The sequence below is a fragment of the Rattus norvegicus genome, chromosome 1 (assembly GCF_036323735.1).
Source record: "Rattus norvegicus strain BN/NHsdMcwi chromosome 1, GRCr8, whole genome shotgun sequence".
Classification (NCBI taxonomy): domain Eukaryota; kingdom Metazoa; phylum Chordata; class Mammalia; order Rodentia; family Muridae; genus Rattus; species Rattus norvegicus.
In genome coordinates, this window is record NC_086019.1 from 241,029,295 (window position 1) to 241,088,228 (window position 58,934).

The window sequence follows — 58,934 nt, forward strand, 5'->3', positions numbered from 1 at the left end:
CGTCAAAGTCCCAACTAGTTTCAAGATGACTTGTAATTGCTGAATCACATTACAAAAAGTCAATTGAACACTAACACAAAAGCCCTCTAGCATGAACTTAAATAAACAGGATGGTGGTTAGAAGACATTTTGTAGACTCACTAATAAAACAGAGGGTTGCAGTTTTGTTCTGTTTTCAATCAGGTTATTACCACCATTTGTCTCTACAGAATTTTAGAAACATATTCATCAAAAGAGGGAATTGGCTTAGCTGAACATATTGAAGTAAACGGGTAGCTTGCCCATTTAAACACAATAAGTACTAAATTCATTGAGAATTATTCCAGATTTTAAATCCAGAACCTGAAGAAATAAACGACTTATGCTGCCTAACAGACATGGACCCCAGGTTCAATTTCTTCACAGCAATGAAAAAGCAGGTCACACAGCTTGAGTGAGGAAGGAGACATTAAGAAAGCTTTCCATGTGGCTGTAATATTAAGTGGAGAGTTAAGATATCTGCTTTTGGGCTGGAGGGATAGCTCAGCCATTAAGAGCACCGGCTGACCTTCCACAGTAACCAAGATTCAGTTCCCAGCAACCAGATAACAGTCTACAACTTTCTGTAACTCTAGTTCCAGAGGCTCTGAAACCCTCACACGACAGACAAAACACCAATGCACATAAAACCAAAAAATAAAATAATATAAAGTGAAAAAAGTATCCGCTTTTTAAGATGTTTTTTACGTTTAATAGTGTGTGTGTGTGTGTGTGTGTGTGTGTGTGTGTGTGTGCAAGCATATGATCATTGGTATACACACATGAGTACAGGTGCTCACTGAGCCCAAAAGATGTCAGATCTCCTGGAACTGGAGTAGCCACTGGACCTGGATACTGGTAGCTTAGGTCCTCTATAAGAACAGTATGTACTCTTAACCACTGAGGCATTCCCCTCCCCTCCCTAGTCCCAATATCTAAGTTTTATCGCTTGCCTTGCCACAGTCTAAACACATTAATGCTGACATGATCATGTAATTCTGAAATGAAAAGGAAAACTACTCCCAGACCACCACCAACCCCACTTGGGTAATACAGTATATTAAAAATATACTAATATTCTAAACTGTCTTCAGGGAGAGGTGAAGTTTCATCTGAGACCTCATTTTGCATAACTTTAGAGTAAGCTCGGTCTCCCTGGGTTCCATAAAGGGCTTTGTGGAGAGATTCCTTCCTTCTTGCTTTTTCTAACTGGGTCAAATCACTCTTCTGTAACACGTAGCAATCAATAATATTGTGAATGAATGCTTAGCCAGATCCAGATAAAGACACAGGCTTGCCTCTTCACACCTACACAGCCAGCAGGGATGTTAATGACTGAGTCCTCCAGGAAGACACATTCCCAGGGACTCATCTTTCCGGCTTTGATTTGGCTTCTTCACCCACCACACGCTCTGCAAGTGGGTGTAGCTGCTATTAGCACTGGTGAGTTGATGTAGCAGTAGAAAAATTGCCTTGGTATCTTTTTTTTTCTATTAACTTGGAAGCACTACCTTTACTTAAAATAATGAATCTTCCTTCTTGCCGGTTAACAGCAAGAAGAGAGTGGTCAAAGAGCCATTCATATTGCCTCACTGTCTGCTGAACTGGGACAATTAGTTCATAAAACCAACTAGGCTACCACTCATTATTTGGGTTACTTCTGGTGATTTAATTACTAGGTATCACAGTTAGCAATTAACTATTAACTACGAACCAAATTTAAAATTTTTGGTATGTATGGATTGAGCTAGAGAAACAGGCTAAGCCTCGATTGCTTTTTACAACTATATATATTTTTTTCCAGCACTAAAAATGGGAAATTTTCTTAAAACTTTTGACATTTCACATAAAAGTAATTAACACTGCATTTGATCTCCAGCCATGGGAGAGTCAGTGATGATGGAAGTCATCGAGTGTAACTATGGAAACCTTCAGTGAATTCTGTAGGTGCCACCTCTTGCTGTTTAGTCAAAGAAATATAAAGAACTAAGCCTAAGGGGGCTGTGCTCCTTCCTTATGGCCCCTACACGGTGATGGTGAACAGGAGTTTGTGGGCCATATTAAACATGCATGAAACTCCCATTGCAACAAAGAAAGTTGGACACACCTAGACGTGGAAGGATTGGTGTTTACAAGATGAATGAGGGAGGAGCAGGAGGAGCTGGGCAGCATTGTGACATTCTGAGCAATGCTCACAGCCTACACCATGTGCTCTCATTCCTGGATGTAAACCTGCTTAATCTGCTTCAGATATTTTCTTTGCCACTGGAAAAAACACACAAAAGATGTTTTAAACCTGCAGGTCCTTCTTCTGACTCTAGATGTAGTTGTTGCCTCCTTAGCATCAAAGCTAATGTAGATGTTGGACCATGTCAGAAATCTTGTCAAGAGCATGGAGTGTTTCACACAGAGTGGAGATATGGCTTCTGATTCTGGTAGCATATTTGCTCCAAAGAAATGTGAACTCGGGACACATGCCAACGAAAGCCGCGGACCCAGAAGCGTTCATGAATGTTGTAAGTTGGGGTTTTCCATGTTCGGGGGAAGTGAAGGGGGACGTGTTAGCCTTTGCATTTGTAAGTAGCTGCGTGCTGTGTTATTTTTATATCCTGAAATGCTCCATGCTAGAACATGTTAGAACAGTATGGGGCAAACAATATGCTGGAAGAAAGCTAAACTTTCTTATAGACTGGATGTGGGGGTGGGGTCTTCCCAATCAAATTCAGTGATTTGGGGTGGATGACTTAATCTCTTTAGGCTTCAAGGACAACTTAACGCTTTCTTGAACCTTCAAAGCCACCCAATAAACGAGGAAATAATTGAAACCGTTGGGACCTGTCTTAGACCCTAATGACTTTCATTTCGTCTTTTTTATCTTCTTGCTTTCTTCCCTTTGATAAAAGTATCAGCCCTGAGCTCTTGCTGTGACAGCACATATTCTAGTAGTTCCTGCTCTTCTCTTGCTCCAGATACTAACTGTCAAATAGCAATGATAGGTCTGTTTGTGCTACAGAAGTCGTGTAAGAAAGATATACAAAGGATGACACCTCTCTTCACAAGTCTTCAGGAGAATTTTTGTGTTTACTCTCCAACCTCAAATTAAGTTTTAGTTCATGACCACCGTATAGTACCATTTATTCCATAGAAGGCAATGTGATAAAAAAAAAAAAAGCGGTAGAGACACAATTTCCTTTCCATTGCTCCATCCTGGAGGTATGACTATCTATACTCTTAAAATCAAGGCACTGAGATTAAAGAAGCATTTAAACAGGTTAAACAAGTCCCACTGCTATGCTTTGAGACCTACAATTTAAACTCAGGTCCACCTAAACACATGCCTGTAATTATAGCCGCTGTGCCATAAACCCTACCCGATGACAGGGTGGAGAACTGACTTCCAAATGAGTGACATGAATATGTTGGACATTTGGCAGCCTCACCTAATATTTCCATCAAAAGAGGAAATGGGTTTTTGAGACTAAAGACCCATTTTATATTAACTCTTTCTTCTAGTATTTTTTTGCATAGTTTCTAAAACCAACAGCCTTTTAAAAAGTTTTTTTTCTGAATCTCCATAGTTCTGTCAGGCTTCCTTCATCACTCTGATGGCTGGCCTAGCCTTTAAGACTTACAGGCTGGGGTTGGGGATTTAGCTCAGCGGTAGAGCACTTGCCTAGCAAGCGCAAGGCCCTGGGTTCGGTCCCCAGCTCCGAAAAAAAAAAAAAGACTTACAGGCTGTGGAAGTGTTCTGAGTCTACAGAGTGCAAATATCTACAGTGTGCAGAGGCTTCTTTGACCTGTTCAATGTTTAGCTGTTGCTTGTCCTTCCAGTACACTATTGCAGAGCCTCAGGAATCCTGAATGTTACACAAAAGTTTCTCAAGTTTTAGGGTGCATGGAGTTCCTATGACAAAGATTGCTTTCCTAGACCAAACACTGCCCTGCCCAGCACCTCCAGGCTGCCGGGATTTCTGGAGGGTGCTGGACTCCACCACGGCAGGTACCTAACATCATGCTATTCACCATGGCCACAGAGAAATCTCAAAAAAAATCAAAAGCTGGTTATCCAACACAAAAGACAAACAGCCAATTACTGATGAGAGGACTAAGATCAAAGGCAAGAAAAACATTAAAACGGGGGACACTAATCCAGAATTTAGGAAAATATTTTGTAGCCTGAACTCAGAAGAATAAATAGGACTCGGGAAGAGGGTAGCTGGCAAAGAAGTCAGCATGGTGGGGAAGTGGGGCAGCTGAGAGCATGTCATGTTCAAGATGAAAACAGTTTCAGTTGTCTATTAGAGGTTAGTGCTTTTATTATGAGAACAGTATGTAGCCCTTGTAGGAAACCTAAGAACCTCAGATGCCAATACTGCTTATTAATACATTAGCACCCCGAGCTCATCTCCAACAGCTTTATCATGTCCTGCCACTTTCTTATGAACCTATGAAGGTTTCTGTTTTCTAAGAGAAGGCGAAGGAGCATCATACACAATTTCCTATTTTCTAATATTTCCTACTAACAAGACATATCAAAAAGAATGCCCCCAATGGTTTAAACAACTTTCAAGAACATTGTTCAAATTTCTGTATCACATTCTACATTTTGGTGTGCGTATTTGTCCCAGGTGAGATCCTCTAGGGAGCAGATAATACTCTGAAGCATGATTTATATGCAAGATGTATATTAAGAACCCTCATGGCTAGGTATGGCGGCATACACCATATAGTCACTATATGTCATATATGTCACATACACACCGGTGTTCCTAAAACTGAACAAATAACAAAGGGAAAACCTTTTATTTCAAGACAGGGTCCCTTGGCTGCCTTAGAACTATAGATGAGGCTGGCCTCAAACTCATAGAGATAACCTGCTTCTGCCTCTCAAGAGCTGGGATTAAAGGTGTGTGCCAACACTTCTGGGCTAATCCTTCTTAAATTATTGTTATAATGCACATAACTGACCTTTTTCCTCCAGGTAAAAAATTTTTAAGATAGATAATTAGGTTGAAAGGTAAATATTAAATATGGCTAGAATTTTTAATTTACACTTAGGATGGCCAAAGCATTCCAAGCTCAAGCCCAGTTTGGACGCTGCAGTAAAGCTCTAACTCAAAAAATTACATATGTGTGTGCATGTGTGTATTTGTGTTATTATACATATATATGCATATATGCACATACACAGTGGTATATTTAATTACGTAGCCAGACATGGTGGCACATGCATTTAATCCCAGCATTCAAAACGCAGAAGCAGACATATCTCTGTGAATTCAAGATTAGCCTAGTCTACATAGCAAGTTCCGGGACATCCAGGGCTACATAGAAAAAGAGACCTTGATTCAAAACACAAAGAAAAATAAATGATTATAAAAATAATTTACTCGTTAGAATATGTTAGAGCTGTATTTTTACTTAGCCAAATGTGTTTCTTATTATTATCCTGTGTGTGAGCTCTCTTGCCAAATATAGCCTGCTAACTATCTGTTAATATCAGTGACATATAATTATTTTCTGAGATACCTATGTCCCTAACCTCTACCTCCTGTGTTCTCTCACACGTAGTTCTTGTTCAGTTGTAGATGAGCTCAAATTTTGCACCCCCCATAAATTTTTTCCTAACTAATCTTGTTCATTGGTCTCTCCCTTCTCAGAGCTCCTTCCTTCCCTCCTTCCTTCCTTCCTTCCTTCCTTCCTTCCTTCCTCCCTCCCTCCCTCCCTCCCTTCTTTCCTTCCTTCCTTCCTTCACACCCTTAAACCATTACTTACACCTAACCCCTTGATGACAAATCACAGAAATCTTCACAGAAGGACTCTAACATTTCCTGTATGTATCTTAGCTCTTCAAACTGTCCCCAGTGGTGATTTTGGAAGTGATAGTCTCTCCAGAACAAGCAGCTTCCACAACATCCGGAAGGTTTTTAGAAACATCAATGCTCTGGGTCCAACCTAGACCTGCCAAAACTTTGAGGATAGAATCCAGCTATGTGTCTTGATAAATCCTCTAAGTACATTTGATGAATGATCAAAACAATGTAAATTAACTATGTAATGGTGCTATGTGCATGCGAACACACACATTAATACTATAATATTTGGTTAGTTGAGTTTTAATTTTGTACTTATTGGGTTTTAATTATATATAATGCCTACTGAGTACCCACTGTTGGTGTCAGGCACTGTAATTAATGTTCTATGCACATCCCTTACCTTATCCTATCCAGAACAATCTAACAGAGGAATAAAGAGCAGTAGCTAAGGTTTTCAATATCATAGAGAAAAATGTGTGTGTTGGATTAAAGCTCTGAGTGAGACCTTGGCCTTTCTTCTTAGAGGGTCCAGGTTAAATTGAGACTGCTGGTCCTGCTACAGAATTGCCCTTCTCCTCAGCTTCCTTCAGCTTTTCCCTAATTCAACCAGAGGGGTCAGCAGCTTCTGTTCATTTGTTAGGTGCACATAATCTGCATCTGACTCTTTCAGCTGCTTGTTGGACCTTTTGGAGGGCAGTCATGATAGGTCCCATTTTGTGAATGCCCTATAGCCTCAGTAATGGTGTCAGGTCTTGGGGCCTCCCCTTGAGCTGGATCCCACTTTAGGCCTGTTGCTGGACCTTCTTTTCCTCAGGCTCTTCTCCATTTCTATCCCTGCATTTCTTTCAGACAGAGCTTTGAATGTGGGATAGCAACCCCATCCCTTACTTGATGCCCCGTCTTTCTGCTGGAGGTGGTAAAAGGCCCCCCAGAGCAGGGAGACCCTCACTCAAGTCTTGGGATGACTCGACCCCCCAAGAACTCACGAGAGACCAATCTTGATGCAATCAACAAGAGGTTTATTGATAGAGATGACAGAAACCAGTGCACTGGGGTCGAGACTCGTATCTGACACAGGGGAGAGTTCAACCTCAAATCGTTGAGAGAAGGGGTATTTAAAGGAAAAACCATACTGAATCACAAGGAAGAACCTCCTGTTTCTCATGATTGTTCTTTAAGATTTTAGTCTAACTTTATGGTTAACCAGTTCCTGCTATTATGGTCAGATGCCATTATGGTCAGCTGCTGTTATGGTTAGCTAGTTCCTGGAACAGAGTGGCTGAACCAGCTGGTGCAATTACTCTTTCTGTGATCAGCTAGTTTCTGGAACAGGTAGTTCCAGGGCCCAACTATTTTTCTTTCTTTTGGCTTCAAGTTTTGTCTAGTGGGCAATTTTAAACTTTTTCCTTTCAGTGGAACTTCAATAAGTTCCCTTTCCCCACTGTAGGAAATCTCATCTAGGGTCCCCAATTTGAGTCCTGAGGTTCTCTCACTTCCCAGGTCTCTGGTACATTCTGGGGGATCCTCCCAATTTCCTTCCTCCAGAGGTTGCCTGTTTCCATTCTTTCTGCTGGCCCTCATGGCTTCAGTCCTTTCCCCCATCCAATACCAGATCATGTTCCCCTCTCCCCCGACCCCTATCCCCTTTCCCTCCCCTGTCCCTCCTACCCTCTTTGCTTGTGGTTGCTTTCTTCTCCCTCCCAACTGGGACTGAGGTGTCCTCACTTGGGCCCTTCAGCTTGTTGACCTTTTTTGAGTTCTGTGGACTACATCTTGGATATTCTGTACCCTTTTTTTGGCTAATATTCACTTATTAGTAAGAACATACCATGCATGTCCTTTTGGGTCTGTGTCACCTCACTCAAGGACTGTGGGGCAGAGGAAATCTCAAGTCACCCCAGAACAGTTGCTACAGTACAATGGCCTGGTTTCTTGACCTGAGCCCAAAAATCTATACATCCACTGGTCCTGGATCTCTGAGGCACATCCAGGCTTTGGAGACTGTGTTCTGGCTTAGTGTTTTTCAGGGGTCAGAATTCTGTGAAGACCTGAAACACACATTGCCGGGATCTACCCTCAGAGTTCCTAATACAGTAGGTTACTTCCATGCTCTGCCTTCCTAGCAAGTGCCTGGGTAGGGTTGACACAATTGCCTCCCAGCTTCTGAAAGCTGGGGTCCAGTTCAGTCTCCATAAGAAGAGTAAAAAGCAGTGAGAGAAATTGGGTATAGTTTAGTGGCAGAACATCTGTCTGTCTGGCGAGGCCCCAGGTTTGCTCACCAATACTGCAAAATATAAAAACTAATCAAATTTAAATCCAAGGAGGATTGGCTGGTTTGACTAAAGTAGTACCAGTTAGGGAAAGATAAGGACCTTTTTGCAAGAAGCTACTCTTACCCTTGAATTGTTGGGACTAAGGCCATGTAGACCTGATGTCTAAATTAATGTTGAGGTTTTGTTTGTTTTTCCATAGAGCGAAATCATCAAACACAAGGGTTATCCCAGTGAGGAGTATGAAGTTGCAACAGAAGATGGGTACATCCTTTCTGTGAACAGAATCCCTCGGGGACAGACACAATTGAAGAAGGAAGGTATAATTTACTCAGTGTCACCCCAACATGATAATCTTCTTGCAGCCCAGATTTTTTTTTTAGCATATGTGCTGTCAAAGTGAGCACCAGCCCAGACTTTCTTGATAAGTAGGATTAAGTTTTGCTTTCTGGGACAGACCGAGATGCCTTGGTTAGGGGAAAAGATAGTGTCACTTTCCAAATAGTCCTTATCCCCATTACCATATTATATTCTATTCATACCCACAGTGATCAACTATCTCAGACCTATGTTTCCAAAGTACATTTGATCTGCAGTGGGAGCACAGGGGAAGAACACATAGCAAGCATTTTTGGGGATCTCGGTTCAATCACCATCACTACAAACAAAACAAAACAAAACTACCACAAACAAAACAAAACCTTCCAGAAAACATCCATTTTCATACATTCTGGCACTTAATCCATTCCCAAACCCCTCTTACACAAATATTCTAGAACCTTCCCTGATGATCCCTTGAAAATTCCATATCGGAGCTTTTATTCTTCATGAATTCTCCTATGAAGGACCTGCTCGTCAACACCGCATCACATGTGCCTCATCCAAAGAGCACCTTAAATATTTATGATGTTGCCTCATTTTCCACTGAAGACTAAGAACCAGGCTCTAGGTGCACACATTTAAATTTTCAATGTGTTGTTATGGCATTTGCTTAATTTCACTTTTATATGAGGTTTTATATAGGCCAACACTTTTTTAAATATTCATCCTAGTCAGCAAAGTACGCACATATGTTTCCACTGGGCTCTGTGTGTGTGTGTGTGTTGTTGTTGTTGTTCTTTGTTTTTGGCTCTGCATGTATAACAGCAACTACATGGTCTGTCACATGTACCAAAATATAACTCCCTGCGTCCTTTCTGTAAGCCAGCTATAATGACAAGTGCGTCATTTCCTCAATTTCATCTAAGTTTCTTTATCACTCTGCCACCCACAGCTATGTAACTAGACCAAAGAGTCCATGCTAACACTTGGTAGTTTGTGACACTCAACTCAGGACATTTATCAAAATGTAGCCTGTGTTCTTACCTAACACTGGACAAATGTTACTGGTCTGTGGTGTAAATATTTCAGAATTCTGTTTATCCCAATAGGCACACCTGGAGCCTTTTCAAAATGAGTGTGTTTATCCCAAGCTGCCCAGCTATACCTGCTGCATGTCTACTCATGGCAGGGCCTTGGAACTTACACTTTCTTCTTCTTTGCAGTTTTGCAAGACTCTTTTTCTTCCCCAACTACCCTAGTCAGAATGCAGCCTCGTGCCACCTATTAGCACCTGGGACCACATCTCCTATTTTCCCTTACTATGCTTGAAGCCATGGTTTCATGGTAGTTTTCTCTCTTTTCCTCCTCCACCAGAGCGGAGCCTGAATGAGAGCAAGGGCTTCAGCCTTTTCACTCGTATGTATGCAACAGCAAGCGCTTTCTTGAGAATTATCTTGAGATTAATACATTTGTCTGCGAGATGAAACAGTAAAATGTGCACATAAATGAGTACCCTGGGAACAGAGTCTTTTTGTTAAGTTGCACAAATCCTACAGTCTTAGGCAAGGTGTCCTTCTTCTTGTCAAGTGACTGTGCTGATTACTCAGTGTGGAGGACACCAGGGTCAAAAGTTTGTACTCACAGGCTGCTGACTGGTCACACGGTGTGAGTGTTGACATTTTAAAAAGCCTTTTAATCCAATCGATGTGCAATACAACTCCTCCATGATGGTATTCTTACAATTTCCCTTACTACCTAGTGGGCTGTCATTTATTACCATTACTTATTTATTTGAATTTTGACCATGTCTTGCTGTGTAGCCCTGGCTGGCCTCAAACTCATGATCTTCCAAATTAGCCTCCTCAGTTCTGGTATTATAGGTATGTGCCACCACACCCAGCTTATAACTTTATTCTGATCAACACATTTCCCTGAAGTGTGGGTCAGTTTTACATGTAGAGTCTTTGTCATGAGACTATTTTTTTTATATATGCACATGTGTATGTGTGTGTTCGTCATTATAAGATACCTTCTTCGGGCTCGAGACCCAATATGTACAACAATGCCAAGCAACCAGAGCTTCCAGGGACTAAGCCACTACCTAAAGACTATACATGGACTGACGCTGGGCTCTGACCTCATAGGTAGCAATGAATATCCTAGTAAGAGCACCAGTGGAAGGGGAAGCCCTGGGTCCTGCTAAGACTGAACCCCCAGTGAACTAGACTGTTGGGGGGAGGGCGGCAATGGGGGGAGGGTTGGGAGGGGAATACCCATAAGGAAGGGGAGGGGGAAGGGGGATGTTTGCCCAGAAACCGGGAAAGGGAATAACACTCGAAATGTATATAAGAAATACTCAAGTTAATAAAAAAAAATAAGATACCTTCTTCTAAAAGAGTTCTAATACTTTCTGAAGGTGTAATACAGTTTAATACTAACAGTTCCTCAAAACAATGATGGGAATCGCATTCTGGTGCTTTTATTTTACCTTTAGCATGCAGTGTGTATTTGTTCCTTATGGTATATTTTATTTGTTCATTAAAAAGGCTTATTTTCTGTTGTTGAGGAAATTAAAACACAAAAACATTAAATAACTAACTAAGATAAACAAACTAACAAACAGCAAAAAGAGGGGTTTGCATGTAGATTTCTCTGGAATGCAAGCCCTTATATAGAGAGGAAGCAAGAAGACAGAGAATGCACCACCAGTTGGAATTTTCTCTTGTGTGCAGGATCCAGGCCAGTGGTGCTACTGCAGCATGGCCTTCTTGGGGATGCTAGCAACTGGATTTCCAACCTGCCCAACAACAGCCTGGGTTTTATTCTGGCTGATGCTGGCTTTGATGTGTGGATGGGAAACAGCCGAGGAAACACCTGGTCTCGGAAGCATAAGACCCTCTCCATAGACCAAGATGAGTTCTGGGCTTTCAGGTACAAGAACACTTGGAGGGCGGAGGTGGATACAGATGTGCCTAGAAGCACTGGGTAAAAAATTGTGACGTGGTACTTGAATTACTCATGAAGTTATATCGCCAATGTACTGACTCAATATTCCCCAGTATTTTTTTTTATTATCCTGTGCTGCTATGGGTGAGTATGGGGAAGACTGGTTCTCCCAAGGTCTAGCTTGTAGATTGAGAACAGTGCCTGGTGTCAGGTGATTGAGACTGGAGTAGGAAAGGAGTCCAGTCATTTCCATGTGATTTTTCTAGGATTAACTCCCTCATATACAGCAACAAGACTGACACCCCCAAGACATGAGACCAAGTTCATTAAATAGGGATTTACCAATTGTTGTATATCATCACCTTAAGTCGTAATTCTCATAGCCTTACTCAAGTTCCTAATGTCCTTACTTACCACTGGTGGTCAACCAGTTCTTTATGCATTTGGTCAGATAAGAGTTTTGCTACCATTCCAGCATTCCTCCCACAAAGAAATCTGCATTCCTCTGAGCTGTTTTCATTACAAGGCAGAACATGCCTCACAGTAGGAGGTGGCTTGTATGTTCAAAACTGCTCAATAGTCATTACTATATGACAGCGTCCAGACAGAATAGACATTTCTAACAGTCTGTGCCCCCACAGAGTCCCACGGGCTTGAAACAAATCCATCTTGAGGGTTGTGAGAAACACAGTGACAAGTTAACAGAGCTGATTCTGGTGTGTGTGTGGGGGGGGGGGAATTGTTGGCAGATCCTGGGGGATTCTGACTGTGTTCTGTTTGCATTATCATTGTTGAATAACTTTGTCTTTTCCCTTTGTAGTTATGATGAAATGGCTAGGTTTGACCTTCCAGCTGTGATAAACTTTATCTTACAGAAAACGGGCCAGAAAAAGATCTATTATGTTGGCTATTCCCAGGGCACCACCATGGGTAGGTTCACAGGAAAGAAGGTTGGTATACACAGAATGAGCCCGTGAGCCTGTGACCCAAGCTATGGCTGAACTCAGGCAATTACTCATGTCGCCTGGCCTTCTCTCCTTCAGTGACTCTAAAAGCTTCAGGGAACAACAAAAGGTTGAACTGAAGGAGACCTGGGATGTGGTAGAAAGATGAGAGGTGTGGATCAAAACACCATCTCTGCTATTATTTAGATGATACCCCAAAAGCAAAACCTTCATCACACTGGTCTCAGTTTCTTCATCTGCAAAATGGAGATCATAAGTCCCCCTTATGGGTACTCTAACTGATTGGACTACATGATACAATCATGCATGTTAGCTCTGTGAAGTTGGGTATTTTGTCTAAAGTACAGCTGTTATAAAGCTTTCTTGTCCCTATTACGCACTCAATGAATGTGTTCAGTGAATGAAGCCTTGAGTTCACAGTTGGCCTCACAGTGGGGATTAAGAAAGACACGGAGTGCTGTCACTGAATGACAAGCAGAATTGGTGCTGTGAACTCAAGTTTCTCTCTTTATCAGTGTCTGGTGATTACATCCTGCTTTGAGTGAATCTTCAAGAGACTTAGGACAACTCAAGCAACTCAGGACAAGATCACTTATATGGAGAGATGGAAATGGGGCTATTCTGGCCTCATATCAGACCTAAACCAATAGGGTTTGTTCCTAGTCTTGAAGTGGGAGAAAGAATGATCTGTGTGACAAAATGAGGGTCTCTGAGACTAGCCAGGTCTCTTTAATCTGTGTTTTGAAGCTAAATCCTGAGTTGAGAGCAGGAATACAGTTTTCCTAGAAAAAGACTGCACTTTTTAGTAAGGGTAACTTATCCAGCTACCAGAGAAGGGTCTATACTGGTTAGAAAGATGAAGTTAAGCAGATTCAGTTCTGTCTTCATATTGTTTTCTGCTTTCATAATAACTACCTTAGATGCATACTTACTAACTACATCATTTTCCTTTATCACTGAAGAAGAATATATGGGAGAAATCTATATCTCCATTTTACAGATGAATGAAGTATGACATATTGAAAGACCAGGGACTTAATAAGCCAGTAATTGCACATGCATATGTCTAATAACCAGTGTTGCATGAGGGAAACTCGATGCATAGGAATTCTACATGTACATTCCTCCTAAGAGTCTTAACTTCCATCTCCACAACCACTGGAGATAAGGAAGTCAAACCTTTCCGAGAAGGGATATGGATACCTTTGAGCCTGCTACCATACTCCTGAAGCATGACTTCAAGCTGTCATAATCTTCAGTCGTCACTGGGTTAACTCATAGGATGCTTGCTGCTTCCTTAATTCAACAGTATACCATGGTACCAGCAGATGATGCAGTCCCTCTGGTCACAGGGACTCACTCCAGGTGGTTTGCTCCTGCCAACACTCTCACTGGTCATTAAACAGTGTCACCAAGCTTATCTTTTTATTAGCTGTTGTTTGTTTCCCATGAGAACAGTGGCAATTTACGTCTGTCTGAAATCCCTCAGGTTTAGGCTCTGTCTCCCTCTATGAAAGGAATAAAGGACTTAATATGCCTAGAGAGATTCAAGGAGAAGACAAGATAATGAGAAAATCTATTGCACGTGCCAAGTACAACATCTTGAAGGAGAGTTCACGCATATCAAATTGTCAGTGTTTCCCCTAAAATATAGTCGACCCTGGGAGATACATCAGACAAAGTGTCAAAGATTACACTAGGTATAGCCAAACTCTAGACAGCAACTTTTCTCAAGCAGATGACATAATTTGTACACAAAATTAACCTGACGCGGTAGAACAGTGAACACAGTAAACTGGCTATTTTTGTTTGTCTCTCTCTCTCTTGGTCTGTATCAGTCACAGAACAGTCAGTTATCTATTGGGAATTATGTGGTTTATTAGGGCTTCTTGGGTTTTCTTCATAAAACTAGCTAGGGTCCTAAAAAGAAATTTCCAACAATCACTGAGAATTATTGCTCACATCATGTGGTATCCTATAAAAATAATGTCGCACTGGGAATCAAAAATTTCTAATGGCTGCCGGAACTGAGAGCCCAAAGTCAGTGTGCTCATCTCTCAGTGATACTCCAGAGGTGGAGATAAGTCTGGGTTTTACATTTTCCTTAATATTTGATAGCAGCAGTGGGCTGCAGTGTTGCTAGCTCTCATCAAACCACAGATAGAAGAGTTACAGTGTTTCATAACTCTACAATCCAGAGGTCCCTTTAAAATGATTTTTCTATACTCAATTTGGTCAGCTTAACATCAAGGTAAAGATGCTGATGACAGGGCAGGATGCTATTTTCAGAGGAATGTATGAGCAAGAAATCAAAGGTTAGGCTAATAGTAAACCATGGGGCTATTAAAATTAAAACCCTGAACTTGCTTTTCATGAAGAGCAATCTTCCAGGGAGAGGTGATTTATGGTTCTCGGATCTTAACATTGGAGGAGAGTTCTAACCTGGTCAGAGTTAATCTGGTGAGGACAGGTTTGTGTATTCCCATCCTCTTGTACTCACGTAAAGCTGAGAGAACAAGAGATGATAACACGTTTCTTGTGTGTTTGCCTTTGCGTACGGCTAGCAAACCCAGTCAGATGCAGAGAACTGTATAGAAGGACTCTGTCTTCTCTTATACCCATTCACTTCCTGAGAATGGAACAGAGGTCATGAGTTTTGGTTTTCGTATCCTCAAACTGGAGAGATTGACCTAAACAGAGAATGTGCAAAAATGTCTGATCTCAAATGTAAGATCTGTCCTGGCTTCATGGGACAGCTTTTCTCTTCCATGGGTTCAACAGAGATCTTCTTCACTAAACAAGACTATGTGGGAAAACTGTTCTCTCTACTCCAGGTGTAAGAGCTGAACAATTTAACTCAATGAGAACTTCCTACTTTGAAACAAGTAAAAGAGGTGACATAGAAAACGCAGATATTTTTGCATTAATCACCCACTGCCACCAACACACACACACACACACACACACACACACACACACACACACACACACACACATCATCCCTGAAGCCTATTACTGCACTGGTTAAGACCTAATCACACATAATTATAAAGGAATTTTGACAGAAGTAAAACACACATTTCATAAGTTCTGAGCTATTCCGTTCCCACAGTGATGAATTTTTCTCTCTTACAGGCTTTATTGCATTCTCCACCATGCCAGAGCTAGCTCATAAGATCAAAATGTATTTTGCCTTAGCCCCTATAGCCACTGTTAAACATGCAAAAAGTCCTGGTACCAAGTTTCTGCTGCTGCCAGATATGATGATCAAGGTACGTGAAACCCCAGATGCCTCCACCTACAGGAAAGTCTTTCTGACCAGTTTCTTGTAATAATGCTTTAAAGGAAAGCCACTCCCTCCCTGGCCATATTGTCATGGACAGTATTTTATCTCTTCTCCTTACAGGGATTGTTTGGCAGACAAGAATTTTTATACCAGACTAGGTTTTTCAGACAGCTTTTTATTTACCTTTGTGGCCAGATGATTCTCGACCAAATCTGCAGTAACATCATCTTACTCCTGGGAGGTTTTAACACGAACAACATGAACATGGTGAGTGGGAATGTCGTTTCCTAAGCAAAGCTGGGAAGATCTTGGTCTCAGCAATTGAAAACCAGCTGACACCAGCCAAGGGCTTAGAGAAACGATGTGCAACCTGCGGTGTGCGATTTCCCAATTGTAAGAAAACATGGGGCAAGCTGCAGGAGAGGATAAGGCAAGGTTAATGGAAAATCGCTAGATCCTAACTTGACAGATGATAGGTTGGAAACCTACAGGGAGAAAAAAACGTGGGGAAAAATAACAAGAAAAATGAAAGTCAATCAACAATCGCCCATCTCTATGCTCCACGGGGGAACTTTTGATTTGTACTTGATGTTCCTTTTGATGGAAATGGGTAGGTCAGCTCATTTGGGGTACTGCTCCTGGTGGCATCGGAGGGTGAGTTTCCTCATATGTATGGGTTGAAGATTAGTGTGCAAGATGCCGTGGCTAGAGATAATTCCTAGAGAAGGATTGAAATTGGACTTGGTGGATAAAAAGTGGGGCAGGGAAACGACTTCAAAGCAAACTGAAATTGACACTCTACTTGGTGGTTCTCAACCTGTGGGTCGTGACCCAACAAGGGTCACATGTCAGATATTCTGTGTATCAGATATTGGAGTCACCACAACATGAGGAACTGTATTAAAGGGTCACAGTATTAGGAAGGTTGAGAATCACTGCTCCAGAATTTGTGAAGGTAGACAAACCCTACAGAGATGATAATGAGGGAGAGTTTGGTCAAGGCATGGGTTTTCAGGCAGGAAGTCAATGAGGGCTGACCACAGAGGGCTGCCTGCTTGGACCATTCTCACTGACCGGAGGAATGTCTTTCATTCCTAAAAATTCTTTCTTTTTAAAGGAAAATCAAAAAGAATTAACTTATAGCCACCACTTAACATACATCTATACTGTATCAGAATAAACTGTTCCAGACAGCAAACCCATTAGACAAGCATTATTAATTTCTCCACTATATAGATTGGCATACTGAATTTAAGGGTTAATTAACTTGTCCAGATTCGCCCAAAGATTAAATAATAGAGCTAGGACCAGTATTAGAGTCCTTGCCCTAAATATCTCTAGTATAGTTACTTACTTATTATTGTTTTATCTGTTGTTTGCAGTGTTAGGGTTGAAACTAGTGATTTCTTCTTAACAAGAACCTAATCTCAAATGAACGACATTGTTTCATAAGAAGGCAGTGATAGTTGATTGGCGTGCACATATCCTTTTCTGTTTAAGATTATGGCTGCTAATTTAATGATGTTGCCGTTACTTAGTCTGACACCATTGAGGTCTGGTTTTTGTCAAGACTGACATCTGGTCACATAAATCCTTGTGCTTTGTTACAGAGTCGAGCAAATGTGTATGTCGCCCATACACCTGCTGGAACATCTGTGCAGAATATTCTCCACTGGAGCCAGGTCAGAATGCCCAGCTTGCAGCCCCAGATAAGGATCCTTGCCCATTTTGACTGTAATAGTCATGAAACCTGGTGGTTTCTGTTTGTCCTGTGTTAAAATCTGGCTAGTGATATTTGAATATGGGCTTAGTTTAACATTCCAGAGGGAGGAGGCAAGGGCAGAAAGGGCCTTAAGCCTGTCTTTGCTGCATCTTGAAAGTAGGATGATTCAGATAAGATACTTCTCTGTTTAGAGTCAAAGTTCCAAAGACTGGTGAAGGAATGTATGCTTCCAATTGTCCTTTTCTGCTTTTTGAGTTTTGCAGTCAAGCCGGATTGAGAATATAGAGGTGGGGCCAAAGTACAGAAAGGAATCTTTACAGGAGTCAAGCTTAGCAGTCTCAGTAGAGAATTGTGTGAGAGAGTAAGTGAGCGAGTGTGTTTGTGTGTGTGTCTGTGTGTGTCTGTGTGTGTGTGAGTGTGTTTATGTGAGTGTGAGTGTGTGTGTGTGTTTGTGTGTGTGTGTGTGTGTGTGTGTGTGTATGAGAGGGGGTAGGGTTGCAGGGAAAAACAGGTAGAGAGGTTCAAGAGGAAAATTCTGGACACTGTGTCTCGAATTGTACCAAACACCCACCCACAATGATACAACAGAGATGCACTTCCTGCAGTAAATGGCAATGGTAACGCTTTGCTGTACACCACACTTCTTGCTAAAAGAGCCAGATCCAGGCTTGCAGATTTCTCAAAGGACTCCCAGTGTGCAGCAGGAGAATAGCCCAAAGAACTTTGCTCTGTGCTGGGCTCTGCTTCACAACTGAAGATGAGTTGAGCATTTGGATACTCCGTCTCTCTCTTTAGAAACCTTGTTTTCTCTCTTCTAGGCAGTAAATTCCGGGGAACTTCGTGCCTTTGACTGGGGAAGTGAGACCAAAAATCGGGAGAAAAGCAATCAGGTAACAGTGTCAACTTACTTACTTTACCGCCTGCTAAAAATCCACCGGCCTTTGGAAAAGGGTGACAACAGATTCCAGAGATAGGAATCAATTACAGAAACCCAAGCAGAAAAGATGACAGTTCAACTTTAACTGCATCTGAAATTGGGAAAGAATAAAGCTTAGCCAGCAGACTCTTCATTCCTGCAAGGCATGGGAGGCCTGTTTCTCTGAGCCTGCCCCAGGGGTAAGGCCCCAGGGATGCCTGCAGGCAAGATGGGGTTTTGCTGGTCAGATGAGTGCATACTAAAGGGATTCTTTTAGGAACAAAACAAACATTCACACAGAGATGCTGTGGTGGTAAGACACAAGAAAAAGATCCAGAAACAATCAATGGGGATTCCTGTTCTTCATGACTCTGCACCTCAAACCTGTGGGATTGTGGGTAGGCTGCCATGATTCAGGATGTACTCTTTCTAAAATAGAAATCATTGTATCATATAATCCTTAAGATGCCTTTGGGACTAGGGAGATGTCCCACAGGTAAGAGAACTTGCTGTGCAAACATGAGGACCTGAGTTGCCCTAGCACTTACGTAACAAGCCAGGCATGGCCAAGCTTGTCTCTAACCTCAGTGCTGGGGATTGGGTGTGGGAGACAGAAAGATTGTTGGGGCTTACTGCCCAGCCAGTTTAGCCAGAAAAACCATGGACTCCAGATTCAATTAGAACCCTGTCACAGGAGAACAGGACAAACAATGAGAGACAAGTTGTTCCATGTCCTCCTTTGGCCTCCCTCCATGCCCAGACTGCCTCATAGCATATGGACCTGTATACACATGTGCACATGTAAACCACCACACACACACAAATTCTCTCTGGTCATACTTTTAATAAATATGAATTTCAAGCTAAAATCCAAAAATAATCCCATGCAAATGTTATTACGTCACTGGGATTGTGAGATAGACAGATAAAGAAACAGAACTGAGTATGTATGCCCTTTTGAGTATAAAACTCCCACTGAAGATTTCTGGTTGCCATGAAAGTAGATATAGAGATTACTCATATAATGCAAAGTGTGGTGGGGGGGAGAATATGCACTGCCCAATCTTTCTTTGAGGTATCACATTATACTTAACAGTCAGTACAGTAATCCATCTAGATATAAAATGTTGGAACTGCGTGGTTCTCCTTAGATATGAAACTCAGTCACATTACCTAACTCTTTTGAGACCACCCTTGACTGTTTTCAAAACCATGCCTTTAGCAAAAACATATGAGGATCTAAGATGTTTTTTATTGGTAAGGGTTTTGTGGGTTGAGTTCTAGAGAATGTGATGGATGCAGACTAGGTGTGAGAAAATGGCAAGGAAGAGAAGAGAAAACAAATGTGTGGGAAGATGACATTTAATGCTGTCAGCTGGAGCTGGGTGGGACCTTTAGCTCAGTCTTTTCACCCAGAAGATGAGAAAGGGCAAGTGTTACATCATAGAGTGTCTTGGCTCTGCATCTAAATTAGGCAGCCACTTGAGTGTTTATGGAGCCAAGAAGACAAAGAAGATATCTAGGGTTGAAGCTGTGACTTGTGGTTGGTTTTATGCTAAGAAACTGGCCTCCCTGGTTCTATGGAAATTTCTGAGTGTTGAATGATATCAGACTGCCAGGGAAATCCAGCAGCATTGCCTGGGCAAGAGAAGTCTCCTAGGAAAAGACTTCGTTGGATGGTTTGGGTTTGGGACAGGTATCTAACTTTATTCTCCCCTTAGTTTAGGGTAGCTGAGTGCCTGAGGCTGTTTGTGGTTTTTCCCAGTTTGTGAAGTTCAGGGAAGCTGAACGTGCACTGTGTATGCGGGGGATACACAGACCCTCATAATAGCTTCCCGTCTTTTCTATGTGGCGTCTCATAAACTGTAACTATCAAGAAAATTATTGTAAGAGGATATTTGTGTATAAAATGTTTAATAAGAAAAATGACATTATCCAATGTCTAAAATGCATCTAAAAGATAGGGATTCAGTAGAGCACATAGAACATATATTCAGCATGAATAAGTTAAATTCCTGTCAATACGTCCCTGTCCAAGTATGTGTGCAAACACACAAACATACACATGTACATGAACATGCACACCCTAATTTATATGCCTTCTTGAACAATGTAGTAAGGTTTTAGAGATATTATTTCTATTTCCCAGTAAAGAAACTAATGTTGAACCATGTTAAGTTTTCCTTAAAGTATGGCCTGGAATATAAACTCTTAACAGAGTTCTACATGACTAATGCCTACAAAGCTTTCAGCACATTATGTTTACTTAAAATAGAAGTTGTAAATTTGAATATAAAAGTAGTATGTGAAGTTCAAACTATTCTTTTTACCTAGCCAACTCCTATAAGGTACAAAGTTCGAGATATGATGGTCCCAACAGCCATGTGGACTGGAGGGCAAGATTGGCTTTCAAATCCAGATGACGTGAAAACGTTGCTTTCTGAAGTCACCAACCTCATCTACCACAAGAACATTCCTGAGTGGGCGCATGTGGATTTCATCTGGGGGCTGGATGCCCCTCACCGTGTGTACAATGAAATTATACATCTGATGAAGCAGGAATCCAGCCTTCCCCAGGGAACCTGCAGGGTCAAATTGTGACGCTCCTGATGTTAGCAAGTCTTAGCACGACTTCATGCAGAATGGGCAGGGCCATGGGAGGATGGATGCTCAAAGGAATATCCAGACTTGGAAACCTGCTGTATCAGTTAGAAGGACAGAGGAGATGCACGGATGTCAGAAGACCTGCTGGTCCAAATGAAAGCTTCACATTTCTCCATTTGACACTAAAGCTGATACTTACACTTTTTCCACTGGGTTAAACTAAGTTGGTGAACACAGGTTTTCTGTGATTCGTATCTTCTGGCATGGTGCAATGTAGTTTTTATTTACCAGCAGTCATTATTATATCATTCAAAATTTACAAAGTAACTTTTGTTTTTGAAAGTCAATTTTTAGAGCATTAAAGGAAATAATTGGGGCAGAGATCAAAATTGTAAATCTTTGGATTGTTGACTTGAATAAAATGAAGTGGACCTTGCTGTCTTATTGCTATAGAGACCAGACACTGCTTCAGGAAGCTGGGCTGTTTGGATATCAAGAGAAAAATGAAATTACTGTGTAGGTGGAATCTAACTAAACAATCTTAAAACAGGATCAAGTATTAGAGCTGGATCTCAAAGAAGATTATTTTGTAGTATATTTATGAGTTTTCCAATAAATTAATTATGTATTTCACATACCATGTTTGTGTGTCAGCACTGAGATTTTCATCAGGCATTAGACCAGCTCCTCCAAATGAAAGCTACAATGAAAAACTTATAATGCCATGGGCAGAATGAAATAAATTGCCATGTATTTTATTCTTTAATCAAAGCAGAATCACTCTCAGATAACCTCGCAACTCTTTCATAAATCTGGATTTATGACCTTGGAAAACTTTAATTTTCACACAGTTTCAAAGCTTACAGTTCTTAGTTATGATTATTATTTGGCATTCGACTCTGAAGACAAATCAAAGCTCTACTGAGCCTGTTGGAGTCCCAGTTGAGAATACACAGTTGTTTGTTAAACATACATTAGACTGTGAAGTTCATCTTTTTTCCCCAGAGTTACTTGGAAAGTTAGTCCAATGTTACCAAATCTTAAGTAAATTACTTAGTAATAGTTAGGAACTTCAGGACCCTACATGTACCCTTAGGGTCTGTATATAGCTTAGTAAATATGTCCAGATTTGATTTTTGTCAAACCTTTTATTAAAAAATGATTATTATTATAAATGTATCAGTAAGTTAATATATCAGCCGTTTTTCTTCATCCTAGCTACTTCTCCAATAACATCACAGACAGATCAAGATGTATTTCAATTTAAAGGACAATAACTAGGCATTATCCTCTTATGTAATCTAGCTACCTCCAAGCCAGAATCCCTGAGATACTCATAATTTTGCATTGGCCTGGCTCTCTGGGCTTCAGGAGTATTCTTCCTTGATGTCTCTCTGAACTCTTTTCTCGTGGTGAATTCCTCTTTCTCTCTTTCTCTCACTCCTCCCCTAACTGGAGGAAGTCAGGCACTATCCTCTCTATTGCCCAAGTTATTGACTTTTATTGACAAGGCAGAGAGTAAATGGTAAGTATTGTCTACACAGACTTGAGACCAGAGATTCTTAACATAAGCATTATGCTATGTTTTGAATTAAAACCAGACAATGGGATAAAGAAATCAGCATTTGAATAAGACAAGGGTAAATTTTACACAGTGGAGAATAACATTATGTTTACAACCTTTCTGTGTGCAGGAATAGTAAATCTTTCATCCTTAAGTGCTTGGCTGCAGTGTGTAGTGTGGCTTAGTCCAAGTGGGCATTGATGCCTGCATCATCCAAATTTTTCAAAATTCACCGAGGAGGTAGACTTAATTCCACTCAGTGTCATTCCCAAAAGAAGTCAGATGGTATTCATAACCCCATTTAAAAGCATGATCCATATACTTCTCTGTTTCTATAAAGAAGCAAGACCTCTATCCAAGTAAGTTATGATCCTTTAAGTTTTGTCAATAAAACTAAACAAATCCAGGGCTGAGAGTATAACTTAGAGGTAGACCCCACACTTTGTGTGAGTGAGACCCTAAGTTGAATTCTCAGTGTTACAAACAGGAAAATAAATAAACAGCAACTAGCTTGTGTTCACAAGACGATTCTTTATTTTTAGTGTTGGGGGTGATTCCAGGCTTTTGTGTATAGCGAGCAATACAATTACAGGCTTATAAGTGTTTTGAACAAACATCTTTAATGTTTATATAACTTACAAACTGAAAAGGCAGTTATGTGTGCCGGTGAAACACATTAGGATATACAGGTTTAGCCCTCCCCCCACACCCACACACAGGGAAACAATGGCAAAAACCAGTTCTTCTGTGGGGCATGTGCCAATTTCTAAGGCTTAGTCAAACTCACCATTGACAACCAACATATGTTTTTATTGTAGATTTTCCATCAAAAGAATATTTACTCTGGAATCTCTAACCCCACACATGCAAGTCATGTTGTACACGTGCACATGCTTCGATTCTTGGGCTTAGTATGTAATGGGCCTGAAACAAGCCATTTATGTCCCAAGACAGGATATAGGACAAAGTCTTTAGAAGGATGACACCACTAGAAAGAGAGAATGTGACCTCAGGTGGCTCTGACTTGTTTTTAGAATGCACTGGACAATAAATTCTTTAAAAATCAGTTTTGACAACAGAGATTCCAATGCATGTAATGAGTCCTTTGGAGGAATCAAGGCCATGGTGACCTCCACTGTGAAAACCATCCTTAGTCCAGTGTTTGTCCAGCTTGAGTGCCCATAGAGTAATAATCCATGAAATGGACAACATCCAGTCCTTCAGCTGTGACTCTGTCACCACGTGAGAAATCACAGGACTATGAGCCTTTCTTTAGCATTAATGCGATCTGGTTAAATTTTAGTCTCTGTGCGATATCCAGTGAACTCTCACCATGCTGCAGAAGAAAAGAAATCATTTACTTCCAAGAAAGACCAATGTCTGTGAAGAGTAGGCATTGCTTTAGACAGATCGCTCACTCTCAGATTTTGTGGAAACTTTAAAAGGCCATCTATTCTAAAAAAAAAAAAAAACAAAAAACAACAAAAAAAACCAAAAAAAAAAAAACACTAAAAATGTTTTTAAAAACCTGGAACCTGGAAAGCAATCATGAGGCCTACCTGGGCAAGTAAAAGAGACCCTGTCTCAAAATGTAAAAAACAAAAGGGGGGTGGAGTTATAGTCCAACTCCAGAGCACTTGCCCAGCATATTGAACATGCTGTGTTTAATCCCAAAATTGAAAAATATAAATAGTTTTAAAATTCAAAAATAAAAGTAGTGAGATCCTTCCTTAATAGGAACAATTAATTTTATCTTGATTTGCATGAGAGACAATAAACTTACTTCAAAAAAAAGTCCCAAATAAGAAAAACTTGCTAGCCTTCCAGTCTCCACCTGTGCCCAGAGCTAAGGCTGTCCCACAGCCCTCCAGACCCAAAACCTACCCAGAGAGAGCTGGTCTCCCAAGAGTGTTCTCACTCCTAAGCCCACAGCTGAGACCACACTTTCGCTCCACTAACTGTCCAAAGAGGAATCACCAGGAGCATACAGGGCACAGGAACCACGGAACAGCCTGGGACAGGATCTATTCAGTCTCCATCTGCACCCAGAGCTAAGTCTGTCCCACAGCCCTCCATACCCATAATCTGCCCAGAGAGAGCTGGTCTCCCAGAAGTACTCTCTCCTTAAGATCACAGGCCCCCAGGTCCACAGGACTGAAAAGCTCCAGTCAGAGACACCAAGACCAACTAACACCAAAGATAACCAGCTAGCAAGAGACAAGCACAGGAACCTAGGCAACAGAAACCAAGACTACTTGGCATCATCAGAACCCAGTTCTCACACTACAGCAAGTACTAGATATCCCAACACACCAGAAAAGCAAGATTTGGATTTAAAATCACACCTCATCATGATGATAGAGGAGTTTAAGAAGGGCATAAATAACTCCCTTACAGAAATACAGGACAACACAGGTAGACAAGTAGAATCCGTTAAAGAGGAAACACAAAAATCCCTTAAAGAATTATAGGAAAGCACAACCAAAAGGTAAAGGAATTGAACAAAACCATCCAGGACCTCAAAACAGAAATAGAAACAATAAAGAAATCACAAAGAGAGACAACCCTGGAGACAGAAAACCTAGGAAAGAGATCAGGAGACATAGATGCAAGCATCACCAACAGAATACAAGAGGTTGAAGAGAAAATCTTAGGGGCAGAAGATACGATAGAAAACATTGATACAATAGTCAATGAAAATGCAAAGAGCAAAATGTCCCTAACTCAAAACATCCAGGAAATCCTGGATAAAATGAGAAGACCAAACCTAAGAATAATAGGTATAGAAGAGAGTGAAGATTCCCAACTTAAAGAGCCAGTAAATATCTTCAGCAAAATTACAGTGGAAAACTTCCCAAACCATGGGAAAGAGATGCCCATGAACATACAAGAAGCCCACAGATCTCCAAACAGATTGGACCAGAAAAGAAATTCCTATTGTCACATAATAGTCAAAACAACAAATGCACAAAACAAAGAAAGAATATTAAAAACAGTAAGGGAAAAAGGGAAAGTAACATATAAAGGTAGACCTATCAGAATTATACCAGACTTCTCAACAGAGATTATGAAAGCCAGAAGATCCTGGACAGATGTTATACAGACCCTAAGAGAACCCAAATGCCAGCTCAGGCTATGAAACCCAGCAAAACTCTCAATTACCACAGATGGAGAAAACAAGCTATTTCATGACGAAAACAATAGAACAAAACATCAACCAACAGATTGGGAAAAGATCTTTACCAATCTTACGTCCGATAGAGGACTAATATCTAATATATACAAAGAACTCAAGAAGTTAGCAGAGATCAAAATAATCCATTTTAAAAATGGGGTACAGAGCTAAACAAAGAATTCTCAACTGAGGAATACCAAATAGGTGGCTGTGAAGCACCTAAAGAAATGTTCAACGTCCTTAGTTATCAGGGAAATGGAAGTCAAAACCACCCTGAGATTCCACCTCATATCAATCAGAATGGCTAAGATCAAAAACTCAGGTGACAGCAGATGCTGGTGAGGATGTGGAGAAACAGGAACACTCCTCCATTGTTGGTGGGATTGCAAGCTGGTACAAATACTATGGAAAACAGTCTGGCAGGTCCACAGAAAATTGGACATTCCACTACCTGAGGACCCAGCTATACCTCTCCTTGGCATATACCCAAAAGATGCTCCAACATATAACAAGGACACGTGCTACACTATGTTCATAGCAGCCTTATTTATAATAGCCAGAAGCTGGAAAGAACCCAGATGCCCTTCAACAGAGGAATGGATACAGAAAATGTGGTACATGTATACAGTGGAATACTACTCATGTATTAAAAACAATAACTACATGAAATTCTTAGGCAAATGGATAGAACTAGAAAATATCATCTTGAATGTGGTAACCCAGTCACAAAAGAACACACATAGTATGCACTCACTGATAAGTTGATATTAGCCCAAAAGCTCAGAAAAGCCAAGATACAATTCACAGACCATATTAAGCTCAAGAAGAAGGAAGACCAAAATGTAAATGCATCTGTCCTTCTTAGAAGGAGAAACAAAATACTCATGAGAACAAATATAGGAACAAAGAGGGGAGCAGGGACTGAAAGAAAGGTGAACCAGAGACTGCCCCACCTGGGGATCCATCTTGTATGCAGCCACCAAACCCAGTCACTATTGCTGATGCCAAGAAGTGCTTGCTGATAGGAGCCTTATATAGATGTCTCCTGAGAGACTCTGCCAGAGCCTTACTGGTACAGATGAGGATATTTGAGGCTAACCATTGGACTGAACAAGGGGACCCCAATGGAGGAGTTAGAGAAAGGACTGAAGGAGGTGAAGGGGTTTGCAACCCCATAGGAAGAACAACAATATCAACCAACCTGATGACTACCCCCAGAGCTCCCAGTGACTAAACCACCAACCAAAGAGTACACATGGAGGGGCCCATGGCTCCAGCCACATATGTAGCAGAGGATGGCATTGTCTGGTATCAATAGGAGGAGAAGCCCTTGGTCCTGTGAAGGCTCCATTCTCCAGTGTAGGGAATGCCAGAGTGTTGAGGTGGGAGTGGGTGAGTGGGGGCATCCTATCAAAGCAGGGGAAGGAGGGAAGGGAAATGGGAGAGAGAGGAAAGGGAATAGTATTTGAAATGTAAATACATAAAATATCCAATAAAAAATAAATAGAAGAAAGTAAAAAATTAAGAAGTTAAAGATAATTTAAATTTTTTAAAAAAGAAAAGGAAAGAAGAACTTGCTAGAGGGTGGACCAGAGATCCCCAGCTCTTACCTTGTTCTTTATCGTGGGGTCTGCACGGGCTGCCAGGAGCAGAGGGATGAGAGTCTGGTTTTTCATCTGGCAAGCGTAGTGCAGGGCAGTGTAGCCGTACTGAAACACAGAAGACCAGCCTTGTAACTCACCTTCCAGCTGTGCACAGACCTCAGCACCCAGGCCTGAGCAACCACTCACATCCCACTGTGGACAACCCACCAGAGCCAATCTGCAAGCCACTGATGGGCCGCTGTGTTTCTTGTACTGTGAATAAGTTCTTCTCTTCCTCACTATGTATGTGAAATACCCAGTAACTCATTCATATTTTCCCCTTTCTTCTTTTCCATTCTAAACCAAAATATGCAACTTTTAAAACGATATCAAACTCATCATCATTTAAGGCCTAATCAAATATAACATTAAATAATGTAATCAAGAAAAACAAGAAGAAGCTAGTCGTTCCACACAGAGCAATGGGAATGTATGCAGAATAATAAGGCATCAAAAATAGAAGTGCAATTCTTTTGAAATCCAATTTCAACTTGCCCCTTTTGCCAAAATATTAGAAACCTAAACTTTGCCAACAAGTATGAGAAAATTATAAAAAACTGAATAATAAAACTGCAGGCTACCAGGAAAGCATTAGCAGAAGAAGTAAATCTGGAGTGTAAGGTAAAGCCAAAACATAACCTTCCACTTCCTTATGGGGAGGAGGGAGGCGGTGATGATTCAATTACTATGGCTCCCACCACTACTGGGGATTTTCTCTGAACTTTGACCTTATCTACTTATTCTATTTATAAAAGAGACTGCGCTCTTCTCATAGGTAGAATCATGACTGTTATTAACATCCAGTGAGCATTAAGTACATTCTAATCACTCCTGAGGACTATGCAGGAACCTGTCCTATAAGGTTAGTACTAATTTCCAATTTACAGCCAGGCACTTGGGGCAGGAATGTAATCCTAGATACTCCGGGAGCTGAAGCTGAAGGGTCACAAGTCAGGGCCAGGCTGAGTACTTAACAGAATGTTGCTTCATTAAATTAAAATAAATAATGAATAACTAAATAATTAAATAATGGAGTATACTATTTACTAGCATATATTATGCTTTGAGTTCAATCTTTAGCACAATTAGTTTTAATCTCCTATTTGATGGGTGAGAGCACCGAGTCAGATAGGTTTATAATGTTTCAAGCTCACCTAACTAGAAAGTAACGAGATTAATTGTACACACAGGCATTCTAGCTAATTCCAGCTGCCAAACCACTAAGGATAGTATTTTGACATCACTGTCCTTAATTTATCACTACAGGCAAGTGCAAATTCTTCTGACTTTTTTTTGTACAATCAACCGAATACTTTATGCTCACAGGTTTAGTAAAAGAATACCCATAATGCCAAAGTTACTACCTGATGGCAGTAAGGAAAAAGGAGAGGGAAATTATACACAAACATGTAGAAAGACAAAGCATTCATCTTCATCACCAAGTGCACTACCCAGGTATAACATGTAAATATTATTTCAGAATACAGACATACGCAGTCGGTAGCGTTAACTTCCACACCAGCATTGAGGAGCATCCGCACGAGAGCCTCATTCTGCTTTGTCTTTGATACCTGTTACAGACAACAAGTACGAGGAATTATTTCGCAAACATCGTGAGCATCTTGTTTGGGACTGCTCCAGTCACATGGTGGAATTCATACCGGAGCTTGCATAAATGGGAATAACTACTGTCAACCATTTGGTAGCTACAGGGAAGAGATAGCTCAGCTGGTTACCGTAGGGAAGGGACGCACTGTTTCAGTCATCTCTCAAAGGTAGAACTGGCCACAGTCGGGCCCAGATGGGGAAAAAGTGAAAAGAAAATCAGTATAAAACAGTCACCCTATCTAAAGAAAACAAAAACAAAACAAAACAAAAACAAAAACAACAACAAAAACATACAAAATAACCAAGCTCGACCTTCAACTTAGCAGAATTCCTGCACTATTTAACTACTTATTTATTCAAGAAAATTATCCAACCAAAGTCCATCGCAATAGAGATTAAGTTTCATAGGTCAGAACCTCCCAAAATAGCGTCTGTGTCTGTCAGCCTCTAGGGGGAAGGGAGTTAGGGTTTTCAGTCCAACTCACTGGTGGGGTGCATCTTTAAAATTCAGAAACGTAAGAGAGTTGTGGCACAAGACAAAACCCCAGCCAGTGATTCTGAGACTCATATGCTGCAGGCAATGGAGGTGAACTTCAGTTTCCAGTGTGAGGAGAAGATGATCAACACTGAGTATCTACTCTAGGATGTGCCATGCCCAAGCCATGGCAACTGATAGGCTGGATTAAGTAAACGCATTTCTACCCAAAACATTTTCCTTTATGCCAGGGTTGTTGAAATAGGACTCCACTGTAAGTCAAGAAACAACTGCACTAAACAAGGTCTATTTTCTTTCCGTTTCTTCACATCACACGGTTGGGAGTATTTGAGTAATTCCACAGCTCTGCTACACATCTGGCCTTTGCCCTAACAACGGTACTCACCATGAGGAAATATCCAATTAACAAGACAGGCATTAAAAGGATAATGAGCAGATAATCAAAGAAGGTAAACCTCTTCTTCACAGCATAGTGTAAGCAGGTTCTCTCCTTCTGCAATTAAGGAAAGGATTTGTTAACCCAGACAATATTGCTGATGCCAAGAAGTACATGCTGACAGGAGCCTGATATAGCTGTCTCCTGAGAGGCTCTCTCAGAGCATGACAAATACAGAGGCAGATGCTCGTAGCCAACCATTGAAATGAGAACGGGGTTCCCAATGGAGGAGTTAGAGAAAGAATTGAAGGAGCTGAAGGGGTTTGCAACCTCATAAGAACAACAATACCAACCAACGAGAGCTCCCAAGGACTAAACCACCATCCAAAGAACACACATGTACAGACCCATGGCTCCAGCTGCATACATAGCAGAGGATGGCCTTGTTGGGCACCAATGGTCCTGCCAAGGCTCGATCTTCCAGTATAAGGGAATGGCAGTTCTGGGAGGAGGGAAGAGGTGGGTGAATGGGTGGGGGAACACCTCATAGAAAAGGGGGAGGGGGAAGGGTGAGGGGGTCCATACAGGGGAAATGAATGGTTATGAAAGGGGATAATTTTTGAAATGTAAATTTAAAATATCCAATTAAAAAAAGAAAAGGATTTGTTAGTTCAAATTCCATAGTTTTTAGAATATCACGCCCAAAGGTTTAGCTCATGCATTTATTTTCAATTCTAAGGAACTCACTACCAAGCAGTACTGAGTAGATTATGACTTAATGCCATGTTCTCTCAGGCCTCTTCCATAAACATATATAGAATGTTTAAATGTAGAACTATACCGCATATTCAAAACCATACACTGCATATCCATAGTCAGCCTAGGTACCTCCTTTTAAGATGCTCCTCTGTTTACTTAACTCAGGGTTTTGTTTATCAGGATGTTGACTTTTCAGACTGTGAAGGAAACACTGGAAAGGCCCAGATATACACAACAGCGTAGATGCACATACAAACCGTCACTAGGTGGCTGCCTATGCTTTAGTTTTTGAGATTAAAAATAGCATAATAGAATGAGATATAAACATAGGAATAAAGTTAGTATAAGAAGGCACATAGACATCGACTGTCTTGATGATCAGTGATGGAAATTCAGTTGCCTTGTGTTTTGTTTTAATGACTTGGCAGTTCTCTCACATTTCCTAGCACACAAACTTAATTCCTTAAATATGTCAGCATTCATTGGTGATAATGTGCGCCGTGAGGAGGGTGCACCATCAGGTCCTAATACTTGGAGGAGGCCAGAAGCATAACAAATAAGTATGAGGCCTACAGGCTGCTGTATTAACTGGAATACCAGTCAAGTTAGTAGGGAAAGAAAGAAGAGAGGAGAGTGAGCCCTGAGCGGAAGCACTGCTCTCCAGGTACCTGTCTTCTCTGTAAAAATGTTGGGAAACAGTTACGAGTGCAATGGTAGACTTTAAAACTACATTATCGCTTCTCGGCCTTTTGGCTAAGATCATGTGTAACATTACATTACTGGGGTTCAGAGCTAAACAAAGAATTCACAGCTGAGGAATGCCGAATGGCTGAGAAACACCTAAAGAAATGTTCAACATCTTTAGTCATAAGGGAAATGCAAATCAAAACAACCCTGAGATTTCACCTCACACCAGTAAGAATGGCTAAGATCAAAAACACAGGTGACAACAAATGTTGGCGAGGATGATGAGAAAGAGGAACATTCCTCCATTGTGGGTGGGATTGCAGACTGGTACAACCATTCTGGAAATCAGTCTGGAGATTCCTCAGAAAATTGGACATTGAACTACCTGAGGACCCAGCTATACCTCTCTTGGGCATATACCCAAAAGATGCCCCAACATATAACAAAAACGCATGCTCCATTATGTTCATAGCAGCCTTATTTATAATAGCCAGAAGCTGGAAAGAACCCAGATGCCCTTCAACAGAGGAATGGATACAGAAAATGTGGTGCATCTACACAATGGAATATTACTCAGCTATCAAAAACAATGACTTTATGAAATTCATAGGCAAATGGATGGAACTGGAAAATATCATCCTGAGTGAGGTAAACCAATCACAGAAAAACACACATGGTATGCACTCATTGATAAGTGGCTATTAGCCCAAATGCTTGAATTACGCTAGATGCACAGAACACATGAAACTCAAGAAGGATGACCACAATGCAAATGCTTCACTCCTTCTTTAAAAGGGGAACAAGATCGCTTCTCGGCCTTTTGGCTAAGATCAAGTGTAAAAGGGGAACAAGAATACCCTTGGGAGGGAATAGGGAAGCAAAGTTTAGAACAGAGGCAGAAGGAACACCTATTCAGAGCCTGCCTCATATGTGGCCCATACATATACAGCCACCCAATTAGATAAGATGGATGAAGCAAAGAAGTGCAGGCCGACAGGAACTGGATGTAGATCTCTCCTGAGAGTCACAACCAGAATATAGCAAATACATAGGTATTTGCAGCTGCAAACCACTGAACTGCGAACGGGACCCCCGTTGAAGGAATCAGAGAAAGGACTGAAAGAGCTTGAAGGTGCTTGAGACCCCATATGAACAACAATGCCAACCAACCAGAGCTTCCAGGACTAAGCCACTACCCAAAGACTATACATGGACTGACCCTGGGCTCCAACCTCATAGGTAGCAATGAATAGCCTAGTAAGAGCACCAGTGGAAGGGGAAGCCCTTGGTCCTGCAAAGACTGAACCCCCAGTGAACGTAATTGTTGGGGGGGAGGGTAGAAATGGGGGGAGGGTGGGGAGAGGAACACCCATATAGAAAGGGAGTGGGAGAGGTTAGAGGGATGTTGGCCCAGAAACCGGGAAGGGGAATAACAATCGAAATGTAAATAAGAAATACTCAAGTTAATAAAGATGGGGGGGAAAAAGAAAAAAATTATATTACTGAGCAGCCCAGACTTTATCAATAACATTATACTCTATTGGCTTTGTTGTATTAAATAACCATAAGTAGAATTTGACTATTTAGACTTTTCAGTATTTTTTTTGTTAACTTGAGTAGACTTTTCAGTATTTTAATGTTGTATATTCAAAACTGTGTGTGGCTTTCATCAGTTTACACATGCAGGTTTAGAATATTTACATCTCCCACTGCATCAAAATCTTTATGAATGGGTTCTTACTGACTGTTTGTTTTCATTGAATGATACTCTTCTAACTTTAGGCACATCTACCAGGTGGACTCTACAAGACCTTAAACCTTAACTTCTAAAACTAATATGATTTAAATACCCTTATTCACAAAGCCTTGTCAACAATTCTAAAGTTGTACTTTGCATACGTTTCTATAAATTGTCTACCTGACATAGACAATATGAACATGTTTGACACATGCTTCCAAATTATGCTACAGTGAGGTGATAATTTAAACTTCCTTCCCGTTTGACTTTTCTTGTTAATTCTAGCCAAGTATAAGACAAAAACATTATGGTATGCTGTGTCTTAATTTTATTTCAACTAGCTTCCCATTGGGCCAATGTTTTGATACATATTTCTGAGTTAATAGTAGGGCTTGTCATACAATTGTTATCAAGTAATTCTTAAATATATTTTTAAAATATAAAAAAACTGTCTCCCATTATTAATGTACAACTAATAACAGCAGAAAGTAAACTTAAGAATCAAACCATCTTTAAAAATATATAGAAAGCCAATATGTAACCCCACAATCCCTCTGCTATGCCCATTGCCAGTCTACAGTACATAAATAAGGTCCTTTCCATGATTATTTTCCCATTAGAGCATCCTACTAGGATGGTTGAGGTTCATCTCTGCAAAGCAAAGCCCAAGAGCGGTCAAACACCTATAACATGCTCCAGAACTCAGGCCTCTGATTTCTGACAGAGCTGCTCACCATACCTTCCTCCTCAGTTGTGACTCACGAAGGTCCTGTCAGTGTCTCTGTTAGATTCAACTCAAGTATGACTTGCATATGAACTCATCCATGCTCAACACAGCTCAGTGGCAGAATTAGCCAGCCTGTGCAAAGCTCTAGGTTTGATTCTGAAGTACTGGGGTCAATGGAAGACACCAAAGCAGACATTAAGAACAAGCAAGAAAATCTAGAAGTGATTTTTAAAAATACGATTCATTTTTACTTTATGTGTATGAGTGTTTTGTCTGCATGCAGACAAGTACACTGCTTGCATGTTGAATGCCCAGGGAGGCCAGAAGAGGGTGCCAGATTCCCATGGAGTTAAGGATGTCTGAGTCACCATAGAACTAACTGAACCTTGGACCTCTGGCAGATCTCTCCAGCCCTGATTAAACTTTCCATAATACATTGTTGCTCATAGTTTTCTGGTCTTTAACTGACCTTAAAAAGACAATTGAGTCCCTACTCACTGTTTTTCTCCTTGAAAGCACCTGAGTGGATACACAACATTTGTAGCAACTGCAAAAGTTGTTTGGGGGTATTTACTGGGTACAGTTTAAATGTTGCTTCAACTACAATGTAGATGTTAGAAGGTCAGAAAGAGTGCCACAGAAATGTTTAGAAAGACATTCATGCTGGTGTCTCTTGGTTCTGAAGCCTCCAAGACAAATGCTAGTGCCTCCTTAAACACATCCTTTGTGTGTCTGTGTGCCTCTGGCTCACCAACTTCTTTGTCCCCAGCGGGTTTCTTAATAACATCCTCAGGCTCACCAAGCACACTATAGGGTGTCTATAGGTAACTACAGAGACCAAGAGATTACAATAGGAAGTCTCAGTATCTGAACACTGCAAGATGCTGGATGGCACTCCAGAGTGCTCCACCAGAGTCTCTTGGGAATGCACCAGGGAACTCTGGATAACAGCTATCAAAACAAGTGAATGGGGGCTAAAAATCTGTTTCAATAGAAAAGTTAAATAAAAACATAAGCAGAATAGGAGTCCAGAGTCCACCCCACAGAGAGAGATTGGCATAATTCTTTCATAAAAACAAGAAACAATAAAACAGAGCGCTGCTGGACCAGAGCCATGGCAAAAGACAGAGATGTGCAGAAAATCTATACTGTACTTTCAGTTATAGACATGTTAAAGCTCAGGGAAAAGGAAAGGGATGAGGAACAGTCAGAGGAGAGACCAGGATGGGGGCATAAGGACTGGACTGTAAAAAAAGATTTAATAGTAATAATAATAATAATATTATTATTATTATTATTATAAATGAATAAAGGTGGACAAAAAGGAAAGAGACAAAAGTTGGATGCATCAGCAAAAGTGAGGGGTGGGGTGTAGGAGAAGCATCTCTGCTAAGCACCCAGCAAGAGCAAGAGGCTATCTTAGAAATACTCTTGTGCACATGTCAGCCTGGCAGCCACAGACTCTCCGTAAACTCTACTCTAAGGAAACGCAAGTGTCGCAGAGCTTTGCACTGATACCTGGCCAGCAGAACTGGACCTTCTAGTCTGCCATAAAGAAAGAGCATCGAATGGTGCAGCATTCATCAAGGTAGGATTAGAGCCAAAGTCTGAGGGAAACAGAGACAGGCCTTCCAAGAGCACATGAGGTATTAGGAAGGATGTGGGTGGGGGCATGGAAAAGCACTCACAATGGCACCCAGGAAGGACCTTCCACTTATGGTCCCAGCTCCCTCAAAGTCACATTTAGGGGCATGACTGGATCCAAAAGCTCAATAAGAAAGCATAAGAATCCAGGGTGGAACAACAAGCAAGCACATGACCGCACTCGGAACCCATTCCCTCCCCCTCGCCTTCTCCCTCTCCCTTCCCCTCCCCCTCCTCTCCCCCCTCAACCTCATACACACACACTTTTTCATGTCCAATGTCAATTTAGCCAATCAGATAACTAGACCTGTTCTGTTCTGTTTTCATTCCCTCTCGACCTTTCCTACCCCCTCCTCCCCTCCTCTTCCTCCTCCCTCTCTTCCCCTCTACCTTCTTTCTTCTCCTCCTCCCCTCCTTCTCCTCCTCTTTTTCTTTCTTCTGGCTTTTAATTTTGAAAATCAATTCTCTCTTTTCTTCTGCTTTATTTCCCTTCTGATTGGTTTCACCAAAGAGCACAGTCTGGCCCAATGGGGACTCTCTGCCTCAGCCTTCTGAGAGCTGTTCTTAGTCTAAGCTTTCTAAGGGGATCCCTTTGCCTCTTTCTTTCCTTCCTATCATTACCCACAGCGTCCTCATCCACCCACACCTTGTCTCTATTATTGTACCTTTCTGTTTAGTGTAACGCCTCTCTTCCCCATCCTCCTAATATCAATCACTAGGCCTACTGTTTTGTTTTATTTTCTTCCTCTTTACACCCACATTGAGAAGCATCTTGGTGCACATAATATTGTCCATGTTCCTTTATTTCCTGAAATTATTAGAGCCCAAGAAGTAAGCATTTTTAACTATTACTGTATTCCAATAATGGGCCGACTATGGATTCTCAGTCTTTTGGCTAAGCATAACACTGGGCCTAGTGAAGTGGCCCTTGTTTGTAGACAATATCATACACACAGAGTAGACTAAGGACTGACTCTGGTGCCTGAAACTTAGGGCTAGAGGCATAGTCTACCCTAGAAAAATGGCAACTCAGCCTATGACAATGTACCTCTTGAACATTGCAAGCACTTTCAGTAAAAAGGGTAAAGATGAATATTTTAAAAATCTACGAAGCAACCTCACTTAGTCTGCAAAAGTCTCAATTCAAAAACACAAGAAACATGGAGAACCCAAGCGAGGTATCTTTCAAAAACTTCTAATCCCACAATAACAGTTTCTATGGGGATGAAGTAGATGAAATCTCAGACAAAGGGAGAAGTGACTCAGTGAAGTTGTCGTCCAACCGCCACACATGATCCCTGACACATAGGGCCCTACACACACAAATTACACAATACACACAAATGACATTATTATTATTAGTATTATTATTATTAGTATTAGTATTATTATTATCATTTTAATGAATGAAATAAAAGAATAATAGAAAGAACTGATAAAAGAAGAAATATATACGGATAATCCCAGCAAAAGAATTGAGAGACCTCTGTCGTGCTTTGCATGGTCCCAAGGGTTCACCCAGTTGGGGTGGTGAGGGAATGAAGGATGGACAGACACACATACAGAAGAACTGGTTTGATTTTGGCTCTCAAATGAAGATGCTGTAGCACCCCAAAAGGCAATGCATTTACTATATACAGTTGAGCATGGAAGAGGGGTTATTGCACACAGCTGAACAAGAAGGAAGCAGGATTAGTAAATCTTGGTAGGAGTCGTCTCTGTAGAGGAGCAGTGTTCTGTCTGTAAACATAGTGGACATTTTCTGCACACGTTGTCAGTATTCACTGTTGTACTTGAGGAAGGCTTTAACCTCCTTCCAAGCCTCATTTGGGTAAGCTTTGCCTTTTCTATTGGACTGAGGCTTTATATCTGTGGCATGGCCATCCCCAGATGAGCAATACACATTCACCCTCTCCCTGTAGGTCTGAATAATAAAATCTTTAAAACACCAGAAAGGGAAGTTAAAAAAGACGCTAAGAGATGGAAAGACCCCTCATGGTCATGGAGTAGAAGAAATATTATTGTAATTATTATTATATGACCAAAAGTGATTTACAGATTTGATGGAATCCCAATCAAAATTTTCAACTTTGTCATTGTTCACAGAAATCGAAAACAAATCATAAAGTGTGGAATAGAAGCACAAAAGCTTAGGCAGCCAGTGCAATCCTGAGCAAAAGAAAAAGACAACTGCTGTATGCATCACTGAACTTGATTTCAAGTTATCCTACAGAGCCATGGCAACAAAAGCAGCATACGTGGTACTGCTACAAAATCCAACATGTAGGTCAGTGGAATAGAAAACACAACCCAGATACAAATCCCACAACTACAGATGCCTGGTTATTGTCAAACATGCCAAAAATATACATTGGAACAAATACAGCCTCTTCAACAAATGCTTCTGGTAAATATGGTCGTCCACACGTAGAAGAACAAAACCACATCCCTATCTTTCACATTATACAAAAATAAAGTCTAAAGAGGACAAAAACCTTAATGCAACAGCCTCCATGTAGTGATACTCTGAAACTGTAGTGGGAAGTGTGTAGGGGAAACACTTCAAGATGTAGGCACGGACAAGGAGTTTCTGAATGGGTGGGATTAAGATTGTTCAGGGACTAATGACAACTGACAAGTGGGACCACCAGAAATAGAAAGGCAGATGACATAGTTGATCAAGTGGAGATGCAGCCTGCAAAATGAAATGGAGTCGCATTTTTCTAACTCCACAACTGAAAGAAGATTGAATCTAGAATTCAGAAAGAGTTAACCAAGCTAAGCAACCAGAAATCAAAGCACTCAATCAACAAAGACAGACTGCTCTCAAAAGAGAAGTGATAAATGTTCCACAAACGACAAAAAGTACTATGTCACTGCCATAAGAGAAATGCAGATTAAAATTTTGTTAATGCTCTATCCCTGTCAGAACAGCAGTCACTAAAGACAAATGCGTTTGGGGTGTATTCCTCACACCTCCTTACACTCTCCTCTCTCTCCTCTCATTAGTCCTGACACAGCCTCCCCTCATTCTGTTTGCTTGCTTCCTTTGGTTTGTTTTTGTTTGTTTGTTTATCTATTTATCTTATCTGCTCATTTGGCAAACATCAGATAATAGACGTAACAGCAAACATAGGCAGCAAGGATATGAACAAAAGGGAGCCGAGCACAGAGCTTGTGGGAATGTAGCTAGTCCAGCTATGGTGTGAGGTCGGTGCTGATGCACCTCAAAACACTGAAAGCAGATCTACCACATGGTTCAGCAATGCCACTTCTGGGGATTTACCTAAGAGCTCCAAGTCACATCACAGGTACGATGCTTGCACAACTGGCACAGCCACATCCACTAGAAATGGCGAGAGTCGTGAAGCGAGTGAGCACAGGTGCTTGACACCGCCGAAGCAAAGCAGAGCGGATTGCTGCGACCACTGTCCTTCTATCTCTCACTTTTGGATTTTGGTCTCTGCGTGTTACATTCCTGGGGACTTTCTACATTATGACTCATTTTATGTCTTTTCTGAGGAAAAAATATGTCAGAATCTCTTAGGAACATCCTAAAATTAACTTTATCTGGCCATTATTTGTACGTCGTCCTTATGCCCTGGAGATATTAAGCACAGATAGACACAAAGCTAGATGGGGCCATTACTCCAGGAATCTTCTTGGGGTTTCTGCCCCTGAGCAAACTCAAATAGTATAATTGATACAAGGCAAACTGAGACAATTGACAAACTGACTGGCCAGGAGAATACTTTACAGAATCAAGGTCTCTTTTAATTATAGGCTTAAAGGTCTCTAAAAATGTAGTTTAAAGACAAGGGGTCATACCAGGTACACTCCTGAAGGAATTAAAACTCAATAAACAAGACTGATTGACTAAAATAAACTGCTCCTACTTTATAGCATAGATGATGAAACACACAGAAATAGAAGTTTAGGTATTAGTATTTGCTACTTATAAAAACACTGGCCCAGATACTTTCTGTTTGTCTGAAGTGCTTTCAAACAGCAAACACTACTAGCCTAAAAGCAGGCTGTCATACATTAGATGTATTTACTTTGGAGGAGACATTGTTTAGATTCTTTAAATTGTGGTTATAGGGCTAAGAAACCTGCTCTGTTTATATTTTCTAATTGTGACTGAACTTGTAACCCCGGACATGTAATGAAAAGTCAAGCATACATTCTGTACCACTTGGGTAATTCTGTCTTTGTTCTGTGAAACTTGTGTAAATAAAGAAGCACCTGGTTGCTAGTCAGGCAGAGCAGCAGATATGGCCGGACTGCTAGCAAGTCAGCTGCAAGATTCCCCTGACCATCCCACCTGGCTCACTCCCTCCCCTCGCCAACTCTGACTCCAGGAAGGCCCCTGGCACACAGCCGTGTTTACTGTAGCACACTGCACCAAGCCTAGGTCATAAAACCAAATGAAATGCTCATCACCAGAGGAATGGATGAACCGAGTGTTCATCCATTCATACATGCATGATGGACTGTTTTAGACACAAGGAAAATGAGGTCACATCATTCATAGGAAAATGGGTGCAACTGGAGAGATTCAGGTGAAGTAAACTGTCAGTCACAGAGAAATATCTCATTTTTCTCCTTTGTGGGTCATTTTTTATAAAGATACATACAGTCATGTATAAATATTTGAGTTGGAATTAGAATTAAAACAGTCTTGGGGAACAAAGGAGACTAATATGAGAGGAGAAACTGGAGAAGGTAAGGAGGTACATGGAGAATACAAGGAGAAGGAAAGGAGGTATAATGGGTATACAAGAAGATGGTAAGAAGGTATATGAGGTATATAAGGAGAAGGTAAGGAGGTATGTGGGATATATAAGGAGAAGGTAAGGAGGTAGATGGGATATATAAGGGGAAGGTAAGGAGGTATATGGGGTATACAAGGAGAATGTAAGGAGATATATGGGGTATACAAGGAGAAGATAAGGAGATATATGAGTATATGTGGAGAAGGTAAGGAGGTATATGGGGTATACAAGGAGAAGGTAAGGAATATATGGGTATATGAGGAGAAGGTAAGGAGGTATATGGGGTATACAAGGAGAAGGTAGGAGGTAAATGGAATATGCGAGAAGGTAAACAGGTATATGGGGTGTACAAGGAGAATGTAAGTAGATATATGAGGCATACAAGGAGAAGGTAAGGAGGTATATGGGTATATGTGGAGAAGGTTAGAAGGTATATGGGATATACAAGGAGAAGGTAAGAAGGTAAGGGGGAATATGTTAAAAGTATACAACAGACTTGGGTGAAAATGCTCTCAAGTAACACAGCAGCAAGTACATGAACGCACATCAATGGAAAATAAATTATAAAAAATGCAACCCTATATCAAAGCAACAGTATTAAAATGTAAATGGTGGCAAGCACTGTGTTTTCTTTCCCCCATTATTTCTGTAATACTAAAGAGAGAAAAAAGACAGGTTGGAGAAAGCAGAACAGAAAAAGGCAAAGCTGCCTACAGCCAACAGCGTGGACTGTCCTCTTCTTCAGAAGCACAATGATATCATCACCAAACATCCATACTGGTTGAAATGTTAATTTTATGCTTTTAGTCTAGCAAAATGCCATTGCATTATATAAAGTAAAACAGGCAAAAAAGAATTGTCTATGTTAGATGCTGTAAGAAGGAAAAGCAACATCAGTTCCGGGAATTTGAGGAGAAACTTCACAGTTACACTTGCTCCTTCTGTTTGGGGTATACCCGGGGTACCATACCTCCTTACACTCTCCTGTCTCTCATCTCCATTAGTCCTGTAACAACCTCCCCTTGCTCTGTTTGGTTGGTTACTTTGCTTTGTTTGTTTGTTTATTTGTTCATTAGTTCATTTGTTTGTTTAACTTAATTTCTTTGTTCTTTTGGCAAACGTAAGATTATAAGAGAAATTACATAGCTCACTAGAGTTGCACATTCTATTTTTTAACATTATACATGTTGTAAATGTATCTATGTGGATAAAATTTTTGGCTAAAGACCTACTCCAAGTTGGGCCTATAGAAATTGTTCCAATTGAAACAATGGCATTTGCATTAGACCATCATCCCACAACAAACTCACCAAGTTTTTGAGGTTGACATCAGCATTTCTCCTTAAAAGGAAGGAGACAATTCTCAGGTGCCCCCGCCTGCAGGCACAGATGAGGGGAGTATCGCCATTGAAGCCATCTTGAATATCCACATAATGGTTGCTTTCTTTCACCCACCGCCACACTTGCCCCAAGTCGTTCTGGTAGGCTGCCTGGCAGATGGGCTGAGTCAAGAAAAGCAGAACAGTTCTTGAAACACAGGCATGAACCACCAAGAAGAAAACATTACCCTAAGTCTACCATCCATCCATGACGTTCTGCTTACATTTTCCAAAATCCATTGCAACAGGAAATAGGCAAAAGGTTGTGTGGATGAATGAGTAAAAAAATGGATGAAGAACTATGAATCCCATCCACTGTGAAAAATGTACATCATGGCAGCAAACTGAGAAGAGATTATCAGAAGGAGTAAAATCTGGGTAGAGTAAAATCGTGCATTAGGGAAGGAAAGATGTTAGGACAGCCATGGGTAATCAAAAACCCATGTGACTTCCTCTGCAGGGGGTTAAGGCACTTGCCACCAAACCTGATACCATGAGTTCTAACCTAGGAACCCACAAGGAAGAAGTAGAGGACCAACTTCTGTAAGTTGTCCACTGACCTCCACACCTGCACTATAGCACAGGCACACATACCACACACTCACATGCACATACAAACACACTTACACACACACACTCACATGCACATACACACACACTCACATGCACACACACTCACACACACTCACATGCACATAGACACACACTCACATGCACACACACTCACTCACACACACACTCACATGCACATACACACACACTTACACACACACTCACATGCACATACACACACACTCACATGCACATACACACACTTACACACACACTCACATGCACATACACACACTTACACACACACTCACACACACTCACATGCACATACACACACACTTACACACACACTCACATGCACATACACACACACTCACATGCACATACACACACTTACACACACACTCACATGCACCTACACACAGTTACACACACACTCACATGCACACACACTCACATGCACACACACTCACATGCACACTCACACACACAGACACTCTCACATGCACATACACACACTCACACACACACTCACATACACACACACTTGCACACACTCACACATGCACACACACTCACATGCACACACACTCACATGCACACACACTCACACATGCACACACACATGCACAGACACACACTTACACACACACACACACACACATGCACACACACTTACTTCACATGCATGCATGCACACACAAATATAAAAAACACAGATTACTACAGTGCCCCTCCAGGGGACTTCTAGGCCTTGGTTTCATCTGGGGCTGTATCTTGACTCCCTCTCTTTGCTTTTGTTTGCTGGTGTCAAATTCCTTGAACTTAGTTGTCCGTTGGTCTTTCAGGCTCTGTAGCCTACAAGTTGCCTTGTGGGACTTTCAGCGTCTAATGGTGTAGATGAATCTAATTAAAAAAAAATCACCTTTACAGCTGCACTCTCTCTGCTCTGTGCGTCTACAGAACTGGGACTGTTGAAGAGACTGGGCACGGGTCATCTCAAAGCGGCATTGAGGGACTCTGGGAAGCTGACCATGCTCAAGCATGGTTCTGGCAGGCCCCGTCCTTCTCCCCAAACCCTCTGCCCTGCTAAACCCATTGGATTACATTCCTAAAGCTGGTCCCCAAGGTCTATTTGGCCACTTCCTCCTCCTGAGCTCCAGCTATCAAAGTATGGAAGTCCATCAATCAAAACTCCCTTAGGCTCACCTAATTAGCATGCCCAGTTAAAACTAAACACCCCATCCTAACATGGGGTTTCCCCCTTTACCTGTAAAAACTGTCATTTGCCCATGTACCACATCTGTCTTCTCTCTATCCAGAGGCAATCCTTTGACCCCCAGGGACAAATACCTGTTTTCCACCTCCCTTGTTCCCTTCCCCTTTTCTCTCATCCTCTATCTCCTGGCTCTAGCCCTTATTCCCTGACCTTTTTCTCTCCGAATCTAATAAATCTGCTCTGTGTTTAAAACTCGGTCTTGGTGTCTCCTGAGATGATACTTTTCCTTTCATATATTCTTTTGTTAAATTTTTAAACCATTTTACAATTCACCTTCTTATTCTCTTTAAATTACTATAGATTTCATAATGCTGGACCATAGTCCCTATAACACCAGATAATTATCAGTTAGTGTCAGTTGTTACCAGTTTTCCACAGTCCTCACAACTCCCCATTACACCCAGTCCATTTCAACCCTCCAAATCGCATGCCTGGCTCCTACTTTCAAGATCAAAATTCCTCTTCTTGGATTCTTTAAAAATTTTTTACTGAATAAAACTAAAAATAGGAAGACCAAGAGACACTTCTCTTGAGAGTCACTAGGGACTTTCTCAGTAGACAAGGGGAATATTACTTAAATATGGCCTGATCTCACCTTTAGTCTCGCCTAGGCTTCCTTTGACCGGAACACAGAGTTTCTGTTTTAGAAAAGTAAAGTGCTGAAAGCTGAGGGCAGCTCGGTGTTAGTGCTAATGCAGAAAGCATGCAAGGCACTGGGTTCATTTCCTACCATAGGTATATAAAACACACACATGCACATACACACATGCACACACGCACACGCACACACACACACACACACACACGCATGCATATATGCACACAAGCCCGCAGGCACGCACATATGTACATGAATGTACATGGATGCGCAGAAATAAAGAAGTAAATAAACAAATAGTAGTGTCCTCACTTTGATGGTCTGAATGAGAATGGCCCCCATAGATTCATACATTTGCCCGCTTAGTCACCAGTTGGTGAACTGTTTGAAAGGATTAGGATGTGTAGCCCTTCTGAGGAGGTGTTATGGGAATCTGACAAGCAGCCCTAACTCAATGGCCCTGTGCTTATCCGCTGCTCCATCTCGGTCTATTAGTGACACTGCCTTCAGAGTACCAAGCCATATATAACAGTTTACTCATGACAGAGATCACCTGTGACTGCTAAAAGACCTTAATATGGCTTCCCTTAAAGGCCGTTGACCTTGGCACGGGAGTGCCTATGAGATGCCAGTGGCTTCAGGTGAAATAAAAACATATGGTGTATCCCTCCCTTTCCAGGTCTTGGGAGGCAGAGGCAGGCAGATCTCTGAGTTCCAGGCTAACCTGGTCTGCAGAGTGAGTTCCAAAACTACTGAGGATAAGCAGAGAAACCCCATCTTGAAAAACCAAGAGGGTGAGGAGGAGGAAGAGAAGGAGGAAGGGAAGAAGGTGGAGGAGGAGAAAAAGAATAAAATGAGACAGTCGTGTTCCTGCCATGAGGTATTTAGCTGTTTGCTTTCAGCTTGTGTAAACTTGCTATTTAACCACTTGCTTATTGCTGTGAGACGGGAATATAGTCTTCAATTACCTTATAAGCTCTATAAATCCCTCAGCTAGCCTCTTTTGGCACAGCATGCTTTTTGATTCTAAGGGTGCTGCCCTGCTAGCAATAAGAATAAATTCCTTTGCTCTAAGTTTGAACTGAATCTGTCTTTGGTCTTTCCCAGTGGATTTGAACACAACAGTGTGGCCTTGTTGGAAGAGGTATGTCACTGGCAGTGGGCTTTGCAAGACTTTCTCTCTTGCTTCTTGCCTACATGACATGATGTGGCTAGCTCTCAGCTACTGTTCCAGAGCCATGCACACTGCCATGCTCCTGCCATGATGATAATGGCCTGACCCTTTGAAACTGTAAGCAAACCACCAATGTAATGCTTTCTTTAATAAGAGTTATCAGGGGCAAGGTACAAACGGTGACTAAGAACTTAATCTCCTGTATGCTTCAGAGAAATATCTACAATAGCCATTGTTTTGCTTCAAATGAGTCAGTTTATTAAGCATATATTGAACGAAAGAACAAATACTCAAGTAGCAGATAGAAGCGTCATGTAGATAGCAAAAGATCAAGTCCGGAACTCACATCTGGGATGGCTGAAGTGAACTGATTGAAAAAATAAACCTAGGTCACCTCATCAAATCGAAGGCTGGTAAACATCCAGCAGAAAGCAACTGGGGAAAATGAGGTAGGCAGCTTGGGGGTGGGGTTTGGGGTGGAGGGTGTCCCAACTGAGCTCTCCCCATAGGTGAGCCTCCACGGCTGAACTTCGGGTTTTACCTTGTCTCCCACCAACACCACGAGATAAACAACAGTAGCCTCTGCTCTTCACAATGTTTCATCTTTGTGCTTTTTTTTTTTTTTTTTTTTTTTTTTTTTTGGAGTTCTTCTTTCTCTCATTGACAGAGCCTACTGAGGCCAAACTGTCCCTGGAAAGTGGTCTTGGAGGACACTTAGAGACAAACAGGCTTCTGTCTGAAATATGGCAGGGGCAACTCCACGTCCAGGGTCAGCTCTTCAATGAGCTCAAATAGCACAGGATAATTTACCAGGATAATGTAGTGGCATTCAGTGAAGTGGAACCCAATAAATTCCCTGCTATTTCATACTGTTTCCAGTAGGGGGCAGCTCAGCATCAGAAAAGCACACGGGAAGCAGAAGAGCCATCTACCATCATGGAAGGGTAGTTACAGTTTTAAGCAATTTGTTATATATTTTATAAATAAGTAGAAAATGGGGATTCCGATGTTGCCAGCATAAATGATAAGTATTTAATAGAAACCTGATTTGGTCACTATATATTGTACAGGAGTTACATTATTCCACAGTACTTCTTAAGTGTGCAGTTTGCTATGTTAGATAAATGTTAAAACGAGACGTGCTGATAAAGTAGAGAGGAACAAGAAGACAGCTGAATCCGTTTGCAGAAAGAAAAGCTATTCTGTATTATTGAAGATCCTGTGGCCTCAAGGCACTTCACCTTAGAGTCATCCCACCTGGAAAGGGACCTCTAAAACTCTAAATCCCCCTGTATGCACCAACTCTCTGTCACCCTCAGAAATCACACCCCAGTTCATTACTCTCTACCTGAGACTGAATCGTGTCTCTCTGTGTCACCCATCCAGCCTCCAGCTCATCCTCCCCACACTGAAGATGCACGAGGAACAATGGAGCCCTCGGGTATACTGACGTGCAATCTCAGACCTCTTCCTTTTCAAAGGGTGAGCAAATACATTATGAATTCCTGATCTGCGATTGTGACAGCATCTACAAACAGACCCTCAATGTTCTTGGAGGTCCCCTCTCCAACTAGCCTGAACTTAAAACACCGATTATTGTTGTCTATGCTTTCTTGTTGTATAACAGCATTTAGCACAGCTTGGGACACAATAGGCATTCAACGTGTTCTTCATGAGCAAATGAGTTAATGAATGAATTCCAAAATGAATAAACACTTATTGGGTATCTCAGCTATTCCTAGGATCCTCGAAAAGGCTCTATAAGGTAAGTAATGTTTTATCCTCACTCAGCACGGGTGAAAGGAGGGGAGATTGTCTCCTCATCCAAAGTCACATAGCTCATAGGTGAAGGAGACATGAGCTAAGCTATGAAGCACAGCTGACATACATTCTCTCTCTCTCTCTCTCTCTCTCTCTCTCTCTCTCTCTCTCTCTCTCTCTCTCCCTCCCTCCCTCCCATTACTTCAGTCTTAAGTATTTCTCTAGCTGCAAGACTTTCCACCAACAGTAAGCTATAGTTTACACACTCAGGATTCTGATTAGCCTCCTCCCACGGCCAATGTGATAGTTCTTGGTTATATATTCAAATGTTTTCCCAAAACTAGAATTAGAAATATCTACAGTACCAAAACAAAAATGCTGAACACAGGTGCAGCTGCCTATAATCCCAGGACTCGGGACTCAGAAACAGGAGAAACAAGAGTTTGAAGCTTGACTAGATTGTGTAACAAATAAATGTAATCAATCTGAGGTCAGCCTGACTACACAAAGTCAACACCCATCCCCAGAAAAAACAAACAAACAAAACAAAACAAAACAAAAAAAAAAAAAAAAAAAAAAAAAACCAAGAACCAGTTTTAGAAACCAGAGATAACCTAACAGCAAAATAGGAAAGTTTTTAAGAAAAAAAGAAGATTTAAATGTCGTAACCGCCATGAAGTTAACAGTTTTCGTAGGACAGGGCAAGAGGATGCACACGCACACAGAGGCCTCAGTGTTAGTGTACAGGCAATTGCACTGGCCTACTCTCACTGAGCAGCTCCTAGGCTGCCCAACTTCCTATCTGTCCCTCTCTCTTTCCCCTCCCCTCCCCTCCCCTACACCTCCCTCCCTCTCCCTCCCTCCCTCCTCTCCACTTCCCTCCCCCTCCTTTCCCCATTCTCTCTGCCCTCAGGGCTCTGCTTCCCTTCTTGCCTTTCTGCCTCTACCATTCCCCAAGTCCTCACTCCTCCCCCCTCCCCCAATAAACCTCTTTTTACACTGGGTCTGTCACATGGTGTAATTTCCCAGGGGTACACCATGGCTTAGGCCCACTAAGGATTACCCCCTCGCTGCGTCCTATTTCATAACACTCCGTATACTGTCTTTGAACAACTCTCAGGGAGAGGAAGCTAGAGTAAGCTTAGCAGGGAAAACAGCCAGGGAGTGCATAACATACAGGGTCCGGCCAGGATTCTGCGCCTTTCGGTGGGAAATGGTGCTTTCTCGTGATTAGGAGTACAAGCTTCACGTGCGAACTTCCTGTGTTCCAGTCTTCACTCTCCTACCTTGCCGAGGTGTTATTTGGACAATTTATCTAAACGCTCTAAACGCTTCTGCTGAGTTTCCTCCTCCGTCCACTAACTGTTCCTTCTCATAATGCTGCAGAAAGAATTAAACCTGGCCGTGTGGACGAAGCAGTTTGTTTGGGACTGCGTCACCCCAAACCTTCAATTAGTGCTAGCCACTTTTCTAATTACTGAAGCATACGGATCCAATTACCATGCACAGGAATGGCTATGAGTCAGGGGACGGTTGCTGAACAAGAGTGCAGAAATAGCAGGACAGGGCAAAAATGAGTTAGTCTGATGACCTAGAAGGGGTCTATGGAGAAGAGACAGGTAAATTCAGTAGAAAGAACTGTAGATTGGCTGAAATAGTTTTTAGCCATAAAAAACAAAAACACCTTTGGTCACTACACTTCGTTTTAATAGATGTTTGTCATAAAGTACATGGGTTTGTAGTCATGGGTTGGTAGAGACATAACATTGATGTTTACCTAGATGAAGGGGTTAATGACTAGGGGGGAGGGTGGAGGACAGGGTAGAAGAGACTTCGAAACATGGGTGGAGGGATTGGTGCATCCCTAATGACTAGTGTCTGGGCTGAATGAAAACACCAAATGGCTTTAATCACCAAGTGTGGAGGCCGTCATGACGGACAGCTGGCTGAGGCGGTGCCGGAGTCTCTTCAGCAAATCTATGGTTGGAGAAGGGGTGGGTGAAGGGGCCCAGAGCAGAAGTTGGGAAACCTGTCTGTCACCTGGGGAAGTGGTGGTTTACCATGGCTCACGCGTAAATTAGCAGGATGGAGAAGAGTGGACTTGAAAGAGAGGCCAGCAAAGCGGACCAGAGAAAAGTGGTCTAATAGGAAGAGGGCCTGAGCAAGGTGCACAAGGCCAGGAAACCGTGAAGACGACTTTAAACTGTGGAAAAATCTGCTCCGTGTGTTTCTTTGAGGCTTAGTAAAATTAACACTGCTGTAAGTACTAAGAGACTAGGAGTTAGACAGATTCCCTGGTGGGCGGGCCGATAGGTACCCGCCCCACCCCATTAGCTAAGTAATAAAATGAGCAAACTTCCAAGATGGCTGACTTCTTCCTCTCCCTCCTGATCTGAGAAAACCCGAGGGCTTCTTGCAAAGCCTTGTAGGCTTTTGTCTACCCCCTGCTGTAGCCCGGCTCAACAAATTCAAGGCTGGGATCAGGACTTGTTATGCAACAGTTGTGGGCCAATTAACTATCTTTAAACTGACCGATCCTTTCTTAGGAGAGGAAAACTCTTCAGAAACTTAAAAAACAAAACAGACATTGAGAAAAGACTGGACTTTTGGCTTCCCTATCCGGGTCTCCTTTGTCTAGGGTCTTTTTCTCTGTGTCTGCTGCATGTGACTGTATCCTCACCCTGCCCTAAAAACCTTTCTTCAACTTCTGACTCTGGCTGCGGCTGTTTGTGATAGCCGAAATTTCTCAGGGGCTACCTATTGAACCGGAGATTTTTCTGTGCCTTTTAATTCGTTAAGAGGCACAGAAGGGGAACCCTACTGAGACCCGGAGACTGTGCCTGTATTGCACCTTGCCTTTCTTGGAGCAAACTGCAGAATTCTACCCAGAATAATTCTCACTGAGTGCTTCAAGGATTTTTTTTTTAATTAGATCATTTTGCATAACGGGGTAAAATATTTATAATGGGCATGAATCCCCTCTGACAATAATTAGACTATTCCAAGACAATGACATTCTTAATTTTTTTATTTTTTTTCTGTTGGAACGTTTAAAGTGGAAACCCATTCAGGTTTCCCTGGGGCACGAATTATTTTGTATTTAATTTAAAGAAGGGTTAAGGGAAGAATGTTTTCTGTGTAAGTTTCAAAGGGCTTAGGCTATTCTGGTCTGACTCACTTTTCTATATTCTCATTTGAGGGATGAACGGATCTCTGAAGAATTTGTTGAATTATAGTGGTGTGGCCCCCTGGGACCCTGTGCAAGCTTAGGTCCCATTGCTCACCCAGTGACAGCCTTACACTTCAGTTTAAAGTCATGCAAGTTTCCTGGGTGTCATGCGTTTGCAACAAATTAAAACCTTCCTGTGACAGCTGTTGATCTTCCTGACTTCAACATTCGTGCTTAGCTGACATGATCTGAACCCGCTGCAATCTGCCCTGTGTGTGCCGCTCTAAATGCTCATAACATTTTATCCTTTTTAAAGGTTTATGCCCGCTTCAATCTGATAGGCATGACTCTTGTTCTGTTTCTATTAAAATGGTTTCAGATGATGGGGCTGGAGAGATGGGCTCAGATGCCTTGCACGCATGAAGGCTTAGATTTCATTTTCACAACCTACATCAAGAACACAAACAGAGCCTAGAGACGATAGTACACACTTAAGATCTCAGTGCAGGGAGGGGAGGTAGCCAGATCCATGGGTCTGTGGATGGCACTAAGCAGGGCTGAAAATCTGACCTACAGAACTCACAAAACCTGAGCTGGCTTCTCTCTTAAACGCATCCACTACTACTCTCTTTGTTTTCAACTTTCCAGCTGTTCTTGAATATTCTGTATTCTTGGTCTTGGTGGTGGTTTCAGCGACATGGGTCAGCCACAAGAAGGATCCCTGGCCACTGTACCTTAGAGGACCATTTCCCAGCCTGCATCCTATCTGTCATAGCACCATGTTTTCCTTTTTCAAATTACACTTATCATGCTAGAAAGCTGGTGGTCCCTTCAGTTTCTAGGAGAGGAGGTATCCAAGACTTTCCCTCCCCGACACCCCAGAGTCTCTGTGTGAGCCACCCATGTAAAACTCAGCCCTTCCTCATGAGCTGATGTTTCGGATCAGGCCACCTGTCCCTTCTGCTTTCAGGTTACCTCCTCGTTATCCTGCCCTTCAGATGGTGCTTTTTATTCCTAGGGATCCTTTCTCAGAAATCTCTTTAGTGTTTCCTACAGCACAAGAAGTGCCCAGAACCATAAATGGCTCCCAAGCCCTTTTCCAATGGAGATAGTTAAGTTTCCTTGACTAGAGAGCTGCTTCCCTAACACTAGACTTCTGTAGGGGTGAGCACCAAGAATATCTGGTGAAAATCTCTTCTTGACACACAGTGAGGGCTAGGAAAAGGGGCTGAGGTTTAGAAATTAATATAATGTGTGACAATCATGTCAGTGTTTTAAACTCAGCAATTATGAACCATAGTTAAGTGGAGTTTTTATCCCCTGCTTGGGTCCCATTATTGACCCACTAGTTCAGAATACTTGGGTCCCATTATTGACCCACTAGTTCAGAATACTTGGGTCCCATTATTGACCCACTAGTTCAGAATACTCAGGTCCCATTATTGATGCACTAGTTCAGAACACTTGGGAATCTGGTAAAGCATTGTGGTTTTCTCAGCATTCTCTAGGCGATATTGATGCAGAGAAGGGTTGAGGAACCCTTCAAGGTGAGCAGAACTGCCATAAGGGAAGTAAGCAATAACAGTGTTACAGCTTTGAAACTCTCACTATCTGAAGACTATTCCATCAAGTTACATCCCCAGACCTGGTAACAAATGGAGAATTCACCCCTGACATTAAAGGGAGATTCTGCAAGTTCAGAAATCATTTGCCCAAAACAAAAACACCCTACTTCCACAGTAACTAAAATTTCCTCAGTGATTCAGCTGCAGGCTTCGGCTTACCAATCCTGAAGCAAAGTACTGGAGAAAATGACATAGAAGGACCTAGAACCTGCCTCTCCTTACAACACAGCAACATTATTTGTTTCAACCATACTCCATAATGTTTGATTTCAGATCCAGGACTGGTACTAAAGTGTAGATTTTACATATCAAAGCAGACCTGGCCCCCCAGGTTCTCCCAGCATCCTTCAGTCCCTACCTGGCATGCAGTTCCCTCCCCCAGCACCCCCCTCCCTGAACTCTTTAGCCCAGGGACTGGGCTGCCCTTCCCCCAAAGGCTCTTCCCTATGTAATCCAGATATTTCGGTCTCTTCTCCTCTTCTCTCTGTGCAGGCGTCCTCTCTCCCCTGGTCTCAGTCCTTGGGGCAGGTTCACCTGCCAGCAGCAACTTCCCAATAAACCTGCTTTTAATATAATCTAAACAGGCTTGACTTGGCTCATTTCATCAGTGGAGAAATAACCTATCACACACTATTTGTGATAAATATTAGCTTGAGCTTTGAGGAATTACCTATGAGATCCTTTAGTGGTGTGTGTATATGGGTGTACTTTTAAGATTTCATAGAAAGGTTCATATTACTATATGTTATGTCCCAGTCCTGTGCCCTTTGCAGTGAACTTCTTTCTTTAAAACAACAAGAACAACAACCAAAAAAACTGCAACAGAAAAATTTTGAAAAAAACCTCCAACTTACTTTGTCCTCGACATAGCTGAAAAGTTAAACATTTATGTCACTTTGGCAGTGATTCTCAGCTCTACTGGGAAGTAGATAAACATGTCTGACCTGGCCTAAACTTGCCTTGCTTGACAAATCGACACCAAACTGGCATGCAATTGCACTGCTCGGCTCTCTGGTAGTCACAAAAAAATGCAGCCATTCCCACAACCTAGGCTAATCACAGTACTGTTTAAAGGACCATTGGCATGCACAGAGAATTAGGGGGCCATGATGCACAATCTTTAATCTACACTTGAAGCAAGATTAGGCTCATCACCATGCACATAAAAGTCTCAAAAAAAACCCATCATCCTGAATAGGAATTCTAACTTTTCAGGATGGTGGTGAACAGGTTATAGACAGAATTCTTGTCCAAACCAGTTTTGTGGACCCTACGTGAGCTGAGTGAGAACTCTGGAGTGAGTGTCCCAGAAACCTCACTATGAATGAGCTTTTCTCCCTGACACTTAGAAAATTTACTCGAGTAGAATGTTAATACATTATACATTTTCTAGAGTAGAATGTTAATACATTGTACGTTTTGCCATCCTCGTAAGTCCGTGACTTCTTGGTGAGATCAAAATCCCAGAGAGAGATATTCCCAGGGTGGTGAAATAAGCAGGAAAAGCATTTAGTAAAGAAACATGCACACTTATGCAGACACGCACAAACTCATGCTCGCACATGTGCACTTGAGGTAGGTGCCAAAGAATTACCTTTCATGCTAGCAGATCAAAATCAATGAGGCTCCGTGAGCTTAGAGAATGGAATGCCGGTTAGCAAGTTAATTGTGTCAGATAAGGAGTAAGTCATGAATAATAATAATAATAATAATAATATAGGAAGAAGGAGAAGGACAAGAGAAGGAGAAGAGAAGGAGAAGGAGAAGGAAATAATAATAATAATAATAATAATAATAATAATAACAGGAAGAAGGAGAAGAAGGAGGAGGAGGAAGAGGAGGAGAAGGAGAAGAGAAGGAGAAGGAGAAGGAGAACTATCACAACATTACTGTGCCTCTGATACTCTTATTCAAATATTACCCTTTGAAACATTGAAAAATGTATTTGACTGTAGTAAGCTACTTTCAATGTAGAAAAATGTCCTGTCGGCTATCAAAAGGAAATAGTCCAAATATCAGAACTGTACTGCCAGTCATCGTTTCTAGACGGTGATAACCCGTATTAATAATTGCCAGAGGTGAACTTCCTTCCACATACCCAGCTTCAAGGTGTTGTTCTATTCATGGGTTCCGTGAGAAGCCTGCCCATTGTTTGGCTTTTTAGAAAAGCCAATTAGGTGTGAGTGTCTCTTGCCCTTACGGATTTCACTGAGACACAACATAGTTGCAACTCCATTTTTCAAGGTTCACATCACCCCTGCAATTAGGATGTCAGAAAATATAAATCCCATCATGCTCAACTTAGGTCTAGCTAAAACTTAGTATTTCAGTCTAACTTTTGTTAAGATAGTAAAACAAACCAAAAAAAAAAAAAAATCCTAGCACATCGGATCTTTCCTGACTTAATACTCACTAGGAACACTAAACAGAATTGAAAATAAGCCATGGTAACAGGGATAGACAATTATACATGGAAAAAAACAAGAGAAATTTTTAGCAACTTTGGATTCCTAAGTTCAGAAATATGACATACCTCAGAATATAGGATTCCCATCCGGTCCTTCTTGCGTTTGTGCCCTCTCTACAAGGCAGTAGTGAATCTTCTAGAGGCGTTTCTAATTAATATTAAATTTCTTCCTGGAAAGAAAGGTCCCTGGAAGTCCAAGCTAGTGGCGAGCCCTCTCTTCCCACACCTGAGAGTGCTTTCCCAGCAGTCGGTGACAGCAACACACCTTGCGTAGAGAGAGGGCTGTGAAGCTAAGGCATTGGCTTACAGGTAATGATCCCAGAGCTGTATCATTGTTACAGCCAGGGGAACCGGTTTCTGAGTCACAAATGCTCTGCCCATGGAGGCAGCCAGTAAAGAAGGAAGCACAGGTGGGAGGGGGAACTTCTTAGGCCAGCAGGAAGAGTTCAAAACAGGACACCGCATTTACACAATTTCTTAATTGAAATCCAGCATTCAATGTCCATTACCGTCCACCAACTCCTCAGTGAGAGTCATAGGGTCTAGTTAGGTAAATAATCCTCAAAGTCCTCCAAAGTTCTTGCTAGCAATACTTTCCCCCCAGACACTTAAAGAGCCCTATAAGCTAATAAATTAAACTTTACTTAATAGTTTTTAATTTTAATTGACATGTGGTAATTACACGCATCTATACAGTACTATGTGATAATTCAAGAAGTATTATATATAATGGTCAAGTAAAAGTAATTAGTATTTCCACGTGTTTTAATGTAATTCCTCTGAGAACCTTCAAAGTCCTCTCTCACACTTTATTAAAAAAAGAAAAAATGCATACTAGGTCACTCTGAGGAGCTGGGGAACACCAAGCCTGGCTCCCCCTATATCTGTTGTGGTATCTGTGACCCAGCCTCCTCCACTGCCACTAACACCATCTGTGCCTGCAGTCCTCGATACTCTACTCTTACATGGTGCTGTAAGAGACCAGCCAGAACTCTGCTCAAAGATCTTTTGTCATGTGTGAAACTTTTTTTTTTCAGACTGTGCCTTGCCCTGGACAGACTTCAGTTTACATACACATTGGTCACGGTGAACCAGGACTGCAGAAGCACCTGGGCATATTAAGATCACCACAGGAGGAGTAGGTTGAGAACTTAGCAGACAAACTGAGGGATGAATATTATGTTCTCACCTGGTGATGCCTCACAGAGCATTCATCCCACCTCCTGCCCTGTTTATGAAGAGACCAATGGAAAGAGAACTCATGGTTGTTCCCCGGGACTTCAACTCAGCTCACACCCTGTGACTGATGCAGACAACCTCACATTTCTATCCACTCATCTCCCTGTCATTAGAAAGGGCCCGATCCTATCTTTTGCTCTCCCGACTCTGTGGTCCAGGTCTCATCTCTGAAACCCCAATCTTCCCCCGTAGCCTATGTCTACCACCACCACAGGGTCTCCGGGAGACACTGGTTCCTTATCCCGGTATAGACTATCTGATGGCAGTTTCCCAGGTTCTAACTCATTGAACAGCCTTCAAACTATCCACAGTCATTCTGTAAACTACACATACACAGATCATATACGTGGCATATCATGTTTGGTCTGAGAGGATTAGTAATTTAGATTGGAGCAAAGGAATCTGTACTTGTCCCATGTACAAGAGGACTTTTGAAGACTGCTGCCAGCAGAGCTGTTATACCTTGTTTGTTATTATTAATAAAGGAGGGTATATTAAGACACAAGCGTGTTCACCTATATTTCTGATGTAATCGTTTATGGCATTTGAAAACTGCTAACTTGTCTTAATTATCTCAATAGTGGTTCTAAAAAATCAATTACTGTATTATACATCTAAAACTGAATTCAGTTTTTCCAGTCAAGCATGTTAATTTAATGCCAAATCTTTAAGTGTGAATAATCAGTATATGCATGAGTAGTATGAGTTCTTCACGTTTCCTTTTAGAAGTACTGTTTCAGATAGTCCGCCATCTCAAGCTGGTTGATATTGTTTCCCCAGTCATCTGAGAATTTATTTATTTATTTATTTATTATATATACTGTAGCTGTCTTCAGACACACCAGAAGAGGGCATCAAATCTCATTACACATGATTGTGAGCCACCATGCGGTTGCTGGGATTTGAACTCAGGTCCTCTGGAAGAGCAGTCAGTGCTCTCAACCCCTGAGTCATCTCTACAGCCCTCATCTGAGAATTTTTAAGGCGTTCTGTACACCGACTCAGGAAAGCTCTTTGACCCCAGTGATGGTCATAGTAAAGCCTGAAGAGGAGGGCTTTTGCTTTGTTTTAGATTTCTGCAGTGTCAGTAGATCTAAACCAGTGTCTGGAAGCCTGCCAGGCAAGCACTCGACCATTGAGCTAAGGTTGTAGCCTTCTTTAGTTATGCAGGCTATGAAGTTGCCACTGAAGCCTGACTCCCAGGGGTTTAAGAACTCTCATAAAGGAAACAGATGGCTGCAATGCCCACGGAGATTGCATGCAGCTGCTTCCTCTTCGTTGTGGTTTGATTTTGTATTTCTTTTGTTTCTTAACACTCTTAAGCAGCCTCTTTCACTCCTTCCCTACTGGGAACATTCTCTGAAGCAAGTCTTTTGTAGCCCCCCCGTAAGAACTGCCTTGGTAGCTCCTCTGTATCTTTCCTTTGTTTCCTGATACATTTAAACCTCTTACAAGCCCCGTAGGGGAAAAAAAAAAGTCCACCCTTTCTCCTCTGGGAAATTCATTCTCTGAAGCAAATCTTTTGTAACCCTGTGACAACTCCTTGTAGATTCTGTTAACTAACTGGTGGAGAAAGAACTCTTCATTTCCAGGCAAGCTGGATGTTGGCTCCTTATCCAAGCTCCCCTCCCTGGACGGTAAAGGTTCATTTTAGTGGTTTTCTACGCAGACCACAATTCATCTAGTTGGAGTCTCTATGCCTTAGTGGATGCGGTCTAGTTTTAAAGGAACCAAATACATTTTATAACTGTGAAAAAAATTAACTGTTTCCGTTCAGGATTAGCTCTGAAACAAAACAATGAAAATCAGTTGACCAGCGCAATTCGGAAAAACACAGTTAACTCTAGGTCACTGGATCTCAAGCACTGAACTACCAAATATGTTGAATTAAATTTACATTTTGACCATTTCTGAAACTAAGGGGAAATGCTTTACACTAAAAGATGACCTTTGGCAATGCCTGAAGGTACTTTGACATCACACTTAGCACCGGGGAGGCCTCCACCTGGTAAGGGACTCTGCTGAGCGAGCCACAGCACATGGGATAGCTCCTCATAGCGAGACCAGTCCACAGTAGTGGTAAGAAAAGAATCGGGTTCTAAAGTAATGGGTCAGTTAGAGGTGAGGGGAAAGGATCTGAGTAGTGGTGGTGTTAGAATGTGATATAGACAAATTCTCTCAGCATAAAGCCTGCTAAAAACACAAGACTCACACAGGGCTCACACTGCCAAGCTGAGCCCACCAATAGAAAGTCGCCTGAGGAAAAGGAGGTTCCAGAATTATTTTCTGTTAAGAAATAATGTCTGAATCCGATGCCAAGGTCTTAGAAGCTTCCATCTTGTCCTGTCTACAGAGGAGGACAGCCTTGACTGCCTAGAAACCAATTCCCTTCCAGGAAAGAAAGACTTTCTCTGAGAGAGGTTTAGTCGAACACTCCTGGACAATCAGGAGGTTCATGAGTTCTCCAGCATTGTCTAATGGCTCCCATTAGAGGGAGCTAAGTACAGGAATGTGGTGAGATCAGAATCTGTTCATATCAGTAAAGCTTATTCTCCTTCCTTTTTCTTTCTTTTCTTCTTCTTCTTCTTCTTCTTCTTCTTCTTCTTCTTCTTCTTCTTCTTCTTCTTCTTCTTCTTCTTCTTCTTCTTCTTCTTCTCCTTCTTCTTCTTCTCCTTCTTCTTCTTCTTCTTCTCTCTCTCTCTCTCTCTCTCTCTCTCTCTCTTTATTTTTCCCTTTCTCCCTCCCTCCCTCTCTGACTCACTTCTTTCTTTCTTACAGATAATCCTTATTTTGTCTTTTTAGTGAAAACTAAGTACAGGATCCAAAAGCCATATTGCAGCAATAAACATTAAATTACCTCCTTTTAAAAAGCAAACACATTTAAAGACTTCATTTAATACTGGAACTGGTGGTACCTGCATGTAAGCCCAGGTTCTAGGGAGACTGAAACAGGAGAAGAGTAAGTTCAAAGGCAGCCTCAGCTCAGAGCTCAAGTCAACCTATGCAAAGTACTGAGACCTTGACTCAAAAGATATAAAATAATAATGATGATGATGAGGAGGAGGAGGATATTTTTTAAAAAGCTAGGGATGTCCTCGGTGTTGTTTGCTATTGATTTAGCCCACAAAAGTGCTTTGGTTTAAATTACAGTGCTACACAAGGATGAATGGGTGGCATTATTTATGGGAAAAGTGCTTCCTAAACTGGGCAGCCACAAATCAGAAATGGTTCAAGGAGCCCTTGGAGGGCACGCCAGGGAAAGGTTTTCCTGTGGCACACAGAGATGAAATGGTAGCAGTCATTGGTTACAATCATATGGCTGCCATCTTATCTGTCCTGTGGGAAAGTCTTCGTTAAGTAAGAGGGATCTGGAAGTTTCCAACATGGTTGGCCTCCACTTTTATTTTTTTCTTCAAATTTTCTTTACTATAAGAATTTATAAGAACTATCCCACTTTAAGTATGTTTGTGTTTGCAAATCAAGCAAGGTCATCATTACTTATGATGCCTGCAGGCTGTTTCTGCTAAGTCATTCACTGGAGTGAGTGTAATATTTTAATGTAACATTTTTAGCATTTCCAGTTTAAAATGATCTTGCCAAAATTTAATTACTTAAAAGTTTTCCAGTAAAACAA

At 41.6% G+C, this 58,934-nt stretch overlaps 2 protein-coding genes across 3 annotated transcripts; one reads left to right on the plus strand and one right to left on the minus strand.

Annotated features, from left to right (window-relative positions):
• Positions 1-2,087: 2,087 nt before the first annotated feature.
• Lipm (lipase, family member M) lies at positions 2,088-21,502 on the plus strand. Its single transcript, XM_220066.9, has 9 exons — positions 2,088-2,534; positions 8,307-8,424; positions 11,158-11,356; positions 12,192-12,301; positions 15,472-15,608; positions 15,743-15,889; positions 17,233-17,304; positions 18,164-18,235; positions 20,596-21,502. Exons 1-9 carry the CDS (start codon positions 2,388-2,390, stop codon positions 20,860-20,862), a joined length of 1,269 nt encoding a protein of 422 aa, XP_220066.4. The 5' UTR covers positions 2,088-2,387; the 3' UTR covers positions 20,863-21,502.
• Positions 21,503-22,940: 1,438 nt separating this feature from the next.
• Ankrd22 (ankyrin repeat domain 22) lies at positions 22,941-54,443 on the minus strand. Of its 2 annotated transcripts, NM_001191638.1 has the most exons (6): positions 54,128-54,286; positions 41,368-41,559; positions 29,737-29,844; positions 28,741-28,818; positions 27,215-27,313; positions 23,688-23,765 (listed from the first exon to the last, which is right to left on the minus strand). In NM_001191638.1, the coding sequence occupies exons 1-6, from the start codon at positions 54,146-54,148 to the stop codon at positions 23,688-23,690; spliced, it is 576 nt and encodes a 191-aa protein (NP_001178567.1). In that variant the 5' UTR covers positions 54,149-54,286. The 2 variants fall into 2 exon arrangements, with proteins under 2 accessions (XP_038965220.1, NP_001178567.1); XM_039109292.2 differs by lacking the exons at positions 28,741-28,818; positions 29,737-29,844 and having other exon boundaries at positions 22,941-23,765; positions 54,128-54,443.
• Between the last annotated feature and the right edge of the window lie 4,491 nt (positions 54,444-58,934).

Coding starts and splice junctions, on each gene's coding strand:
- Lipm (XM_220066.9), top strand. CDS start 2,388: ATGTCAGAAATCTTGTCAAGAGCATGGAGTGTTTCACACAGAGTGGAG. Junction 2,535..8,306: donor CAGAAGCGTTCATGAATGTT/GTAAGTTGGGGT, acceptor GTTTTTCCATAG/AGCGAAATCATCAAACACAA. Junction 15,890..17,232: donor ACACGAACAACATGAACATG/GTGAGTGGGAAT, acceptor GCTTTGTTACAG/AGTCGAGCAAATGTGTATGT.
- Ankrd22 (NM_001191638.1), bottom strand. CDS start 54,148: ATGGGAATCCTATATTCTGAG. Junction 29,845..41,367: donor ATGTCAACCTCAAAAACTTG/GTGAGTTTGTTG, acceptor CCTTAATTGCAG/AAGGAGAGAACCTGCTTACA. Junction 23,766..27,214: donor ACCCCACGATAAAGAACAAG/GTAAGAGCTGGG, acceptor TTTCTTCTGCAG/CATGGTGAGAGTTCACTGGA.